Source organism: Rhineura floridana, chromosome 22, assembly GCF_030035675.1.
Source record: "Rhineura floridana isolate rRhiFlo1 chromosome 22, rRhiFlo1.hap2, whole genome shotgun sequence".
In the NCBI taxonomy this organism is placed as follows: domain Eukaryota; kingdom Metazoa; phylum Chordata; class Lepidosauria; order Squamata; family Rhineuridae; genus Rhineura; species Rhineura floridana.
This window is the reverse complement of record NC_084501.1, coordinates 16,093,594-16,165,411: the sequence shown is the minus strand read 5'-3', so window position 1 is coordinate 16,165,411 and position 71,818 is coordinate 16,093,594. Positions and strand designations below refer to the sequence as shown.

The following is a 71,818-nucleotide window of genomic DNA, read 5'->3' as shown; positions in this document are numbered from 1 at the left end:
TTAACATGGCCGGCAACCAGGGTAGTAGTTATTTTGGCGATAACAGGGGCGACACAATGGGATATAGCCGTAGCCACACCCTTTGATATAGACGGGGCACCATGTTACGACACAGCCAGGCGGACACCGAATGCTTTTTTGCCGTTGCGGTGGATAGCAGTCAGGATATTGACAGAAGGAATCAAGGGAGGAGAGGCTGTCATCTGCTGGATGATACAAGTTGTCCAACTGGATGCCATTCATCCCCAGAGCCATCTTAGAACAGGTAGGGTAGATCTGAAATGAGATTTGGGTAGAGCAAGATGGTCATCTACAAATACTGGAGATACAGAGAGAGCCATGAACAATGCCCTGATTTCCCAGCAAGGTTGGGAAAGGTGCATTTTGCTATCTATCTCAAATTCCAGAGGGACTTTCCCTACAGATTGCAGCCTCCACATCTGTGTCCGTCAATCTTACCGCTTGTTTGCCTGGATGGAGGATAGAGAGGGGTGTTTGAGAGAGTGCAGGGATTAGCTGACAGTACAAAGGCAAAACTCCCATTTGTTGCTCCATCTGCTTTTGTCTCTGGCTTACACACCCCTGGCATGTGGCCCCTGGAAGGCTGGCCAGAAAGCAAGGTATGTCTCTCCATCAGAGAGAGGGGTGGAGAGAGAGAAAACTGGTTGAAAGCCCTTCATCCGAAGAGTGCTAGAAGGGCACAGGAAGGAAGCAAACTATTGTGCTTCAACATATGCAGATATTTCATATGGGCAGACCTTCCACCTAAGAACACGAGGAGAGCCTCTGGGATCAGGCCAAGGGATCCCCTAGTCCTGGAGCCCATTTTCAGAGTGGATAAGCAGATGCCCCAATGGAAATCCCAAAAGCAAGAGATGAACATGACAGTTCCCCCCATACTTCTGATACCCAGCAAGTTGAATTCAGAGGCATGCTTCCTTTCCAACCATACACCAGCCATATAGCCATTGTGGCTACAAGCCAGAGCATTGTTGCATAATTCTGCAATAAATTCCCATTTTGGTTATATTCCATGCAAAAAGTGAGTGCCCTGTGAATGCCATGTTGCTTCTCTTCCCAAAGGTCATTGCTTTCCTTATCCTGTATCTACTCCAACATATACACCCACTATGTATCCCCTTGAGGAAGGGACCAGAGCTCACTGGTAGAGCTCTGCTGTGCAAAGCAAAGGTCCGTGGTTAAGTCATTGGCATCTCCGAGTACAGCTGGGGAGATTCCCTGCCTGAAACCCCGGAGAGCTGGTGCCAGCCAATGTCGGCAATACCGAGCTACAAGGACCAATGGACTCACTTCCTAGAAGGTCGCATCCTATGTTCCCATTAAATCATCCCTCTCTACAGAATCATGAGGACTGGGGTCTTTTAGGGGAAAGGACCATAGCTTAGGGATAGAGTGTGTACTTAGTGTGCAGAAGATCCCAGGTTCAACCCCCAGCATTTCACACTGGCCATGGAAAGACTCCCAGTCTGAAACCCTGGAGAGATGCTGCCAGTCAGTGTAGACAATCCTGAACTAGATGAACCTGCAATCTGACTCAGTATAACACAGCTTCCTTTGTTCCTAAAGGACCCTCCAAATTCCCCTCTTGAAGAAACGTTTGGAGTCCTCAGACATTTTCAGCTGCACCCATTGCACAGACTCTTTCCTCCACAGGACTAGAACCCAGCCCATGCAGAACACTCAGCATCAGAAAGATTCGTTTGAACCTCACATCACAGCTTGACTGAAATATTCATTTGGACATCCCTCCAGAATTTCAGTTTAGTTCAAATTCAGTAGGAAAAATCCACTTAAGAACCCTCAGAGAAAAGAGAGCTTTCAGCCACCATCAACCCCAGAAACGAGAAAGAAATTACCTGCTTTCCTGGTGGATCTGATGAGATGCTTTCAGAGTATCCGATGCTTGTGGAGTAACCCACAATGGGAGAGGCCTTTTTATACAGTCTGTCGATGTGCCTAGAGGAGGTCCTCCTCAGTTCCAGCAATTAACAAATGCATAGACAGGTTTTTATTTTTCTAATGTTTAATTAAAACTCTCTAATTATATTTTTTTCCTTTCTTCTCTCACATGCTATTTTTCACCCAGCCTTCACGCTACGCGGAAAGAAGGTGAACACTTGAGGCTGTGTGGGAGAGAAAATAGAGCTTATTAAGGCTAAAATGCCATACCCACTTGCCTGCAAGTACCATGGAACTCGATGGGACTTACTTTTCAGTAGACATTGCAGGATCCTGCAGGAAGTCCATTTGAGAACATATTGAAGAAGAAATGTCTTTGGGGTAAACCAGATACTTTTTGGAGGAGGACCATTCCATCGCCCACCTCCATGCAACCCAGATGTTGGAGAGATGCCAGATTGCCACTACCCCCATCATGTGCCACACTCAGGGAGGTCATTTAGGGCTTTGGGCCCTAGACGTCAGCCAGTCCTAGCCACTCCACTGACCAGGCACCTGAGAAAGGCTCCAAATTTCTGCATGATGTGTGGGCTAGAGAGGGAGAAAAAATTTGGTTCGGTTCACACTTAAAGCCAAACAGATCAAATTCACCCTTTCCAAAACTATACGAGAACCCAAACAAGGCCATTCTTTAAAACTTATCCAAATATTGTGATGCAGTTCTGCAACCGACCAATGTTTTTAAAAACACATCTATTAGGGGAGAGTGGGCATATAAATGACAATATAAATGACAATAACAGCCATTCTTCTATATTTGCACTTATTCAGATGTCCACCAATGTCTACAAAAATCCATACGTAAGGGAAAATGTCCATCAAAGTGAGCATATGAATGAAAACCACATATAAACATGTATTCTACTATGAGAACTGGCTTGCAAATATATGTGAGTTAAAACTGCCTATTGACAGTTGTTTCCATCCCTGTTCTGGGGATTCCTGCAAGCAGGATCCAGGTGAACAGCTCTTTCTCTCCTTCCAATGACGGTAGGGACAATATACAGCCATCATGGCTAACAACCATCCATCGTCTTCTCCTCCATACATTTGTCTAATCCTCTTTTAAAGACATCCCTGTTGGTGACCATCACTGCCTCCTGTGGGAGCAAATGTGATAGTTTAGCTATGTGCTGAGTGAAGGAGTCTTGTCCTTTGTCTCTCCTGAGAAAGCATCTCCCAACATTCAGCTTCATCAGCTGCCTCTGAGTTCTAGTATTAGGAGAAAAGGAAACGAATCTTCCCTCTTGTCTACACTAGGGATGGAAAGATCTGTCCGTTTCAGTTCTTTCAACTCATATCTCCAATATTACATTTGTTTCTCCACATTTCTACAATTTGATTTTTTTAAAAGCCCATGAAAATGTATTAGCATTTTAACTGTAAATTTCTCCTAATAAACACAATTTTATATGACGTTTTAACCAACGAACCCATTTTTGCAAGCATGCATGTTGTATGTTATTTTTTACTGATATTGTCATTTATATGCACAGTTTCCCTTAATAGCTGCATCGTTGAAAATATTGTTTGGTTGGCAAACTGCATCACAATTGCATCAAACCAGGGCTGAAGAATCCACACTTAAGACAAGCATCCCAAGACTGGAGAAGGACAATTGTGCGATTTGGAGTCTCCCAATGGCAACATTTTTGGAAGAATATGTGCTTCTTTATTGTTCCATCTCCTTCCAGTGTAATATGGCTGAAGGGGCAAGTGCTTTGCCCAATGACACTGTTTCAGAACCTGTCTCAGTGCAGTGGTAATAAAACTAGGACACCTGTTATGGATGTCCCTTTGGGCTTTTGTTGTTTTTGCCAACTAGAAAAAAACTGGAAGGGTGGGGTGTTACTTCCTGTAATTAAAAAGAAGAAGTTATTAGACTTTTATTGACATTGGTCTGGAAACTGCAGTCAATGCAGAATGCTGCAGCATGATTGCTGATGTAAGTGAGATTTGATCATCATATTATGCCTCTCTTCTGAGATCTGCACTGTCAATTTATTCATTAGGAAAAAAATTGTGCTATTTAAGTTACCCAAAATGGTACTATTTCTCTTCAAACTTCTTTCAGAGGTGTTGTCTGAATATAGCCCTCTCCTCCTGCTGCCATTGTCTGACCAATCACACCCAACACACCTCACATTTTGTCTGGGGTAAAATTGGGCATCAGCTCTAATTAAGGATCATTCTTGTAATTCAGAACTGCAGCATCACAACCTTCCATCAGCAGCACCACCAGGTAAATGTTTGTAACTCATTTCAAAACATTTTTTTAATGGTTAGAAAACTTTTTTTAATGGTTAGAAAATGGGTCAGTCTATTTGTCTATCTAAAGTCCTATCTGAGGGGTGAGGAGCTGCTGTTATCCTCCAGATTTTGTTGGACTCCAAATCCCATCAACCTTAGCTGGTATGACCAAGGGACAGACATGATGGATGTTGTAGTCCAGCAACACCTGGGTGGCCACAAGTTCTTCTCCTCCTGCCATTCTCTGACCAATCATACCCAACACACCTCACATTTCGCTTGAGATGAAATTGGGCATCAGCTCTAATCAAGGATCATTACTGTAATTCCATCAGCAGCACAACCCAGGGAAATGTTTGTTATTCATTTCAACACTTTTTTAATGGTTAGAAAATAGGTTAATTTATTTGACCATCTGAAGACCTAGGTCAGGGATGGGGAACTGTTATGACCCTTTAGATGTTGTTGGACTCCAAATCCCACCAGCCTTAGCCAGTATGACCAAAGGGCAGAGATGATGGATGTTGTAGTTCAACAACACCTGGATGGCCACAGGTTCTCCATCCCTGGCCTATAGAATCCAGCATTCTGTTGTCACAAGAGCCAACCAGATGACCTTTGGGCAGTATGAGGGCACAACAGGACATTGCTGGTTGTCAATTTCACTACTGGCATTAAGACACATAATAAACAAGGCATTGTGAGGAAGGAGCTCACCTCCACTAGTGATCATATAATCATAGAATAGTAGAGTTGGACGGCAGCTATAAAGCCATCAAGTCCAACCCCTTGCTCAATGCAAGAATCTAAGGTACAGCACCCATGACAAGTGGCTGTCCGGTTGCCTCTTGCATGCCTCCAGTGTTGGAGAGCCCACCACCTCCCTAGGTCAGTGGTTCCATTGTCATACCGCTCTAAAGAGTCAGGAAGTTTTTCCTGATGTTCTGCTGAAATGTAGCTTTCTGTAATTGAGCCCATTATTCAGTGATCTGCACTCTGAGATGATTGAGAAGAGATCCTGGCCCTCCCCTGTGTGGCAACCTTTCAAGTCCTTGAAGAATTCTATCATATCTCCCCTCAGAGGATCTTAAAACCAGGATCCAGGTGCATCAGCTCTCTCCCCACTTCCAGTTCACAGTAGCTGATATTCACAGTTATACGTCTGGTGATGGCAGAGACAGAATACAGCCATCACGGCTAACGACCATCGATGGATTTCTCCTCCATAAATTTGTCTAATCCTCTTTTAAAGACATCCAAGTTGGTGACCATCACTGCCTCCTATGGGAGCGAATGCCATAGGTTAGCTATGTGCTGAGTGAAGGAGTCTTGTCCTTTGTGTCTCCTGAAAAAGCATCTCCCGACATTCAGCTTCATCAGCTGCCTCTGAGTTCTAGTATTAGGAGAAAAGGAAACAAATCTTCCCTCTTGCCTACACTAGGGATGGAAAGATCTGTCCGTTTTAGTTCTTTCAATTTCTCTTTTTTCCAGTCTTAAACTTGGTTCTCTGCATTTTTGCAACAATTTGATTTTAAAAACCTAATGAAAATTTAACAGCTTTTTAGTGTGAATTTCCCCTAATCAACACACTTTTTGTATGGTTTGTTCAAGGTACTCATTTTTGCAAGCATGCATGTGGTATGTTATTTTCACTCATATTGTCATTTGTATGCACACTCTCCCCAATAGATGCATTTTTTAAAACATTGGTTGGGTGGCGAACGGCATCAAAATATTTGGATAAGTGCACATTTTGAAAATGGCCATGTTTCGGTTCTCATATGGTTTTGGAAAGGGTGAATTTGATCAGTTTGGCTTTACATGTGAACCAAACAGCGGTTTTCCTCCCTCTCTAGCCCACACACCATGCATAATTTACAGCCTCTGTCATGTGTCTTGTTAGTGGTGCAGCTAGGACTAGCCAATGTCTAGCGCCCAAAGCGCAGGATCCCCAAATGACCTCTCTGAGAATGGCACATGATGGGGGCAGTGGCAAACTGGCATCTCACCAGCATCTGGGTTGTATGGAGGTGGGAGGTGGGACTGTCCTCCTCAAAACAAGCTCAAGATTACCCCAAAGATGTTTCTTCTTCAATATATTCTAAAATGAACTTCCAGCACAATCGTGAAATGTCTACTGAAAAGTAAGTCCCATCGAGTTCCACAGTATTTGCAGGCAAATGGATATGGTATTTTAGCCTTAGTAAGGTTTATTTTTCCTCCCACACAGCCTCAGGTTTCCTATGTGAAGTTAAGACTGGGTAAAAAACACCATGTGGGAAAAGGAAGGGAAAAAATAATTTGAGAGGTTTAATTAAATTGGACAAATGAAGATCTTACTATTCAGTTTCTGGAACGGAGCAGAACTGACCTCTAGGCACAGCGATGGACCGTATAAAAAGGGGTCTCCTACACTGGGTTCTCCACAAACATCTGATACTCCAAAAGCAGCTCACTAGGAAAGCAGGTAATTTATTTGCCATTGGTGGGGTTGATGGTGGCTGAAATATCTCTTTTTTCTTTGGGTTATTAAATGGATTTTTCCTACTGAATTTGAGCTAAACTGAAATTTGCAAATCCTTCCTTGGACACAATTCTGGAGGGATGTCAAAATGAATATTTCGGTCAAGCTGTGGTGTGGGGTTCAGATGCTTCTTACAGATCCTGAGTGTTCTGCATGAGTTGGTTTCTAGTTCTGTTGAGGAAAGAGTCTGCGCAATGGGCATAACTGAAAATGTCAGGGTACTCCAAACACTTCTTAAAGAGGGAAATTTGAAGGGCCTTTTAGGAACATAGGAAGCTGTGTTATACTGAGTCAGATCGCTGGTCCATCTGGCTCAATATTGTCTACATTGACTGGCAGCATCTCTCCAGGGTTTCAGACAGGGAATCTTTCCCAGCCCTGTATGGAGATGCTGGGGGTTGAAATTGGGATCTTCTGCATGCTAAGTACACACTCTATCCTTAAGCTATGGTGCTTTCCCTATAAGACCCCAGTCCTCATGATTCTAATAGAGGGATCCTTTAATTAGAACCTTATAGCAGGTCGGTCTACCTGGGGAGGTGGTGGGCTCTCTAACACTGGAGGCCTTCAAGGCTCAGATGGACAGTCAACAGTCAAGTAACCTCTAACTTGGATTACTGCACTGAGCAGGGGGTTGGACTTGATGGCCTTATAGGCCCCTTCCAGCTCTGTGATTCTATGAATCAATACAGCTCAACATTGACTGGCAGCAGATCTACTGGGTTTCAGGCAGGGAATCTCCCCCAGCCATACTCAGAGATGATGGGGACTAAACCTGGGACTTTCTGTATGCAATGCAAATGCTTCACCAGTGAGCTGTGGCCCCTTCCTCAGCAGTTATCTGTTGGAGTATAGAATAAGGAAAGCAGTGAGCTTTGACAAGACAAGCACCATTGAATTCAGGGACACTCATTTTATTTTGCATGAAATGTTACCAAAATGGGGATTTATTGCAGAATTATGCAACAATGCCATGGCTTCTGGCCACGATGACTACATGTCTAGCGTATGCTGTCAGCGGCATCATGCCTCTGAGTGCCAGTTTCTGGTATCAGGAGTATGGAGAGAACTGTTGTGCTCCTCTCCTGCTTTTGGGCTTTCCATCCATGCTTATCCAGTGTGAGAGCGGGCTTCAGGACTACGGGGACCATTGCCCTGATCCCAAAGGCTCTTCTCATGTTCTTATGTGCAGGGTCTGCCCATATGAAATATCTCTCACAAATAGAAGCACAATAGTTGGTTTCCTTCCCTTGATCATGACTAGCGCTCTTAGGATCATGGGCTTTGAATCAGTTTTCTCTCTCTCCACCCCTCTCTCTGATGGAGATACATACCTTGCTGTCTGGCCAACCTTCCAGGGGCCACATGCCAGGGCTGTGCAAGCCAGAGACAAAAGCAGATGAAGCAATAAAGCCTTTATCTTTGTACTGCTGGCTAATTTCTGCACTCACTCACACACTCCTGTCTATCCTTGATTACGGCAAAGAAGAGGAATTATTGAGGCACACATTCCTGGAGAGACTTGGAGGGCTGCATGTGGCCCCAAGTCCTGAGGTTTCTCATCCAATATTTGTAGACGATCGTCTTGCTCTACCCAAATCTCATTGCAGATCAACCCTACCTGCTCTAAGATGGCTCTGGGGATGAGTGGCATCCAGTTGGACAACTTGTATCATCCAGTAGATGACAGCCTCTCCTTCCTTGATTTCTTCTGTCAATATCGTGGCTGCTATCCACCAGTTCAGCATCCCGGGTTTCAGTGTCCCTATGGCTATGTCCAAAAGTGGTATGGGCCCTTGATTTTCCCAGGGTGTGGCTGCGGCTATATTCCAATATGTTGCCGCCCAGGGTATCCCCAAAATAACTACTACCCTGGTTGCAGGCCATGTTAAGAACAGACACAACTTTGACAGAATATCCAGGAAAGAAGACACAAGATTTTGACCCTCAGCTCAATGGATGGACGCAATATTCAGAAGTACTGAGCGCTCCACAGACCCCACTGCCCAACCAATGGGATTTGTGAGGGCTCAGCATGACTGTTAATTCATGTGCTGCTTTGATTTATTGCTTTGGCTTCCTGATCTTTGCATGCAGGTGTCTTTTTTGGAACAGGCACCTTTTCTGCAGTCACACCCATCCCCTTGTAATCGAGCCATTTGCAATGCGCTCAGACCATCTGGCTCCCTCCTTTATTTTCTCATTAAAGTGTTCAGCATAACATAGAATAGTATGGTTTCTGTGTTTGTCCCTCTCTTGTCTCTTTTTCCTGTTTTCAAGCCTCCTTGGTAGACACAACAATACCTATCTATTAACATTGGAGGCAAATAGCCTCTGTTCATTGTTCAATAATGTTCATTACCTTGGTGTGAATTAGTGAATTAATTTTAACAACTAAACACTTTTTAAAAAGTGTTGAAATGAGTTACAAACATTTCCCTGGGTGGTGCTGCTGATGGAAGGTTGTGATGCTGCAGTTCTGAATTACAAGAATGATCCTTGATTAGAGCTGATGCCCACTTTCACCCCAGACAAAATGTGAGGTGTGTTGGGTGTGATTGGGCAGAGAATGGCAGAAGGAGGGAGGGTCTATTCAGGCAACACCTCTGAAAGAATTTTGAAGGCAATGAGAGCAATTCTGGATAATGAGCAGGATTTCTCTGTGATCTCATAAATCTTCAGATGTTGCTTGCTTCCTGTCATAAAAACTAAGTCTAATGACTTCCATTGAGGTTCATCTTAAACTGCAGTTAATGCAGAATGCTACAGCCTTATTGCTGACAGAAGTGAGATTCGGTCAACATATCAAGCCTCTGCCCAGAGATCTGAACTGGCTGTTGATTTATTACTGGGCCAAGTTCAAGATGTCACTGTCGATAGAGAAAACCCTTTACAGCTTCTGACCCAAATTATTTATGGCAGAAGTAAGCAACTTTTTATGGTCAGCAGAGCAAATCCTTCTTTTCATACCCATGCAGGACCAAATTTGACAGATGGGGGGTGCTTCCCACTTATTAATCAGCTGATATCACAGCGATGTCAGGTGATGTTGCACTTGGACATCCTGACTGTTGAGACTTCAAAGCGCAGTCAGGGGCTGTCTGAAAGCCCTTTCGTAAATAGCCGTACTCGTCTCTTTAAACCTCCAAACGTCAGAGGTTTGAAGAGCAGCACAAAGAGCATCCTTTGCAAAAAGCCTTTCAAACTGAGAGAACTTCATGATGAAATGGTTGAACAATTTGTTCTAGATAAAAAATGAATAAATATAAGGGCGATCAGGCTCAGCCAGCAAGGCCAATGGTCAGGGTGATGGGATGTGGAATCCAGCAACATCTGGAGGGCACACAACTGGAATTTGTGGACTCTGCCTCTCCTTCGCTCTGTGTCCACCATGGCAAAAGCCAGGGTCCAGTTTCTACAGTAGCCTTTCCAGATATTATGCTGCAGCGGTTACTGTTGCGGTTGTTGAATTGCTTCCTGTGAAGTGTCTGAAATCAATTTCACAATACAAATAGAACCATCTATCTGACTATATCAATCACAAATATAAAAACCATTTCAGATCAATCCATATAAGTGACAGAAATGCACATCTCCACATAGGAGACTTGTTGAAAGAGGAAAGTCTCTGTTGAAACAAAGATCCTTAGAAAGCTCAGTTTTGTTATTAGTCTCTGACAACACCCTGAGGCACCCTGAGGCGGACAGTTCTCAAAAGAAGGAAGCGCAGTCAAAACAGTGAGTCATAAGCTGTGTTAGAGCTTTTCCCTTACAATGAGAGACCAGCGTGTGGGAAAGAGGAACGGTCTCTTGGCTGCATTTGAAATGGAGCCTCCATGGACTGGGGCAGTCAGCCTGTGAAAACCAAATCCTGAGGGCCAATGACAAGGAGAACCAGAAGGGCAAGGCAGTTCCCCCTAAAAGATTTCTGGGGTCATCCACTGGATGGTTCTACTCAGCTTTCTACACCATGGACAGAAATATTGGCTGCACAGATAAGGAATTACTTGCCTTTCAAACACAAGCACACATGGTGTAGGATAGAGACCATGACATCCTGCTTGTGAGCATCATGAAGACATTTGGCCGCCCATCTATTGGATATAGATGCTGGCATTGGAGGCTTGCCCAATAGGACAGGAGGGGACCGGCCCCATTGTTTTGCCAAATAGGCAAGAAAGACTCGGGATTTCAGAACGGCAACAAATCACACTTAGTGGAAGAAGATTAACTGTTTCATTTGGGACAGCAGTTTCTGAATTGCAGGCAAGGCACTAAAACAATAACACAGAGATTGCAGCAGCTAATGAGCACGCACACGGTCGTACGCTCGCCTTCAGTGGCTGCAAGCCCAGAAAGCAGCAACAGTGAGATCCCTGTGGCCAATTTCATATACAGCACCCACCGGTCTGTGTTGAAGCTCCCTGAACAGGAGTTTGGGACCCTTATTTATACCCAGAAAGGGCCCCTGGACATGGGCACAGCTTTGCACCTGTGACTTTAATTAGCTATACCTCGCTATACATCTCTGCTATCTGTTCGACGCCTTTTGAAAACTTTCCTCTTTCAACAAGGCTTTTAAGTTAAGACCTATCCCAGTATGTGTCTGTGTTACAATTGCTGTTAACATGTTTTTTTAAAAAAATGTTTTAACCCTTTTTAAAACATTTTTTAAAATATTTTTAACTTTGTTCTATTTTAATGAATTCTAAGATCTGTTTTTATGATGTTTTAAAGTGTTTTTAGTGCTTCTGTTTGCCGCCCTGGGTTCCTGCTGGGAGGAAGGGTGGGATATAAATTAAATAATAAATTTTGTCTCCATTTTGGTTAATGACTGCCGAGGTATTGACAATCCTTGACAAGTTCAATGTCCTCACTGTCAACTTTAAACTTACATACATCTTCTGTTGTCAGTGCTTTTGCCTTTTTGACGTTGGGCTGTAGTCCTGCTTTTGTGCTTTCCTCTTGAACTTTCATCAGCATTTGTTTCAAATCATTACTGGTTTCTGCTAATAGTATGGCATTATCTGCAATATCTTAAATTATTGATATTTCTCCCTCCAATTTTCACACCTCCTTCATCTTGGTCCAATCCCGCTTTCCGTATGACATGTTCTGTGTATAGATTAAATAAACAGGGTGATAAAATACACCCATCTCACACCCTTTCCGATGAGGAACCAATCGGTTTCTCCATATTCTGTCCTTACAGTAGCCTCTTGTCCACAGTATAGGTTGCACATCAGGACAATCAGATTCTGGGGCACCCCCATTTCTTTTAAAGCATTCCATAGTTTTTCATGATCTACACAGTCAAAGGCTTTGCTGTAATCTATAAAGCAAAGGGTGATTTTCTTCTGAAATTCCTTCCTACGTTCCATTCTTTGGAATTGGGATGAATATTGAACGCTTCCAGTCTGTGGGCCATTGTTTTCTTTTCCATATTTCTTGACAGATTTTTGTCAAACTTTGGACAGATTCAGTCTCAGGAGCTTGTAGCAACTCTATCAGTATGCCATCTGTTGCTGGTGATTTGTTTCTTCCAAGTATTTTAAGAGCAGCTTTCACTCACATTCTAAAATTGCATACAGTTCCTCCATGAATGAATCTGTCATCCTGGCATCTTTTTTATAGAGTGCTTCAGTGTACTGCTTCCATCTTCCTTTTATTTCATCTCAGTCACTCAGTGTGTTCCCCTGTTGATTTTTCAACATCCCTACTTTTGATTTAAATTTTCCTTTCCTTTCTCTAATCTTTTGGAATAGGGCTCTTGGATTAGATGGACCCATATATCCAAGGGGGATAGGCCTTTATTTGGACATTTTATGAATGTTCCGGATATTTGAGGCATGGAGAGTTGTGAGAAGAGAAGAGCCTTTTCAGTAGTGGTTCCCTGACTGCCCCTTACTTCCATATCTTTTTGGCAACACCACCTGGGAGACCAGGCTTCCAATCCCAATTCAGCCATGAAGCTTCCTGGGTAGCCTTTTGTCTCTCAACCTAACCTACCTCACAAGATTGTGGTGAGCATGAAATGGAGACAGAGAGAGCCATGAACAACACCCTGATTGCCCAGCAAAGGTTGGGAAAGGGGCATTTTGCTACCTATCTCAAATTCCAGAGGGACTTTCCCTACAGATTGCAGCCTCCACATCTGTCCCCTCTTCCTACGCCCCATGTGTGTGTTTGTGTGTGTGTGTGTGTGTGTGTTTTAGAAGCCACCTTCTGGTCCTCCCTGCCCTGCTGCACATGACGGAGGCTTAGTCTGCAACACAAAGCCCATAGAGACGGACAACTAATCTGTCTTTCCAAACTGTGCTGAACACAACCTGCCCCTCTCCTCTTACGCCATGAGTGCTTGCTTCTTGGTGTGTGTGTTGTGTGTTTCTCTCTCTGTGTGTGTGTTAGTTTAGTGGTTAAAATTAATTCACTGATTCAAGCCAAGAAATGCACATTGTTCCTGAGCTATTCGCCCCTGATGTTAATAGACATGTATTGTTGCAACTTCCAAGGAGGCTTCCTAATGGGAAAGAGAGAAAGAACAGGGAGGAACACAGAAATGGAAGTGTTCTATGATATGCTGAACGCTTTAATGAGAATATAAAGGACGGAGCCAGAGGGTCCAAGCACACCGCAAATGGCTCGATTACAAGGGGATGGGAGTGATTTCAGAAAAGGAGCCTGTTCCAAAAAAGATGCCTGCAAGCAAAGATTGGGAAGCCAAAGCAATAAAGTCAAAGCACCATATGAATGAACAGACATGCTGAGCCCTCACAAATCCCATTGGTTGTGCAGTGGGGTCTGTGGAGCGCTCAGCACTTCCGAATGTTGTGTCGAGGGTCAGAATCGTGTGCCTTCTTTCCTGGATGTTCTGTCAAAGTTGTGTCTGGACTTAACATGGCCGGCAACCAGGGTAGTAGTTATTCTGGCGATAACAGGGGCGACACAATGGGATATAGCCGTAGCCACACCCTTTGATATAGACGGGGCACCATGTTACGACACAGCCAGGCGGACACCGAATGCTTTTTTGCCGTTGCGGTGGATAGCAGTCAGGATATTGACAGAAGGAATCAAGGGAGGAGAGGCTGTCATCTGCTGGATGATACAAGTTGTCCAACTGGATGCCATTCATCCCCAGAGCCATCTTAGAACAGGTAGGGTAGATCTGAAATGAGATTTGGGTAGAGCAAGATGGTCATCTACAAATACTGGAGATACAGAGAGAGCCATGAACAATGCCCTGATTTCCCAGCAAGGTTGGGAAAGGTGCATTTTGCTATCTATCTCAAATTCCAGAGGGACTTTCCCTACAGATTGCAGCCTCCACATCTGTGTCCGTCAATCTTACCGCTTGTTTGCCTGGATGGAGGATAGAGAGGGGTGTTTGAGAGAGTGCAGGGATTAGCTGACAGTACAAAGGCAAAACTCCCATTTGTTGCTCCATCTGCTTTTGTCTCTGGCTTACACACCCCTGGCATGTGGCCCCTGGAAGGCTGGCCAGAAAGCAAGGTATGTCTCTCCATCAGAGAGAGGGGTGGAGAGAGAGAAAACTGGTTGAAAGCCCTTCATCCGAAGAGTGCTAGAAGGGCACAGGAAGGAAGCAAACTATTGTGCTTCAACATATGCAGATATTTCATATGGGCAGACCTTCCACCTAAGAACACGAGGAGAGCCTCTGGGATCAGGCCAAGGGATCCCCTAGTCCTGGAGCCCATTTTCAGAGTGGATAAGCAGATGCCCCAATGGAAATCCCAAAAGCAAGAGATGAACATGACAGTTCCCCCCATACTTCTGATACCCAGCAAGTTGAATTCAGAGGCATGCTTCCTTTCCAACCATACACCAGCCATATAGCCATTGTGGCTACAAGCCAGAGCATTGTTGCATAATTCTGCAATAAATTCCCATTTTGGTTATATTCCATGCAAAAAGTGAGTGCCCTGTGAATGCCATGTTGCTTCTCTTCCCAAAGGTCATTGCTTTCCTTATCCTGTATCTACTCCAACATATACACCCACTATGTATCCCCTTGAGGAAGGGACCAGAGCTCACTGGTAGAGCTCTGCTGTGCAAAGCAAAGGTCCGTGGTTAAGTCATTGGCATCTCCGAGTACAGCTGGGGAGATTCCCTGCCTGAAACCCCGGAGAGCTGGTGCCAGCCAATGTCGGCAATACCGAGCTACAAGGACCAATGGACTCACTTCCTAGAAGGTCGCATCCTATGTTCCCATTAAATCATCCCTCTCTACAGAATCATGAGGACTGGGGTCTTTTAGGGGAAAGGACCATAGCTTAGGGATAGAGTGTGTACTTAGTGTGCAGAAGATCCCAGGTTCAACCCCCAGCATTTCACACTGGCCATGGAAAGACTCCCAGTCTGAAACCCTGGAGAGATGCTGCCAGTCAGTGTAGACAATCCTGAACTAGATGAACCTGCAATCTGACTCAGTATAACACAGCTTCCTTTGTTCCTAAAGGACCCTCCAAATTCCCCTCTTGAAGAAACGTTTGGAGTCCTCAGACATTTTCAGCTGCACCCATTGCACAGACTCTTTCCTCCACAGGACTAGAACCCAGCCCATGCAGAACACTCAGCATCAGAAAGATTCGTTTGAACCTCACATCACAGCTTGACTGAAATATTCATTTGGACATCCCTCCAGAATTTCAGTTTAGTTCAAATTCAGTAGGAAAAATCCACTTAAGAACCCTCAGAGAAAAGAGAGCTTTCAGCCACCATCAACCCCAGAAACGAGAAAGAAATTACCTGCTTTCCTGGTGGATCTGATGAGATGCTTTCAGAGTATCCGATGCTTGTGGAGTAACCCACAATGGGAGAGGCCTTTTTATACAGTCTGTCGATGTGCCTAGAGGAGGTCCTCCTCAGTTCCAGCAATTAACAAATGCATAGACAGGTTTTTATTTTTCTAATGTTTAATTAAAACTCTCTAATTATATTTTTTTCCTTTCTTCTCTCACATGCTATTTTTCACCCAGCCTTCACGCTACGCGGAAAGAAGGTGAACACTTGAGGCTGTGTGGGAGAGAAAATAGAGCTTATTAAGGCTAAAATGCCATACCCACTTGCCTGCAAGTACCATGGAACTCGATGGGACTTACTTTTCAGTAGACATTGCAGGATCCTGCAGGAAGTCCATTTGAGAACATATTGAAGAAGAAATGTCTTTGGGGTAAACCAGATACTTTTTGGAGGAGGACCATTCCATCGCCCACCTCCATGCAACCCAGATGTTGGAGAGATGCCAGATTGCCACTACCCCCATCATGTGCCACACTCAGGGAGGTCATTTAGGGCTTTGGGCCCTAGACGTCAGCCAGTCCTAGCCACTCCACTGACCAGGCACCTGAGAAAGGCTCCAAATTTCTGCATGATGTGTGGGCTAGAGAGGGAGAAAAAATTTGGTTCGGTTCACACTTAAAGCCAAACAGATCAAATTCACCCTTTCCAAAACTATACGAGAACCCAAACAAGGCCATTCTTTAAAACTTATCCAAATATTGTGATGCAGTTCTGCAACCGACCAATGTTTTTAAAAACACATCTATTAGGGGAGAGTGGGCATATAAATGACAATATAAATGACAATAACAGCCATTCTTCTATATTTGCACTTATTCAGATGTCCACCAATGTCTACAAAAATCCATACGTAAGGGAAAATGTCCATCAAAGTGAGCATATGAATGAAAACCACATATAAACATGTATTCTACTATGAGAACTGGCTTGCAAATATATGTGAGTTAAAACTGCCTATTGACAGTTGTTTCCATCCCTGTTCTGGGGATTCCTGCAAGCAGGATCCAGGTGAACAGCTCTTTCTCTCCTTCCAATGACGGTAGGGACAATATACAGCCATCATGGCTAACAACCATCCATCGTCTTCTCCTCCATACATTTGTCTAATCCTCTTTTAAAGACATCCCTGTTGGTGACCATCACTGCCTCCTGTGGGAGCAAATGTGATAGTTTAGCTATGTGCTGAGTGAAGGAGTCTTGTCCTTTGTCTCTCCTGAGAAAGCATCTCCCAACATTCAGCTTCATCAGCTGCCTCTGAGTTCTAGTATTAGGAGAAAAGGAAACGAATCTTCCCTCTTGTCTACACTAGGGATGGAAAGATCTGTCCGTTTCAGTTCTTTCAACTCATTTCTCCAATATTACATTTGTTTCTCCACATTTCTACAATTTGATTTTTTTAAAAGCCCATGAAAATGTATTAGCATTTTAACTGTAAATTTCTCCTAATAAACACAATTTTATATGACGTTTTAACCAACGAACCCATTTTTGCAAGCATGCATGTTGTATGTTATTTTTTACTGATATTGTCATTTATATGCCCAGTTTCCCTTAATAGCTGCATCGTTGAAAATATTGTTTGGTTGGCAAACTGCATCACAATTGCATCAAACCAGGGCTGAAGAATCCACACTTAAGACAAGCATCCCAAGACTGGAGAAGGACAATTGTGCGATTTGGAGTCTCCCAATGGCAACATTTTTGGAAGAATATGTGCTTCTTTATTGTTCCATCTCCTTCCAGTGTAATATGGCTGAAGGGGCAAGTGCTTTGCCCAATGACACTGTTTCAGAACCTGTCTCAGTGCAGTGGTAATAAAACTAGGACACCTGTTATGGATGTCCCTTTGGGCTTTTGTTGTTTTTGCCAACTAGAAAAAAACTGGAAGGGTGGGGTGTTACTTCCTGTAATTAAAAAGAAGAAGTTATTAGACTTTTATTGACATTGGTCTGGAAACTGCAGTCAATGCAGAATGCTGCAGCATGATTGCTGATGTAAGTGAGATTTGATCATCATATTATGCCTCTCTTCTGAGATCTGCACTGTCAATTTATTCATTAGGAAAAAAATTGTGCTATTTAAGTTACCCAAAATGGTACTATTTCTCTTCAAACTTCTTTCAGAGGTGTTGTCTGAATATAGCCCTCTCCTCCTGCTGCCATTGTCTGACCAATCACACCCAACACACCTCACATTTTGTCTGGGGTAAAATTGGGCATCAGCTCTAATTAAGGATCATTCTTGTAATTCAGAACTGCAGCATCACAACCTTCCATCAGCAGCACCACCAGGTAAATGTTTGTAACTCATTTCAAAACATTTTTTTAATGGTTAGAAAACTTTTTTTAATGGTTAGAAAATGGGTCAGTCTATTTGTCTATCTAAAGTCCTATCTGAGGGGTGAGGAGCTGCTGTTATCCTCCAGATTTTGTTGGACTCCAAATCCCATCAACCTTAGCTGGTATGACCAAGGGACAGACATGATGGATGTTGTAGTCCAGCAACACCTGGGTGGCCACAAGTTCTTCTCCTCCTGCCATTCTCTGACCAATCATACCCAACACACCTCACATTTCGCTTGAGATGAAATTGGGCATCAGCTCTAATCAAGGATCATTACTGTAATTCCATCAGCAGCACAACCCAGGGAAATGTTTGTTATTCATTTCAACACTTTTTTAATGGTTAGAAAATAGGTTAATTTATTTGACCATCTGAAGACCTAGGTCAGGGATGGGGAACTGTTATGACCCTTTAGATGTTGTTGGACTCCAAATCCCACCAGCCTTAGCCAGTATGACCAAAGGGCAGAGATGATGGATGTTGTAGTTCAACAACACCTGGATGGCCACAGGTTCTCCATCCCTGGCCTATAGAATCCAGCATTCTGTTGTCACAAGAGCCAACCAGATGACCTTTGGGCAGTATGAGGGCACAACAGGACATTGCTGGTTGTCAATTTCACTACTGGCATTAAGACACATAATAAACAAGGCATTGTGAGGAAGGAGCTCACCTCCACTAGTGATCATATAATCATAGAATAGTAGAGTTGGACGGCAGCTATAAAGCCATCAAGTCCAACCCCTTGCTCAATGCAAGAATCTAAGGTACAGCACCCATGACAAGTGGCTGTCCGGTTGCCTCTTGCATGCCTCCAGTGTTGGAGAGCCCACCACCTCCCTAGGTCAGTGGTTCCATTGTCATACCGCTCTAAAGAGTCAGGAAGTTTTTCCTGATGTTCTGCTGAAATGTAGCTTTCTGTAATTGAGCCCATTATTCAGTGATCTGCACTCTGAGATGATTGAGAAGAGATCCTGGCCCTCCCCTGTGTGGCAACCTTTCAAGTCCTTGAAGAATTCTATCATATCTCCCCTCAGAGGATCTTAAAACCAGGATCCAGGTGCATCAGCTCTCTCCCCACTTCCAGTTCACAGTAGCTGATATTCACAGTTATACGTCTGGTGATGGCAGAGACAGAATACAGCCATCACGGCTAACGACCATCGATGGATTTCTCCTCCATAAATTTGTCTAATCCTCTTTTAAAGACATCCAAGTTGGTGACCATCACTGCCTCCTATGGGAGCGAATGCCATAGGTTAGCTATGTGCTGAGTGAAGGAGTCTTGTCCTTTGTGTCTCCTGAAAAAGCATCTCCCGACATTCAGCTTCATCAGCTGCCTCTGAGTTCTAGTATTAGGAGAAAAGGAAACAAATCTTCCCTCTTGCCTACACTAGGGATGGAAAGATCTGTCCGTTTTAGTTCTTTCAATTTCTCTTTTTTCCAGTCTTAAACTTGGTTCTCTGCATTTTTGCAACAATTTGATTTTAAAAACCTAATGAAAATTTAACAGCTTTTTAGTGTGAATTTCCCCTAATCAACACACTTTTTGTATGGTTTGTTCAAGGTACTCATTTTTGCAAGCATGCATGTGGTATGTTATTTTCACTCATATTGTCATTTGTATGCACACTCTCCCCAATAGATGCATTTTTTAAAACATTGGTTGGGTGGCGAACGGCATCAAAATATTTGGATAAGTGCACATTTTGAAAATGGCCGTGTTTCGGTTCTCATATGGTTTTGGAAAGGGTGAATTTGATTAGTTTGGCTTTACATGTGAACCAAACAGCGGTTTTCCTCCCTGTCTAGCCCACACACCATGCATAATTTACAGCCTCTGTCATGTGTCTTGTTAGTGGTGCAGCTAGGACTAGCCAATGTCTAGCGCCCAAAGCGCAGGATCCCCAAATGACCTCTCTGAGAATGGCACATGATGGGGGCAGTGGCAAACTGGCATCTCACCAGCATCTGGGTTGTATGGAGGTGGGAGGTGGGACTGTCCTCCTCAAAACAAGCTCAAGATTACCCCAAAGATGTTTCTTCTTCAATATATTCTAAAATGAACTTCCAGCACAATCGTGAAATGTCTACTGAAAAGTAAGTCCCATCGAGTTCCACAGTATTTGCAGGCAAATGGATATGGTATTTTAGCCTTAGTAAGGTTTATTTTTCCTCCCACACAGCCTCAGGTTTCCTATGTGAAGTAAAGACTGGGTAAAAAACACCATGTGGGAAAAGGAAGGGAAAAAATAATTTGAGAGGTTTAATTAAATTGGACAAATGAAGATCTTACTATTCAGTTTCTGGAACGGAGCAGAACTGACCTCTAGGCACAGCGATGGACCGTATAAAAAGGGGTCTCCTACACTGGGTTCTCCACAAACATCTGATACTCCAAAAGCAGCTCACTAGGAAAGCAGGTAATTTATTTGCCATTGGTGGGGTTGATGGTGGCTGAAATATCTCTTTTTTCTTTGGGTTATTAAATGGATTTTTCCTACTGAATTTGAGCTAAACTGAAATTTGCAAATCCTTCCTTGGACACAATTCTGGAGGGATGTCAAAATGAATATTTCGGTCAAGCTGTGGTGTGGGGTTCAGATGCTTCTTACAGATCCTGAGTGTTCTGCATGAGTTGGTTTCTAGTTCTGTTGAGGAAAGAGTCTGCGCAATGGGCATAACTGAAAATGTCAGGGTACTCCAAACACTTCTTAAAGAGGGAAATTTGAAGGGCCTTTTAGGAACATAGGAAGCTGTGTTATACTGAGTCAGATCGCTGGTCCATCTGGCTCAATATTGTCTACATTGACTGGCAGCATCTCTCCAGGGTTTCAGACAGGGAATCTTTCCCAGCCCTGTATGGAGATGCTGGGGGTTGAAATTGGGATCTTCTGCATGCTAAGTACACACTCTATCCTTAAGCTATGGTGCTTTCCCTATAAGACCCCAGTCCTCATGATTCTAATAGAGGGATCCTTTAATTAGAACCTTATAGCAGGTCGGTCTACCTGGGGAGGTGGTGGGCTCTCTAACACTGGAGGCCTTCAAGGCTCAGATGGACAGTCAACAGTCAAGTAACCTCTAACTTGGATTACTGCACTGAGCAGGGGGTTGGACTTGATGGCCTTATAGGCCCCTTCCAGCTCTGTGATTCTATGAATCAATACAGCTCAACATTGACTGGCAGCAGATCTACTGGGTTTCAGGCAGGGAATCTCCCCCAGCCATACTCAGAGATGATGGGGACTAAACCTGGGACTTTCTGTATGCAATGCAAATGCTTCACCAGTGAGCTGTGGCCCCTTCCTCAGCAGTTATCTGTTGGAGTATAGAATAAGGAAAGCAGTGAGCTTTGACAAGACAAGCACCATTGAATTCAGGGACACTCATTTTATTTTGCATGAAATGTTACCAAAATGGGGATTTATTGCAGAATTATGCAACAATGCCATGGCTTCTGGCCACGATGACTACATGTCTAGCGTATGCTGTCAGCGGCATCATGCCTCTGAGTGCCAGTTTCTGGTATCAGGAGTATGGAGAGAACTGTTGTGCTCCTCTCCTGCTTTTGGGCTTTCCATCCATGCTTATCCAGTGTGAGAGCGGGCTTCAGGACTACGGGGACCATTGCCCTGATCCCAAAGGCTCTTCTCATGTTCTTATGTGCAGGGTCTGCCCATATGAAATATCTCTCACAAATAGAAGCACAATAGTTGGTTTCCTTCCCTTGATCATGACTAGCGCTCTTAGGATCATGGGCTTTGAATCAGTTTTCTCTCTCTCCACCCCTCTCTCTGATGGAGATACATACCTTGCTGTCTGGCCAACCTTCCAGGGGCCACATGCCAGGGCTGTGCAAGCCAGAGACAAAAGCAGATGAAGCAATAAAGCCTTTATCTTTGTACTGCTGGCTAATTTCTGCACTCACTCACACACTCCTGTCTATCCTTGATTACGGCAAAGAAGAGGAATTATTGAGGCACACATTCCTGGAGAGACTTGGAGGGCTGCATGTGGCCCCAAGTCCTGAGGTTTCTCATCCAATATTTGTAGACGATCGTCTTGCTCTACCCAAATCTCATTGCAGATCAACCCTACCTGCTCTAAGATGGCTCTGGGGATGAGTGGCATCCAGTTGGACAACTTGTATCATCCAGTAGATGACAGCCTCTCCTTCCTTGATTTCTTCTGTCAATATCGTGGCTGCTATCCACCAGTTCAGCATCCCGGGTTTCAGTGTCCCTATGGCTATGTCCAAAAGTGGTATGGGCCCTTGATTTTCCCAGGGTGTGGCTGCGGCTATATTCCAATATGTTGCCGCCCAGGGTATCCCCAAAATAACTACTACCCTGGTTGCAGGCCATGTTAAGAACAGACACAACTTTGACAGAATATCCAGGAAAGAAGACACAAGATTTTGACCCTCAGCTCAATGGATGGACGCAATATTCAGAAGTACTGAGCGCTCCACAGACCCCACTGCCCAACCAATGGGATTTGTGAGGGCTCAGCATGACTGTTAATTCATGTGCTGCTTTGATTTATTGCTTTGGCTTCCTGATCTTTGCATGCAGGTGTCTTTTTTGGAACAGGCACCTTTTCTGCAGTCACACCCATCCCCTTGTAATCGAGCCATTTGCAATGCGCTCAGACCATCTGGCTCCCTCCTTTATTTTCTCATTAAAGTGTTCAGCATAACATAGAATAGTATGGTTTCTGTGTTTGTCCCTCTCTTGTCTCTTTTTCCTGTTTTCAAGCCTCCTTGGTAGACACAACAATACCTATCTATTAACATTGGAGGCAAATAGCCTCTGTTCATTGTTCAATAATGTTCATTACCTTGGTGTGAATTAGTGAATTAATTTTAACAACTAAACACTTTTTAAAAAGTGTTGAAATGAGTTACAAACATTTCCCTGGGTGGTGCTGCTGATGGAAGGTTGTGATGCTGCAGTTCTGAATTACAAGAATGATCCTTGATTAGAGCTGATGCCCACTTTCACCCCAGACAAAATGTGAGGTGTGTTGGGTGTGATTGGGCAGAGAATGGCAGAAGGAGGGAGGGTCTATTCAGGCAACACCTCTGAAAGAATTTTGAAGGCAATGAGAGCAATTCTGGATAATGAGCAGGATTTCTCTGTGATCTCATAAATCTTCAGATGTTGCTTGCTTCCTGTCATAAAAACTAAGTCTAATGACTTCCATTGAGGTTCATCTTAAACTGCAGTTAATGCAGAATGCTACAGCCTTATTGCTGACAGAAGTGAGATTCGGTCAACATATCAAGCCTCTGCCCAGAGATCTGAACTGGCTGTTGATTTATTACTGGGCCAAGTTCAAGATGTCACTGTCGATAGAGAAAACCCTTTACAGCTTCTGACCCAAATTATTTATGGCAGAAGTAAGCAACTTTTTATGGTCAGCAGAGCAAATCCTTCTTTTCATACCCATGCAGGACCAAATTTGACAGATGGGGGGTGCTTCCCACTTATTAATCAGCTGATATCACAGCGATGTCAGGTGATGTTGCACTTGGACATCCTGACTGTTGAGACTTCAAAGCGCAGTCAGGGGCTGTCTGAAAGCCCTTTCGTAAATAGCCGTACTCGTCTCTTTAAACCTCCAAACGTCAGAGGTTTGAAGAGCAGCACAAAGAGCATCCTTTGCAAAAAGCCTTTCAAACTGAGAGAACTTCATGATGAAATGGTTGAACAATTTGTTCTAGATAAAAAATGAATAAATATAAGGGCGATCAGGCTCAGCCAGCAAGGCCAATGGTCAGGGTGATGGGATGTGGAATCCAGCAACATCTGGAGGGCACACAACTGGAATTTGTGGACTCTGCCTCTCCTTCGCTCTGTGTCCACCATGGCAAAAGCCAGGGTCCAGTTTCTACAGTAGCCTTTCCAGATATTATGCTGCAGCGGTTACTGTTGCGGTTGTTGAATTGCTTCCTGTGAAGTGTCTGAAATCAATTTCACAATACAAATAGAACCATCTATCTGACTATATCAATCACAAATATAAAAACCATTTCAGATCAATCCATATAAGTGACAGAAATGCACATCTCCACATAGGAGACTTGTTGAAAGAGGAAAGTCTCTGTTGAAACAAAGATCCTTAGAAAGCTCAGTTTTGTTATTAGTCTCTGACAACACCCTGAGGCACCCTGAGGCGGACAGTTCTCAAAAGAAGGAAGCGCAGTCAAAACAGTGAGTCATAAGCTGTGTTAGAGCTTTTCCCTTACAATGAGAGACCAGCGTGTGGGAAAGAGGAACGGTCTCTTGGCTGCATTTGAAATGGAGCCTCCATGGACTGGGGCAGTCAGCCTGTGAAAACCAAATCCTGAGGGCCAATGACAAGGAGAACCAGAAGGGCAAGGCAGTTCCCCCTAAAAGATTTCTGGGGTCATCCACTGGATGGTTCTACTCAGCTTTCTACACCATGGACAGAAATATTGGCTGCACAGATAAGGAATTACTTGCCTTTCAAACACAAGCACACATGGTGTAGGATAGAGACCATGACGTCCTGCTTGTGAGCATCATGAAGACATTTGGCCGCCCATCTATTGGATATAGATGCTGGCATTGGAGGCTTGCCCAATAGGACAGGAGGGGACCGGCCCCATTGTTTTGCCAAATAGGCAAGAAAGACTCGGGATTTCAGAACGGCAACAAATCACACTTAGTGGAAGAAGATTAACTGTTTCATTTGGGACAGCAGTTTCTGAATTGCAGGCAAGGCACTAAAACAATAACACAGAGATTGCAGCAGCTAATGAGCACGCACACGGTCGTACGCTCGCCTTCAGTGGCTGCAAGCCCAGAAAGCAGCAACAGTGAGATCCCTGTGGCCAATTTCATATACAGCACCCACCGGTCTGTGTTGAAGCTCCCTGAACAGGAGTTTGGGACCCTTATTTATACCCAGAAAGGGCCCCTGGACATGGGCACAGCTTTGCACCTGTGACTTTAATTAGCTATACCTCGCTATACATCTCTGCTATCTGTTCGACGCCTTTTGAAAACTTTCCTCTTTCAACAAGGCTTTTAAGTTAAGACCTATCCCAGTATGTGTCTGTGTTACAATTGCTGTTAACATGTTTTTTTAAAAAAATGTTTTAACCCTTTTTAAAACATTTTTTAAAATATTTTTAACTTTGTTCTATTTTAATGAATTCTAAGATCTGTTTTTATGATGTTTTAAAGTGTTTTTAGTGCTTCTGTTTGCCGCCCTGGGTTCCTGCTGGGAGGAAGGGTGGGATATAAATTAAATAATAAATTTTGTCTCCATTTTGGTTAATGACTGCCGAGGTATTGACAATCCTTGACAAGTTCAATGTCCTCACTGTCAACTTTAAACTTACATACATCTTCTGTTGTCAGTGCTTTTGCCTTTTTGACGTTGGGCTGTAGTCCTGCTTTTGTGCTTTCCTCTTGAACTTTCATCAGCATTTGTTTCAAATCATTACTGGTTTCTGCTAATAGTATGGCATTATCTGCAATATCTTAAATTATTGATATTTCTCCCTCCAATTTTCACACCTCCTTCATCTTGGTCCAATCCCGCTTTCCGTATGACATGTTCTGTGTATAGATTAAATAAACAGGGTGATAAAATACACCCATCTCACACCCTTTCCGATGAGGAACCAATCGGTTTCTCCATATTCTGTCCTTACAGTAGCCTCTTGTCCACAGTATAGGTTGCACATCAGGACAATCAGATTCTGGGGCACCCCCATTTCTTTTAAAGCATTCCATAGTTTTTCATGATCTACACAGTCAAAGGCTTTGCTGTAATCTATAAAGCAAAGGGTGATTTTCTTCTGAAATTCCTTCCTACGTTCCATTCTTTGGAATTGGGATGAATATTGAACGCTTCCAGTCTGTGGGCCATTGTTTTCTTTTCCATATTTCTTGACAGATTTTTGTCAAACTTTGGACAGATTCAGTCTCAGGAGCTTGTAGCAACTCTATCAGTATGCCATCTGTTGCTGGTGATTTGTTTCTTCCAAGTATTTTAAGAGCAGCTTTCACTCACATTCTAAAATTGCATACAGTTCCTCCATGAATGAATCTGTCATCCTGGCATCTTTTTTATAGAGTGCTTCAGTGTACTGCTTCCATCTTCCTTTTATTTCATCTCAGTCACTCAGTGTGTTCCCCTGTTGATTTTTCAACATCCCTACTTTTGATTTAAATTTTCCTTTCCTTTCTCTAATCTTTTGGAATAGGGCTCTTGGATTAGATGGACCCATATATCCAAGGGGGATAGGCCTTTATTTGGACATTTTATGAATGTTCCGGATATTTGAGGCATGGAGAGTTGTGAGAAGAGAAGAGCCTTTTCAGTAGTGGTTCCCTGACTGCCCCTTACTTCCATATCTTTTTGGCAATACCACCTGGGAGACCAGGCTTCCAATCCCAATTCAGCCATGAAGCTTCCTGGGTAGCCTTTTGTCTCTCAACCTAACCTACCTCACAAGATTGTGGTGAGCATGAAATGGAGACAGAGAGAGCCATGAACAACACCCTGATTGCCCAGCAAAGGTTGGGAAAGGGGCATTTTGCTACCTATCTCAAATTCCAGAGGGACTTTCCCTACAGATTGCAGCCTCCACATCTGTCCCCTCTTCCTACGCCCCATGTGTGTGTTTGTGTGTGTGTTTGTGTGTGTGTGTGTGTGTGTGTTTTAGAAGCCACCTTCTGGTCCTCCCTGCCCTGCTGCACATGACGGAGGCTTAGTCTGCAACACAAAGCCCATAGAGACGGACAACTAATCTGTCTTTCCAAACTGTGCTGAACACAACCTGCCCCTCTCCTCTTACGCCATGAGTGCTTGCTTCTTGGTGTGTGTGTTGTGTGTTTCTCTCTCTGTGTGTGTGTTAGTTTAGTGGTTAAAATTAATTCACTGATTCAAGCCAAGAAATGCACATTGTTCCTGAGCTATTCGCCCCTGATGTTAATAGACATGTATTGTTGCAACTTCCAAGGAGGCTTCCTAATGGGAAAGAGAGAAAGAACAGGGAGGAACACAGAAATGGAAGTGTTCTATGATATGCTGAACGCTTTAATGAGAATATAAAGGACGGAGCCAGAGGGTCCAAGCACACCGCAAATGGCTCGATTACAAGGGGATGGGAGTGATTTCAGAAAAGGAGCCTGTTCCAAAAAAGATGCCTGCAAGCAAAGATTGGGAAGCCAAAGCAATAAAGTCAAAGCACCATATGAATGAACAGACATGCTGAGCCCTCACAAATCCCATTGGTTGTGCAGTGGGGTCTGTGGAGCGCTCAGCACTTCCGAATGTTGTGTCGAGGGTCAGAATCGTGTGCCTTCTTTCCTGGATGTTCTGTCAAAGTTGTGTCTGGACTTAACATGGCCGGCAACCAGGGTAGTAGTTATTCTGGCGATAACAGGGGCGACACAATGGGATATAGCCGTAGCCACACCCTTTGATATAGACGGGGCACCATGTTACGACACAGCCAGGCGGACACCGAATGCTTTTTTGCCGTTGCGGTGGATAGCAGTCAGGATATTGACAGAAGGAATCAAGGGAGGAGAGGCTGTCATCTGCTGGATGATACAAGTTGTCCAACTGGATGCCATTCATCCCCAGAGCCATCTTAGAACAGGTAGGGTAGATCTGAAATGAGATTTGGGTAGAGCAAGATGGTCATCTACAAATACTGGAGATACAGAGAGAGCCATGAACAATGCCCTGATTTCCCAGCAAGGTTGGGAAAGGTGCATTTTGCTATCTATCTCAAATTCCAGAGGGACTTTCCCTACAGATTGCAGCCTCCACATCTGTGTCCGTCAATCTTACCGCTTGTTTGCCTGGATGGAGGATAGAGAGGGGTGTTTGAGAGAGTGCAGGGATTAGCTGACAGTACAAAGGCAAAACTCCCATTTGTTGCTCCATCTGCTTTTGTCTCTGGCTTACACACCCCTGGCATGTGGCCCCTGGAAGGCTGGCCAGAAAGCAAGGTATGTCTCTCCATCAGAGAGAGGGGTGGAGAGAGAGAAAACTGGTTGAAAGCCCTTCATCCGAAGAGTGCTAGAAGGGCACAGGAAGGAAGCAAACTATTGTGCTTCAACATATGCAGATATTTCATATGGGCAGACCTTCCACCTAAGAACACGAGGAGAGCCTCTGGGATCAGGCCAAGGGATCCCCTAGTCCTGGAGCCCATTTTCAGAGTGGATAAGCAGATGCCCCAATGGAAATCCCAAAAGCAAGAGATGAACATGACAGTTCCCCCCATACTTCTGATACCCAGCAAGTTGAATTCAGAGGCATGCTTCCTTTCCAACCATACACCAGCCATATAGCCATTGTGGCTACAAGCCAGAGCATTGTTGCATAATTCTGCAATAAATTCCCATTTTGGTTATATTCCATGCAAAAAGTGAGTGCCCTGTGAATGCCATGTTGCTTCTCTTCCCAAAGGTCATTGCTTTCCTTATCCTGTATCTACTCCAACATATACACCCACTATGTATCCCCTTGAGGAAGGGACCAGAGCTCACTGGTAGAGCTCTGCTGTGCAAAGCAAAGGTCCGTGGTTAAGTCATTGGCATCTCCGAGTACAGCTGGGGAGATTCCCTGCCTGAAACCCCGGAGAGCTGGTGCCAGCCAATGTCGGCAATACCGAGCTACAAGGACCAATGGACTCACTTCCTAGAAGGTCGCATCCTATGTTCCCATTAAATCATCCCTCTCTACAGAATCATGAGGACTGGGGTCTTTTAGGGGAAAGGACCATAGCTTAGGGATAGAGTGTGTACTTAGTGTGCAGAAGATCCCAGGTTCAACCCCCAGCATTTCACACTGGCCATGGAAAGACTCCCAGTCTGAAACCCTGGAGAGATGCTGCCAGTCAGTGTAGACAATCCTGAACTAGATGAACCTGCAATCTGACTCAGTATAACACAGCTTCCTTTGTTCCTAAAGGACCCTCCAAATTCCCCTCTTGAAGAAACGTTTGGAGTCCTCAGACATTTTCAGCTGCACCCATTGCACAGACTCTTTCCTCCACAGGACTAGAACCCAGCCCATGCAGAACACTCAGCATCAGAAAGATTCGTTTGAACCTCACATCACAGCTTGACTGAAATATTCATTTGGACATCCCTCCAGAATTTCAGTTTAGTTCAAATTCAGTAGGAAAAATCCACTTAAGAACCCTCAGAGAAAAGAGAGCTTTCAGCCACCATCAACCCCAGAAACGAGAAAGAAATTACCTGCTTTCCTGGTGGATCTGATGAGATGCTTTCAGAGTATCCGATGCTTGTGGAGTAACCCACAATGGGAGAGGCCTTTTTATACAGTCTGTCGATGTGCCTAGAGGAGGTCCTCCTCAGTTCCAGCAATTAACAAATTAACAAATGCATAGACAGGTTTTTATTTTTCTAATGTTTAATTAAAACTCTCTAATTATATTTTTTTCCTTTCTTCTCTCACATGCTATTTTTCACCCAGCCTTCACGCTACGCGGAAAGAAGGTGAACACTTGAGGCTGTGTGGGAGAGAAAATAGAGCTTATTAAGGCTAAAATGCCATACCCACTTGCCTGCAAGTACCATGGAACTCGATGGGACTTACTTTTCAGTAGACATTGCAGGATCCTGCAGGAAGTCCATTTGAGAACATATTGAAGAAGAAATGTCTTTGGGGTAAACCAGATACTTTTTGGAGGAGGACCATTCCATCGCCCACCTCCATGCAACCCAGATGTTGGAGAGATGCCAGATTGCCACTACCCCCATCATGTGCCACACTCAGGGAGGTCATTTAGGGCTTTGGGCCCTAGACGTCAGCCAGTCCTAGCCACTCCACTGACCAGGCACCTGAGAAAGGCTCCAAATTTCTGCATGATGTGTGGGCTAGAGAGGGAGGAAAAGTTTGGTTCGGTTCACACTTAAAGCCAAACAGATCAAATTCACCCTTTCCAAAACTATGCGAGAACCCAAACAAGGCCATTCTTTAAAACTTATCCAAATATTGTGATGCAGTTCTGCAACCGACCAATGTTTTTAAAAACGCATCTATTAGGGGAGAGTGGGCATATAAATGACAATATAAATGACAATAACAGCCATTCTTCTATATTTGCACTTATTCAGATGTCCACCAATGTCTACAAAAATCCATACGTAAGGGAAAATGTCCATAAAAGTGAGCATATGAATGAAAACCACATATAAACATGTATTCTACTATGAGAACTGGCTTGCAAATATATGTGAGTTAAAACTGCCTATTGACAGTTGTTTCCATCCCTGTTCTGGGGATTCCTGCAAGCAGGATCCAGGTGAACAGCTCTTTCTCTCCTTCCAATGACGGTAGGGACAATATACAGCCATCATGGCTAACAACCATCCATCGTCTTCTCCTCCATACATTTGTCTAATCCTCTTTTAAAGACATCCCAGTTAGTGACCATCACTGCCTCCTGTGGGAGCAAATGTGATAGTTTAGCTATGTGCTGAGTGAAGGAGTCTTGTCCTTTGTCTCTCCTGAGAAAGCATCTCCCAACATTCAGCTTCATCAGCTGCCTCTGAGTTCTAGTATTAGGAGAAAAGGAAACAAATCTTCCCTCTTGCCTACACTAGGGATGGAAAGATCTGTCAGTTTTAGTTCTTTCAACTCATTTCTCCAATATTACATTTGCTTCTCCACATTTCTACAATTTGATTTTTTTTTAAAGCCCATGAAAATGTATTAGCATTTTAACTGTAAATTTCTCCTGATAAACACAATTTTATATGACGTTTTAACCAACGAACCCATTTTTGCAAGCATGCATGTTGTATGTTATTTTTTACTGATATTGTCATTTATATGCACAGTTTCCCTTAATAGCTGCATCGTTGAAAATATTGTTTGGTTGGCAAACTGCATCACAATTGCATCAAACCAGGGCTGAAGAATCCACACTTAAGACAAGCATCCCAAGACTGGAGAAGGACAATTGTGCGATTTGGAGTCTCCCAATGGCAACATTTTTGTAAGGGGAGAATCTGCATGGAGGCCTGACTGATCCTGAACCCTTAGCAGAAGATGAAGCAGTCAGTGCATCCTGGAAGTGTAAGCATGCCAAAGTGATGTCTCTTTTTATTTCTGCTTTATCAGATGAGGCACTAAATATTTGCATGGACTGTAGGAATGCTAAAGAAATATGGGAAACATTTGAAAGCGTGTATCAGAGAAAATCTAAACATCATGTGATGTTTCTCTGTAAATTACTGTACTATCTGACAGAGAGGATCTGAATCCACATCTGTAGAGATTTACAAGTCTGCTCGAAGAATTAGAAAGCTGTTGGAGATCTTTAGATGAAGATTTACAAGAAGCAATACTCCTGGCCTTTCTGAATGAACACCGTTATATGACTTCTTGCATACTTCAACAGACAGATTAGAATTTGGAACAGATTATGGCATATCTGAAAGATCAGGATTATAAAGAGAGACGTGAACAAGCTGTGTCTAAAAAAGAAGATTTTACGGTGGGCAGAAACAACAGCCAATGATAGCAAAATGAGTCATGTCCCGAAGCCACAGCAGGGTACAGACAAAGAAAGGAAGAGTTGCTTCAAATGCAAATCTCCTAATCACCTTCAAAGAGATTACCCTAGAAGGGAGACAGGAGAAAGAGTTGAATTGAAACAGAAGCAATCTGAAAGAAAAACAAATAGCCGAACTAAAGTGAAGCATTCCAGTTACCATGTATCGGATGGAAAGAATGGAAAGAATGATGATTATGAATCCAGATTTTTAATCATTACTGAGGTTACCACACATTTAATAAATAATAAAAATGGGGTTAAGAACTTTAGCCCCCATACACAGAACATAATTACAGCATCAGGAGATGTTTTCTGTTCTCAAGGAACAGGCACTGTGGAGCTAATTTGCGAAAGGCCTACGGGCACCAGAGAGCTTGAAAAATTGTGTATTTGTTCCAGCATTTAAAGATAATTTAATAAGTGCCACTAAAATAATGGAGCTTGGAAGTGAACTTTTTTTAAGTGACAAAATGCGCCATCTTTTAGACCGACAAGTGTGTTATATTGAAAAATTGAAAAAAATGGCCTTTTGCATTTGGAATATTTTGAAACTATGCATGCAAACACAGCCAAAGAAACGGTGATTCTGGATGTTTACACATTTGGCATCAAACAATGCCAGCTTAGCCAGAAACAATGCTCCAGAGAAGGAAAATTTGGCTAGAGGCATTAAAAGGACTCCTATTCCCCTGACAAAGCTCCAGGGCCAGAGGGGTTGACTAGTCAGCCCCTCCTCTGGGTATTGTCACTCTGTGAGAGGAATAGGGTGTCTCCAAACAACTCTTAGCACCCTTCAGAAACTACACTTCTCAGGATTCTTTGGGGGAAGCCATGACTATCTAAAGTGGAATAAAGGTCTAGTGTGGAAGACAGCTTTGGTTTAAATTTGAGTGAAAAAATACATGTGCCTGCTGTAGAATAAAGAGGTGGGGGAAACCCTGAGAAACAATGATACTGTTCACAATGTTTTCCTTTTGGAAAGGAAAGAGGCTTTCCCTCAGCCCTTTGCCCACAGATCGGTCTGTGAAAGACCAACCCAAATTGTGTTTGCATTTTTACAAATTTGTAGGGCTTTACAATATCTCCAAAAGATCAGATCTCCTGCTCCCCTAGTGCATTCACTACAGCTGCCCAATTTCCCTGCTTTTTAAAGTTTGATAGAAATATTTGTTGGGTATAGGTACATTCTTAAACAGCACAATTTTTTTCCTAATGAATAAATTGACAGTGCAGATCTCAGAAGAGAGGCATAATATGATGATCAAATCTCACTTACATCAGCAATCATGCTGCAGCATTCTGCATTGACTGCAGTTTCCAGACCAATGTCAATAAAAGTCTAATAACTTCTTCTTTTTAATTACAGGAAGTAACACCCCACCCTTCCAGTTTTTTTCTAGTTGGCAAAAACAACAAAAGCCCAAAGGGACATCCATAACAGGTGTCCTAGTTTTATTACCACTGCACTGAGACAGGTTCTGAAACAGTGTCATTGGGCAAAGCACTTGCCCCTTCAGCCATATTACACTGGAAGGAGATGGAACAATAAAGAAGCACATATTCTTCCAAAAATGTTGCCATTGGGAGACTCCAAATCGCACAATTGTCCTTCTCCAGTCTTGGGATGCTTGTCTTAAGTGTGGATTCTTCAGCCCTGGTTTGATGCAATTGTGATGCAGTTTGCCAACCAAACAATATTTTCAACGATGCAGCTATTAAGGGAAACTGTGCATATAAATGACAATATCAGTAAAAAATAACATACAACATGCATGCTTGCAAAAATGGGTTCGTTGGTTAAAACGTCATATAAAATTGTGTTTATTAGGAGAAATTTACAGTTAAAATGCTAATACATTTTCATGGGCTTTTAAAAAAATCAAATTGTAGAAATGTGGAGAAACAAATGTAATATTGGAGAAATGAGTTGAAAGAACTGAAACGGACAGATCTTTCCATCCCTAGTGTAGACAAGAGGGAAGATTCGTTTCCTTTTCTCCTAATACTAGAACTCAGAGGCAGCTGATGAAGCTGAATGTTGGGAGATGCTTTCTCAGGAGAGACAAAGGACAAGACTCCTTCACTCAGCACATAGCTAAACTATCACATTTGCTCCCACAGGAGGCAGTGATGGTCACCAACAGGGATGTCTTTAAAAGAGGATTAGACAAATGTATGGAGGAGAAGACGATGGATGGTTGTTAGCCATGATGGCTGTATATTGTCCCTACCGTCATTGGAAGGAGAGAAAGAGCTGTTCACCTGGATCCTGCTTGCAGGAATCCCCAGAACAGGGATGGAAACAACTGTCAATAGGCAGTTTTAACTCACATATATTTGCAAGCCAGTTCTCATAGTAGAATACATGTTTATATGTGGTTTTCATTCATATGCTCACTTTGATGGACATTTTCCCTTACGTATGGATTTTTGTAGACATTGGTGGACATCTGAATAAGTGCAAATATAGAAGAATGGCTGTTATTGTCATTTATATTGTCATTTATATGCCCACTCTCCCCTAATAGATGTGTTTTTAAAAACATTGGTCGGTTGCAGAACTGCATCACAATATTTGGATAAGTTTTAAAGAATGGCCTTGTTTGGGTTCTCGTATAGTTTTGGAAAGGGTGAATTTGATCTGTTTGGCTTTAAGTGTGAACCGAACCAAATTTTTTCTCCCTCTCTAGCCCACACATCATGCAGAAATTTGGAGCCTTTCTCAGGTGCCTGGTCAGTGGAGTGGCTAGGACTGGCTGACGTCTAGGGCCCAAAGCCCTAAATGACCTCCCTGAGTGTGGCACATGATGGGGGTAGTGGCAATCTGGCATCTCTCCAACATCTGGGTTGCATGGAGGTGGGCGATGGAATGGTCCTCCTCCAAAAAGTATCTGGTTTACCCCAAAGACATTTCTTCTTCAATATGTTCTCAAATGGACTTCCTGCAGGATCCTGCAATGTCTACTGAAAAGTAAGTCCCATCGAGTTCCATGGTACTTGCAGGCAAGTGGGTATGGCATTTTAGCCTTAATAAGCTCTATTTTCTCTCCCACACAGCCTCAAGTGTTCACCTTCTTTCCGCGTAGCGTGAAGGCTGGGTGAAAAATAGCATGTGAGAGAAGAAAGGAAAAAAATATAATTAGAGAGTTTTAATTAAACATTAGAAAAATAAAAACCTGTCTATGCATTTGTTAATTTGTTAATTGCTGGAACTGAGGAGGACCTCCTCTAGGCACATCGACAGACTGTATAAAAAGGCCTCTCCCATTGTGGGTTACTCCACAAGCATCGGATACTCTGAAAGCATCTCATCAGATCCACCAGGAAAGCAGGTAATTTCTTTCTCGTTTCTGGGGTTGATGGTGGCTGAAAGCTCTCTTTTCTCTGAGGGTTCTTAAGTGGATTTTTCCTACTGAATTTGAACTAAACTGAAATTCTGGAGGGATGTCCAAATGAATATTTCAGTCAAGCTGTGATGTGAGGTTCAAACGAATCTTTCTGATGCTGAGTGTTCTGCATGGGCTGGGTTCTAGTCCTGTGGAGGAAAGAGTCTGTGCAATGGGTGCAGCTGAAAATGTCTGAGGACTCCAAACGTTTCTTCAAGAGGGGAATTTGGAGGGTCCTTTAGGAACAAAGGAAGCTGTGTTATACTGAGTCAGATTGCAGGTTCATCTAGTTCAGGATTGTCTACACTGACTGGCAGCATCTCTCCAGGGTTTCAGACTGGGAGTCTTTCCATGGCCAGTGTGAAATGCTGGGGGTTGAACCTGGGATCTTCTGCACACTAAGTACACACTCTATCCCTAAGCTATGGTCCTTTCCCCTAAAAGACCCCAGTCCTCATGATTCTGTAGAGAGGGATGATTTAATGGGAACATAGGATGCGACCTTCTAGGAAGTGAGTCCATTGGTCCTTGTAGCTCGGTATTGCCGACATTGGCTGGCACCAGCTCTCCGGGGTTTCAGGCAGGGAATCTCCCCAGCTGTACTCGGAGATGCCAATGACTTAACCACGGACCTTTGCTTTGCACAGCAGAGCTCTACCAGTGAGCTCTGGTCCCTTCCTCAAGGGGATACATAGTGGGTGTATATGTTGGAGTAGATACAGGATAAGGAAAGCAATGACCTTTGGGAAGAGAAGCAACATGGCATTCACAGGGCACTCACTTTTTGCATGGAATATAACCAAAATGGGAATTTATTGCAGAATTATGCAACAATGCTCTGGCTTGTAGCCACAATGGCTATATGGCTGGTGTATGGTTGGAAAGGAAGCATGCCTCTGAATTCAACTTGCTGGGTATCAGAAGTATGGGGGGAACTGTCATGTTCATCTCTTGCTTTTGGGATTTCCATTGGGGCATCTGCTTATCCACTCTGAAAATGGGCTCCAGGACTAGGGGATCCCTTGGCCTGATCCCAGAGGCTCTCCTCGTGTTCTTAGGTGGAAGGTCTGCCCATATGAAATATCTGCATATGTTGAAGCACAATAGTTTGCTTCCTTCCTGTGCCCTTCTAGCACTCTTCGGATGAAGGGCTTTCAACCAGTTTTCTCTCTCTCCACCCCTCTCTCTGATGGAGAGACATACCTTGCTTTCTGGCCAGCCTTCCAGGGGCCACATGCCAGGGGTGTGTAAGCCAGAGACAAAAGCAGATGGAGCAACAAATGGGAGTTTTGCCTTTGTACTGTCAGCTAATCCCTGCACTCTCTCAAACACCCCTCTCTATCCTCCATCCAGGCAAACAAGCGGTAAGATTGACGGACACAGATGTGGAGGCTGCAATCTGTAGGGAAAGTCCCTCTGGAATTTGAGATAGATAGCAAAATGCACCTTTCCCAACCTTGCTGGGAAATCAGGGCATTGTTCATGGCTCTCTCTGTATCTCCAGTATTTGTAGATGACCATCTTGCTCTACCCAAATCTCATTTCAGATCTACCCTACCTGTTCTAAGATGGCTCTGGGGATGAATGGCATCCAGTTGGACAACTTGTATCATCCAGCAGATGACAGCCTCTCCTCCCTTGATTCCTTCTGTCAATATCCTGACTGCTATCCACCGCAACGGCAAAAAAGCATTCGGTGTCCGCCTGGCTGTGTCGTAACATGGTGCCCCATCTATATCAAAGGGTGTGGCTACGGCTATATCCCATTGTGTCGCCCCTGTTATCGCCAAAATAACTACTACCCTGGTTGCCGGCCATGTTAAGTCCAGACACAACTTTGACAGAACATCCAGGAAAGAAGGCACACGATTCTGACCCTCGACACAACATTCGGAAGTGCTGAGCGCTCCACAGACCCCACTGCACAACCAATGGGATTTGTGAGGGCTCAGCATGTCTGTTCATTCATATGGTGCTTTGACTTTATTGCTTTGGCTTCCCAATCTTTGCTTGCAGGCATCTTTTTTGGAACAGGCTCCTTTTCTGAAATCACTCCCATCCCCTTGTAATCGAGCCATTTGTGGTGTGCTTGGACCCTCTGGCTCCGTCCTTTATATTCTCATTAAAGCGTTCAGCATATCATAGAACACTTCCGTTTCTGTGTTCCTCCCTGTTCTTTCTCTCTTTCCCATTAGGAAGCCTCCTTGGAAGTTGCAACAATACATGTCTATTAACATCAGGGGCGAATAGCTCAGGAACAATGTGCATTTCTTGGCTTGAATCAGTGAATTAATTTTAACCACTAAACTAACACACACACACAGAGAGAAACACACAACACACACACCAAGAAGCAAGCACTCATGGCGTAAGAGGAGAGGGGCAGGTTGTGTTCAGCACAGTTTGGAAAGACAGATTAGTTGTCCGTCTCTATGGGCTTTGTGTTGCAGACTAAGCCTCCGTCATGTGCAGCAGGGCAGGGAGGACCAGAAGGTGGCTTCTAAAACACACACACACACACACACACAAACACACACACAAACACACACATGGGGCGTAGGAAGAGGGGACAGATGTGGAGGCTGCAATCTGTAGGGAAAGTCCCTCTGGAATTTGAGATAGGTAGCAAAATGCCCCTTTCCCAACCTTTGCTGGGCAATCAGGGTGTTGTTCATGGCTCTCTCTGTCTCCATTTCATGCTCACCACAATCTTGTGAGGTAGGTTAGGTTGAGAGACAAAAGGCTACCCAGGAAGCTTCATGGCTGAATTGGGATTGGAAGCCTGGTCTCCCAGGTGGTGTTGCCAAAAAGATATGGAAGTAAGGGGCAGTCAGGGAACCACTACTGAAAAGGCTCTTCTCTTCTCACAACTCTCCATGCCTCAAATATCCGGAACATTCATAAAATGTCCAAATAAAGGCCTATCCCCCTTGGATATATGGGTCCATCTAATCCAAGAGCCCTATTCCAAAAGATTAGAGAAAGGAAAGGAAAATTTAAATCAAAAGTAGGGATGTTGAAAAATCAACAGGGGAACACACTGAGTGACTGAGATGAAATAAAAGGAAGATGGAAGCAGTACACTGAAGCACTCTATAAAAAAGATGCCAGGATGACAGATTCATTCATGGAGGAACTGTATGCAATTTTAGAATGTGAGTGAAAGCTGCTCTTAAAATACTTGGAAGAAACAAATCACCGCAACAGATGGCATACTGATAGAGTTGCTACAAGCTCCTGAGACTGAATCTGTCCAAAGTTTGACAAAAATCTGTCAAGAAATATGGAAAAGAAAACAATGGCCCACAGACTGGAAGCGTTCAATATTCATCCCAATTCCAAAGAATGGAACGTAGGAAGGAATTTCAGAAGAAAATCACCCTTTGCTTTATAGATTACAGCAAAGCCTTTGACTGTGTAGATCATGAAAAACTATGGAATGCTTTAAAAGAAATGGGGGTGCCCCAGAATCTGATTGTCCTGATGTGCAACCTATACTGTGGACAAGAGGCTACTGTAAGGACAGAATATGGAGAAACCGATTGGTTCCTCATCGGAAAGGGTGTGAGATGGGTGTATTTTATCACCCTGTTTATTTAATCTATACACAGAACATGTCATACGGAAAGCGGGATTGGACCAAGATGAAGGAGGTGTGAAAATTGGAGGGAGAAATATCAATAATTTAAGATATTGCAGATAATGCCATACTATTAGCAGAAACCAGTAATGATTTGAAACAAATGCTGATGAAAGTTCAAGAGGAAAGCACAAAAGCAGGACTACAGCCCAACGTCAAAAAGGCAAAAGCACTGACAACAGAAGATGTATGTAAGTTTAAAGTTGACAGTGAGGACATTGAACTTGTCAAGGATTGTCAATACCTCGGCAGTCATTAACCAAAATGGAGACAAAATTTATTATTTAATTTATATCCCACCCTTCCTCCCAGCAGGAACCCAGGGCGGCAAACAGAAGCACTAAAAACACTTTAAAACATCATAAAAACAGATCTTAGAATTCATTAAAATAGAACAAAGTTAAAAATATTTTAAAAAATGTTTTAAAAAGGGTAAAAACATTTTTTTAAAAAAACATGTTAACAGCAATTGTAACACAGACACATACTGGGATAGGTCTTAACTTAAAAGCCTTGTTGAAAGAGGAAAGTTTTCAAAAGGCGTCGAACAGATAGCAGAGATGTATAGCGAGGTATAGCTAATTAAAGTCACAGGTGCAAAGCTGTGCCCATGTCCAGGGGCCCTTTCTGGGTATAAATAAGGGTCCCAAACTCCTGTTCAGGGAGCTTCAACACAGACCGGTGGGTGCTGTATATGAAATTGGCCACAGGGATCTCACTGTTGCTGCTTTCTGGGCTTGCAGCCACTGAAGGCGAGCGTACGACCGTGTGCGTGCTCATTAGCTGCTGCAATCTCTGTGTTATTGTTTTAGTGCCTTGCCTGCAATTCAGAAACTGCTGTCCCAAATGAAACAGTTAATCTTCTTCCACTAAGTGTGATTTGTTGCCGTTCTGAAATCCCGAGTCTTTCTTGCCTATTTGGCAAAACAATGGGGCCGGTCCCCTCCTGTCCTATTGGGCAAGCCTCCAATGCCAGCATCTATATCCAATAGATGGGCGGCCAAATGTCTTCATGATGCTCACAAGCAGGACGTCATGGTCTCTATCCTACACCATGTGTGCTTGTGTTTGAAAGGCAAGTAATTCCTTATCTGTGCAGCCAATATTTCTGTCCATGGTGTAGAAAGCTGAGTAGAACCATCCAGTGGATGACCCCAGAAATCTTTTAGGGGGAACTGCCTTGCCCTTCTGGTTCTCCTTGTCATTGGCCCTCAGGATTTGGTTTTCACAGGCTGACTGCCCCAGTCCATGGAGGCTCCATTTCAAATGCAGCCAAGAGACTGTTCCTCTTTCCCACACGCTGGTCTCTCATTGTAAGGGAAAAGCTCTAACACAGCTTATGACTCACTGTTTTGACTGCGCTTCCTTCTTTTGAGAACTGTCCGCCTCAGGGTGCCTCAGGGTGTTGTCAGAGACTAATAACAAAACTGAGCTTTCTAAGGATCTTTGTTTCAACAGAGACTTTCCTCTTTCAACAAGTCTCCTATGTGGAGATGTGCATTTCTGTCACTTATATGGATTGATCTGAAATGGTTTTTATATTTGTGATTGATATAGACAGATAGATGGTTCTATTTGTATTGTGAAATTGATTTCAGACACTTCTCAGGAAGCAATTCAACAACCGCAACAGTAACCGCTGCAGCATAATATCTGGAAAGGCTACTGTAGAAACTGGACCCTGCTGGACCCTGGCTTTTGCCATGGTGGACACAGAGCGAAGGAGAGGCAGAGTCCACAAATTCCAGTTGTGTGCCCTCCAGATGTTGCTGGATTCCACATCCCATCACCCTGACCATTGGCCTTGCTGGCTGAGCCTGATCACCCTTATATTTATTTATTTTTTATCTAGAACAAATTGTTCAACCATTTCATCATGAAGTTCTCTCAGTTTGAAAGGCTTTTTGCAAAGGATGCTCTTTGTGCTGCTCTTCAAACCTCTGATGTTTGGAGGTTTAAAGAGACGAGTACGGCTATTTACGAAAGGGCTTTCAGACAGACCCTGACTGCGCTTTGAAGTCTGAACAGTCAGGACGTCCAAGTGCAATATCACTTGACATCACTGTGATATCAGATGATTTACATCCATGTATATGGATATTGTTCAAGTATTTTGCTTTCTAAATTAATTTGATTTTTTATTGTAACTTTGTGTATTCCATTGTAAACTGCATTGAGATCTTTCAGATAGTAAGCAGTCTATAAATGCAAATATAAAATAAATAAATAAATAAATAATTGGGAAGTATCCCCGACCTGTCACATTTGATCCTGTGTGGGTATGGAAAGAAAGATGTGCCCTGCTGACCAGGAAAAGTTTCTTACATCTGCCATAAATTTGGCCAAGCTGTTAAGCGCTTTATATGTCAACAGTAAAATCTTGAACTTGGCCCAGTAATAAATCAACAGCCAGTTCTGATCTCTGGGCAGAGACTTGCTATGTTGACCGAATCTCACCATCAGCAATCAGGCCACAGCATTCTGCATGAACTGCAGTTTCCAGACCAACCTCAGTGGAAGTCTAATAACTTCCTTGGTTTTTATCACAGGAAGCAACACCCCAGATTTCCAGTTTTTTTCAGGAAGTAATGTCATTTAACTAGTGGGCAAAAAAAAAAAGAGAAGAAGCCCAAAGGGACATCCATAAAAGGTATCCCTGTTTAATGATGCCTGCACGGAGACAGGTTCTGCAACAGTGTCATTGGGCGAAGCACTTGCCCCTTCAGACATGTTATACTGGAAGGAGATGTAGTGACAAAGAAGCAGATATTCTTTACGACAATTGCAGCAGTTAGAAATAATTGTGGGGATGGTTGATCTTATCATAGGAGATTTATCAGAACAGATGGGGTGAGGGATCTCTAATGAAGCACACCTACTTGTGCCCTTTAATCAAGACTCATTTGCAGCATGGAAACACCTATGTCTAAAAGTTTGATGACCAGCATGAAATTTATGAAAATCCATGAGTTCACAGAGAAACCCTGCTGATTATCCAAAATTTGTCCAATTCTCTTCAAAATTCTTTCAGAGGTGTTGCCTGAACAGACCCCCTCCTTCTCCAGCCATTCTCTGCCCAATCATACCCAAACACACCTCATATTTTGTTTGGAGTGAGATTGGGCATCAGCTCTAATTAAGAATCATGATCATTATTGTAGTTCAGAACTACAGCATCACAACCTACCATCAGCAGCACCATCCAGAGAAATGTTTGTAACTCATTTCAAAACAATTTTTAAATGGGTCAGTCTATTTGCCCATCTGAAGTCCTGTCTGAGGGGTGAGGAGCTGCTGTGAGCCTTCAGATCTTGTTGGACTTCACATCCCACCAGCCTTAGCCAGTATGACCAAAGGGCAGAGATGATGGATGTGGAAGTCGAGAAGCACCTGGATGGCCACAAGTTCTCCATCCCTGGCCTATAGAGTCCAGCATTCTGTTCTCACAAGAGCCAACAGATGCCCTTTGGGCAGTATGATGGCACAGCAAGATATTGCCGGTTGTCAGTTTCACTACTGGCGTTGACAGGCATAATAAGCAAGGCATTGAGAGGAAAGAGCCCAACACCACTAGGGATCATAGAGGCATAAAATATAGAGTTGGAAGGGGTCTATAAAGCAATCGAGTTCAATCCTCTGCTCAGTGCAGGAATCTAAGTTAAAGCACTCCTGAAAGGTGGCTGTCCAGTTGCCTCTTGAATGCCTCCAGTGTTGGAGAGCCCAGCCCCTCCCTAGGTAATTGGTTCCATTGTCTTACCACGCTAACAATTAGAAAGTTTTTCTTGATGTTCTGTCAAACTCTGGATTCCTGTAATTGAGCCCATTATCCACGTCCTGCACTTGAGATCCTGGCCCTCCTCTGTGTGACAGCCTTTCAAGAAATTCAAGAGTGCTATCCTATTGTTGTGACCCAGGTGGGCAGGGGAGGCATTGACGAGGGTGACACTGACTCTGAGGACAGCGACGATGAGCTGTGGGAAGGGACTAGGAGTAAGGGGAGCTCATAGTGCACCCAGACCCATGTCCCTTTCCGTTCAACTCCCCCAATCCTGCCCCCCCGCTGGAGCGCAACCTGAACTGTCAGAGAGTGCCCAGTTAGAGGTTTCTCCATTAGACACGCCCCCTCACTCACCCCAGAGGTGCTGACTTGTCAACCTGACGTTCCCCAGCCTAGTGCTCCACAACTTTCAATGCTAGAGCAGTTGGAGGGGGAAGCTGAGATCAAATGTCCATCTCCCCAAGCTTGGAGTCTTCAGACGCGGGAAGTTCAACCAACGGAGTTGAGGAGGAGCCTATGTTTAGACGCGAAAGCCAAGCCTACTTCAGTTGACTGAGGGGAGGGGCTAGTTGCTGAATCAACATCTGGGAGCTGCAAGTCGGTGTTAGCCCAGGGCGAAAGTGTCAGTGTTAGTTCAGGGTGAAATTTCCTAGAAAGCGTAGAGAAGTTAATGAGCTGCAATGATTTTGATATATCTATAAAGGTAATAAAAAGAGAGAAAAGCATAGATGCGACTGTGACTGAGTCTTTTGACTTCGGGCAGGACACATCTCCCCTCAGTCTATTCTTGTCAAGGCTAAACATGCCCAGTTCTTAGACTCATCCACCTAAAAGCATCAGAGCAAATGGTCTGCAAGCACCAGAAATACAGAGTGAAGATTTTTTTTTACTTCCCTTTTCATACGATCAGAGGATTGAGATAGTACGGATTTCCATGGGGAAGACTTCTGTTTGTCAGTAATGTCATGTTAACCATGCTAATTAAAAGGACATGTAAGTAGCATGAAACCCAAGGTAAACCACATTGCAAATGAGCCCTCAGTTTGGATTCCAAGCCAAAGCTATCAAAGTCACAGTTCCCAAAACAGTATGAGAACAAGAAAAGAGCCATCCTGCTAAATTTGCCCTTATTCAGATTTTGCAGTGGAGTTCCCCAACCAAACAATGTCTACAAAGATGCATATGTTAGGGGAAAGTGTGTATAAAAATGAACTTCTGAGTGACAATAATATAATGTATTATATGATGAGAAATGGCTTGAAAAAACATGTGAGTCAAAACTGCCTATGAAAATGTGTTTATTAAGAGAAAATGTGCACTAAGATTGCTGGAAATTTTTCATGAGGATTTTTCTTTCTTTACAAATTGAGGCAGAAATGTGGAAAACTGACTTTGAGACTGGGGGAAATGAAAAACAGAGAGGACTGAAATTGACAGGTGATTCCATCCCTATTCTGGGGATCCTACAAAAATGATATGGGTGTGACATCTCTCTCTCTCCATCTCAAACTCCCAGCGGCTGGTATTCACAGCTATACTTACAGTGATGGCAGAGACAACCGTTGATGGACTTCTCCTCAATAAATATGTTTAAGACCCTTCTAAAGAGGTCCAAGCTGGGGACCATCACTGCTTCCTGTAGAAGCGAATTCCATAGCTTGGACATGTGCTGAGTGAAGGAGTATTTTCCTTTGTCACTCCTGAGAAAGCATCTCTCAACATTCGGCTTCATTAGATGACTCTGCGTATTAGGAGAAAAAGAAATGAGCCTTCACTCTGCCCACGCTAGGGATGGGAAGATCTGTCCATTTCAGTTCTTTCCATTTCTCATTTTTCCAAACTGAAATTTGATTCTCCATGTTTCTGCAACAATTTGCTTTACAAAAAAGTTTATGAAAATTTATCATGTGAATTTCTCCTAATACACAATTTTTATGAAGTGTTGATCAACATACACATTTTTGTTGGCGAACTGCATCCCAATATTTGGATAACTGCAAGTTTTGAAGAATGGCTGTGTTTCCGTTCTCATATTGTTTTGGAAATTGTGAATTTGATCAGTTTGGCTTTAAATGGAGACTGAACTGGCTATGTCCTCCCTCTATAGCCCACACATCATGCACATTTTTAGAACCTCTGTCATGTGCCTGGTCAGTGGTGCAGCTAGGACTGGCCAATGTCTAGGGCCCAAAGTGGAGGGAGCCCCTAAATGACCTCCCAGAGAGTGGCACATGTTGGGAGCAGTGGCAAACTGGCATCTCACCAGCATCTGGGTTGCACGGAGGTGGGTTGGGGGAAAGTCCTCCTCAAAAAAGGCTCAAGGTCACCCCCAAAACATTTATTCTTTGATATATTCTAAAATTAACTTCCAGCAACATCCTGCAAAGTCTGCTGAAATATACTGTAAGTCTCTTTGAGTTCCATGGTACTTGCAGGCAAGGGGCTGTGGCATTTTAGCCTTAATAAGCTTTCCTCCCACACAAACTCAGGTGTTCACCTGCTTCCTATGTGAATCGAAGGCTGGGTGAAAAACACCATGTGAGACAAGGAAGCAAAAATAATTAGAGTTTTAATTAAACATTAGACAAATAAACATCTGATTATTCAGTTTCTGGAACTAAGCAGGACTTGCTTCCTTTAGGCACGCTGAAGGACTGTATGAAAAGGGCTCTCCTTCAGTCGGTAACTCCACAAGCATCCGATACTCTGAAAGCATCTTGTCAGATCCACCAGGAAAGCAAGTATTTTCTTTTCCGTTTGTGGGGTTGGTGGTGGCTGAAATATCTCTTTTCTCTGAGGGTTCTTAATGGATACTTCCTACTGGATTTGACCTAAATTTGCAAGTTCCTCCTTGGAAAAAAATCTGGAGGGATGTCCAAATGAATATTTCAGGCAAGCTGTTCACGTTCAGATGCATCTGAAATATTTCAGGTTCAGATGCCTCTCCCTGATGCTGAGTGTTCTGCATGGGTTGGCTTCTAGTCCTGTTGAGGAAAGAGTCTGTGCAATGGGCATAGCTGAAAATGCCTGGGGACTCCAAATGTTTCTTAAAAAAGGAAATTTGGAGGGACCTTTAGGAATATAGAAAGCTGTGTTGTACTGCGTCAGATTGTAGGTCCATCTAGCTCAGTATTGTCTACATTGAGTGGCAGCATCTCTGCAGGGCTTCAGACTGGGATTCTTTCCCAGTCCTGTGTGGAAATGCTGGGGGTTGAACCTGGGATCTTCTGCATGCTACGTATACGCTCTATCTCTAAGCTATGGTCCTATCCCTAAAAGACCCCAGTCCTCATGAGTCTGAAAAGAGGGATCATTTAATTAGAACACCTTACAGCAGGTCAATCCATTGGTCCAGGCAGCTCAGTATTGCCAACATTGGCTGGCAGCAACTCTCTAGGGTTTCAGGCAGGAAATCTCACCCAGGCCTACTCAGAGATGCTGGGGAATTAACCAGGGACTTCGGTATGCAAAGCAAATGCCTCACCTCTGGCCCCTTCCCCAGGGGGGTATCTGTTGGAGGAGATTTATAATAAGGAAAGCAATCAGCTTTGAGAAGACAAGCACCATTGAATTCAGGGGTACTCATTGTGTTTTGGCATGGAATGTTACCAAAATGGGGATTTCTTGCAGATTTATGCAACAATGCCATGGCTTCTAGCCACGATCGCTATATGTCTAGTGTATGCTGTCAGAGAAAGCATGCCTCTGACACTTCCTGGGTATCAGAAGTATGGCGAGAACAGTGGCGCTCATCATCCCCTTTTGGGCTCTCCTTTGGCCCATCTGTTTGACCACTGTGAGAACGGTCTCCAGCACTAGGGAACCTATCAGCCCGATCCTGCAGGCTCTTCCCGTGTTCTTAAGTGGTGGGTCCGTCCACATGAAATATCTGCACATGTAGCAGCACAATAGTTGGTTTACTTCCTGTGACTTCCTTTATACTGGCTAACAGTCTTAGGATGAAGGGCTTTGGACCAGTTTTCTCTCTCTCCACCCTCTCTCTCTGATGGAGAGACATACCTTCTTTTCTGGCCAACCTTCCAGGGGCCACATGCCAGGGGTGTGTAAGCCAGACAGAAAAGCAGATGGAACAACAAATGTAATCATAACTTTGTACTGTTGGCTGTTTGCCACACTCGCTCACACACCCCTCTCTACCCTCCATCCCAGCAAACAAGAGAAATTATTGAGGGACACGTTCCTAACAGCCAAAGATATTTGAGATATGAAGAAGGGCCAATTGGGGTGTGGCTAGTGAGGAGTGTGAGTTCTGAGGGCTGGATGAAGAGACTTGGAGGGCTGCATTTGCCCCCCAGTCCTGACGTTCCTCAAATCAGTTCTAATCCAACGTTTGTAGATCATCATCGTGTTCTACCCAAATCTCATTTCAGATCTACCCTACCTGCTCTAAGATGGCTCGGGCGTTGGACAGCATCCCATTGGACAACTTGCATCATCCAGTAGACAAGAGCTTCTCTGCCTTTGACTCCTTCTGTTGCTATCCTGACTGGCGATGTCCCCCTGGCTATGTCCTAAGGTGGTGGGGTCCCTTCTATATCCAAGGGTGGTGAGGCTGATGGGGCTTTTATTTATTATTCATTTATCTAGAACAAATTGCTGAGCCATTTCAACATGACATTCTCTAAGTGTGAAAGGCTTTTTGCAAACAATGCTCTCTGTGCTGCTCTTCAAACCCCTGTCTTTCGGAGGTTTAAAGAGCAAAGTGCTGCTAATTGCGAAAGGGCTCTCTGACAGCCCCTCTCTGCACTTTGAAGTCTCAACAGTCCGGACGTCAAAGTGCAACATCACCTGATGTCAGAGTGATATCAGCTGACTGACAAGTGGGAAGCACCCCCCATCTGTCAATTTTGGTCCTGTGTGGGTATGGAAACAAGGATCTGCCTTGCTGACCAGAAGAAATTGCTTACTTCTGCACTAAATAGATTAGGTCACAAGCTGTTAAGAGCTTTATATAATAGTAAGATCTTGAACTTGGCCCATAATAAATCAACAGGCAGTGCAGATCTCTAGGCAGAGGCATAATATCTTGATCAAATTTCACTTCTGTCAGCAATAATGCTGCCGCATTCGTCATTAACTGCTGTTTCCAGATGAACCTCAATGGAAATCCAATAACTTCCTTGTTTTTTATCACTGGAAGTAACACCCTACCTTTCCAGTTTTTCAAGGAAGTAGTGTCACATGACTAGTTGGGGAAAAAAAGCCCCAAAGAGATCCAGAACAGGTGTCTTTCTTTTATTACCGTTGCATGGGACAGGTTCTGCAACAGTGTCACTGGGTGAAGCATCTGCCCCTTCACGTGTCTTACGCTGGAAGGAGAACGAGTGAGAAATTAGCAAATATAGTTAGTAACCACAATTGCAGCAGGTTAACATAATTATGGGGATGGCTGAGCTTTTCATAGGAGATTTCTCAGATGAGATGGGGTGAGGGATCTCTTATGAAGCACACCTATTTGCGCCCTTTAATCAAGACTCCTTTGTGAGATGGAAACACCCATGTCTAAAACTTTTTTGACCAGGAAGCAATGTCTGAAGATCCATGAGATTGCTGGGAAATCCTGCTCATTACCCAAAATTTCTATAATTCCCTTCAAAATTCCTTCAGGGGTGTTGCCTGAATATAGCCCTCTCATCCTTCCGTCATTCTCTGCCCAATCATGCCCAACACACCTCACATTTTGCTTAGGGTGAGGTTGGTTATCAGCTCTTATCAGGGATCATTATTGTAATTCAGAACCATCTCAATCTTGCATCAGCAGCACCACCCAGAACTCATTTCCAAACTTTTTTTTAATGGTTACAAAATGGGTCAGTCTATTTGTCCATCTAAAGTCCCATCTGAGGGATGAGGAGCTGCTGTGAACTTTCAGATGTTGTTGGACTCCAAATCCCACCAGCCATAGCCAGTATGACCAAAGGGCAGAGATGATGGATGTGGTAGTCAAGCAACACCTGGATGGCCACAGATTCTCCATCCCTGGCCTATCGAGTCCAGCATTCTGTTTTCACCACAGCCAACCAGATGAATTTTGGGCATTATGATGGCACCACAGGACATCCCTGGTTGACAATTTCAGTTACTTGCATTGAGAGGCATAATAAGCAAGGCATTGCGAAGAAGGACACCTCCACCACTAGGGATCAATGAATCACAGAATAGCAGAGTTGGAAGGGGCTGCAGTGAAAGGCCATTGAGTCCAACCCCTTGCTCAATGCAGGAATCTAAGTTAAAACACTCCCAACATGTTGCTGTCCAGCTGCGTCTTGAATGTCTCTAGTGTTTCAGAGCCCACCACCTCCCAGCGCCATTGGTGATATTGTCATACCGCTCTAAGAGGAATTTTTTCATGACTTTCTGTTGAAAACTGTCTTCCTGTAATTTCACCCCATTATTCCATGTCCTGCACTCTGGAACAACTGATAAGCAATCATGGCACTCCTCTGTGTGGCAACCTTTGAAGTACTTGAAGATATCTCCCCTCTGTCTTCTGAAGGCTAAACATGCCCAGTTCTTTCAGTCTGTCCTCATAGGGCTTTATTTCTAGTCCCCCTGAACATCCTTCTTGCCCTCCTCTGAATCTGTTCCAGTTTATCTGCATCCTTCTTAAAGTGCGGTGGATTTCTTGGATCTTAGATTTTTTGTCAAGGATGGGAGACAATCTGGGTTCAGTTTGCATTTGATTGTGAGCATACTGAATCAGCACTGAAGTTACAGGAAGAAAAAACACAGCCCTGACAAAGGGGAGTCCTTGTTTGGTGTTTGCATCTGCAAAACGATGAGAAAAATGGAGAAGACAACCAGCTTTCCTTTACAGGACATCCAAAGCTATGTCAGCCTCCGAGTACCATCTTCTGATTGTCACATGGGAATAAACCATCTGTCAGTCAGAGAATTATCTGGTCCTGAACATTGTAGGGTTGCCAGTCAGCTAGTATTTTTTCCTCCCCTGATTTGCCCAGTAAATGCCATGGCCTGGCACAGGTAGCCAACTCCTTTGTCCTCCTGATGCTTGTAGACTCCAACTCCCATCAGCATGGCCCATAATCAGGGATGATGTGAGTTACAGTTAAGCAGCTTCTGGACAAGATTCTGTTGGCTATCCATGAATTGTCCTTAGGAATTCATTGTGGCATAGTGGCAATCTCCATGGGAGACTGGTCCACAGGGGCAAGTAGGGCACCACCCCACCAACCTCACTCTGCCTTCAGCCCCACCAGCCTGCCTGCCCCCTTACTTACAATTAGTCTAGATTTGTGGCACTGCCTGTCACCTTCCTCCCCCTTGGTCTCAGTGGTGCCTCCTTTACAACTCCCTTGGAGGGAAGAATATGGGAACAAAAATAGACTCCATTGGCTTTGCCTGTCATTGGCTCTGTGTCCTGCCTCCCATTGGCTATGGCTTGATCTACTGTTGGGCTCTCTGCCATCCGCCCCACCAGTCCTGATGGGCACCAGCCACCACTGGCAATCTTTTCCATCAGAACTACAGAAGAGCCTTCCAGGATCAAACCAAGGATCCCCTTCATTCAGCATCTCCTTTCAATTGTGACCATCCCCATGCCTCTAGGGTTGGGATGTGTGCGGAATTCAGTTCACGGCTTATCCACATGGGAGCATTAGTTCGTACTAAAGACGCTGTTTTTACCTCTATTGTCTCTTTCCACTGTTCACAGGAAGGGCTCAAAGCCAGCTGCAAACATGGCGTTTTCTATTCACACTGAGAGGAAGGATCAATCACACAGTTTCCTAATGACCACGACCTCTAATTTAACTTTTCCACCCCTGGTTGCTTGGCAAGCGAGCATGCGGCAGTGGGTTCTTTTTTATAAAACCCGGAAGTGCGAATATCAGTGTTTTCCTTGGTAGGATACAGCTGAAATACAAATGTTGGTTTGAGCAGCGTTATGCTTTTGCACACAAGTTAGCAGGGGAAATGAAATAAAAGCACCATCTGCAGCAAAACAAAAATGCTAACAGAATAGAGAGAACAGTCAGAAATCAGCCTACAGGAAATAAAATGAATGAGGAAACAAGGAGGGAGTGGACTTGGAGAGGGGAATGATTGTCTCACCCACCTAAAAGCACTGGAGCAAAGTGTCTGCAAGCACCAGAGATACAGAGTGGAGACATTTTTTCCTTAACTTTTCCTATTATCAGATTTTGAAATATGGATTTACAGGGGGGAAACCGCACAATAGCTTCTGTTTGCCGGTAACATCATGTGAACCATGCGAGTTAAACAGACATGTGAGTAGCACCAAACCCAAGGTAAACCACATTGTAGATGAGCCTTCAGCTTGCATTCCAAGCCAAATCTATCAAATTCACACTTCTCAAAACAATATGAGAACGGAAACACAGCCATCCTTCTAAATTGGTGGCTGTGCAGTTCGCCAACCAAACAATGTATACAAAAATTCATGCAGGGAAAAGTGTGCATAAAAATGAACATAACTTACAAACATGTATTTATACGATGAGAAATGGCTTGTAGGATATGTACGTGAGTCAAAACTGCATATGGAAATGTCTTTTTTGGGAGAACATTGATTTAAATTGCTGGAGAATGTTCATGAGAAGTTTTTTTTTTTAACAAATTGCTGAAGAAATTTGGAGAACTTACTTTAAGATTGGGGGAAATGGGTAACAGAGAGAACTCAAATTGATAGATGTTTCCATCCCTATTCCAGAGATCCAACAAGCAGGATCTGAGAGCTACAGCTCGGTCTCCAACTCCAATTTCCAGCAGCCGATACTCACAAGTATACTTTGAGTAAAGAGAGAGACAGTATACAGCCATCATGGCTCGTAGCCATTAGTAGCCTCCTCCTCCATAAATTTGTCTAATCCTCTTTTAAAGCCATCTGAGTTGGTGGGCATCATTGCCTCCTGTCGGAGCCAATTCCATAGTTGGACGATGTGCAGCGTGAAGGACTATTTCCCTTTGTCTCTCCTTAGAAAGCATCTCCCAACATTCAGTTTCATTAGATGCCTCTGAGGTCTAGCATTAAGAGAAAAAGAAATGAATCTTCCCTCTATCCTTGCCCATACTAGGCATGGAAAGATCTGTCAGTTTCAATTCTTTTAACTTCTCATTCTTCCAGTCTTAAATTTGGTTCTCTCCATTTCTGCAACAATTTTTTTTTAAATAAAAAAGCTCATGAAAATGTATGAGCATTTTACTGTGACTTTCTCCTGATAAACACAATGTTTGTATGGAGTTTTGACCAATGTACCCATTGTTGCAAGCATGCACATTGCATGTTATTGTCACTAATATTTTCATTTCTATGCACACTCTCCCCAAATAGATGCATCTTTTAAAACATTGTTTGGTTGGAGAACTCCATTACAAAATTTGGGTAAGTGTGAGTTTTGAAGAAGGACTGTGTTTTGGTTCCCAAATTGTTTTGAAAAGGATGAATTTGATCAGTTTGGCTTTAAAGGTGAACCGAGCTGAACTTCTCCTTCCTCTCTAGCCCACACACCATGCATAGTTTTAGAACCTCTGTCATGTGCCTGGTGAGTGGTGCAGCTAGGAATGGCCAATGTGTAGGGCCCAAAGTGGAGGGACCCCCTAAATGACCTCCCAGAAAGTGGCACATTATGGGAGTAGTGGAAAACTGGGATCTCCCCAGAATCTGGGTTGTATGAAGGTGGAGGAGAAGAGTTCTCCTAAAAAAAGTGTTACCATAAAGTCATTTCTTCTTCAAAATATTCTAAAATGAACTTCCAGCACAATCCTGCAATGTCTACTGAAAAGTAGGTCCCATTGAGTTCCATGGCACTTGCAGGCAAAGGGATAGGGCATTTTAGCCTCAATACGATTTATTTTCCCTCCCACACCTCCTCAGGTATTCACTTTCCTCCCACATGAAGCGAAGGATGAAAACGCCATGTGAGACAAGTAAGGAAAACAATAATTAGAGAGTATTAATTAAACATTGGGCAAATAAAGATCTGATTATTTAGTTCCTGGAACTGAGCAGGACTTCCTCTAGACACACCGATGGACCGTATAAAAAGGGCTCTCCCACAGTCAGTTACTCCACAAGCATCAGATACTCTGAAAGCATCTCATCAGATCCACCAGGAAAGCAGGTAATCTCTTTCCCGTTCGTGGGGTTGATGGTAGCTGAAATCTCTCTTTTCTCCGAGGGTTCTTAAATGGATACTTCCTACTGAATTTGACCGAAACTGAAATTTGCAAATCGCTCCTTGCACACAATTCTGGAGGGATGTTCAAATGAGTATTTCAGTCAAACTGTGGTGAGAGGTTCAGATGCATCTTACTGATGCTGAGTGTTCTGCATGGGTTAGGTTCTAGTCCTGTTGAGTAAAGAGTCTGTGCAATGGGCATAGCTCAAAAATGTCTGGGGACTCCAAACGTTTCTTCAAGAGGGAAATTTGGAGGGTCCTTTAGGAACATAGGAAGCTGTGTTATACTGAGTCTGATCGCTAGTCCATCTAGCTCAGTATTGTCTACACTGACTGGCAGCATCTCTCCAGGGTTTCAGACAGAGAGTCTATCCCTCCTCTCTGTGGAATTGCTGGGTGTTGAACCCAGGATCTTCTGTAGGCAAAGTACATGCTCTATCCTTAAGCTTTGGTTCTTTCCCTAAAAGATCCCAGTACTCATGATTCTGAATAGAGGGATGATTTAATTGGAACACAGAACACTGCCTTACATCAGGTCAGCCCCCTGGGCTAGGTAGCTCAAAATTGCCTACATTGACTGGCAGCAGCTCTCTGGGATTTCAGGCAGGGAATCTCCCACAGCTGTACTCTGAGATGCTGATAACTGAACCTGGGACCTTTTGAATGCAAAGCAAATGCTCCACCACTGAGCTATGGCCCCTTCCTCAGTGGGCATCTACTGGAGGAGATACAGAATTAGGAAAGCAATGAGCTTTCAGAAGAGAAACACCATTTAATTCAGAAGCTCTTAATTTTTTTTTTTGCATGGGATGTTACCAAAATGGGGATTTATTGTGGATTTATGCAAAAATAGCATTGTTCTTCTAGCCACGATGGGTATATGTCTAGGGTCTGCTGTAAGAGGATCCCTGCCTCTGAATGCATCTTGCTGGGTATCAGGGGCATGGAGGGAACCGTCTTGCTACTCACCTGCTTTTGGGCTCCCCATTGGCCCATCTGTTTGCCCACTGTGAGAACGGGCTCCAGAACTAGGGGACCTATTGGCCTGATCCCACAGATTATTGACACGTTCTAATGTAGAGGGTCTGCCCCCCTGAAATATCTGCACAAGCAGAAGCACAATAGTTGGTTTCCTTCCCATGACTGTCTTGATCATGGCTAGCACTCTTAGCATCAAGGGCTTTGAACCAGTTCTCTCTCTTTCCACCCCTCTCTCTGATGGAGATATCTACCTTCTTTTCTGGCCAACCTTCCAGGGGCCACATGCCAGGGTTGTGTAAGACAGAGACGACAGCAGAGAGAGCAACAAATGGGACTTTTACTTTTGTACTCTCAGCCAGTTTCTGCACTCGCTCACACACCTCTCCATCCTTTATCCGGGCAAAGAAGAGGCATTATTGAGGGACACATTTCTGACAGCCACAAATATTTGGTATATGAAGGAGGGGCAGTGAGGGGTGGGGCTAGTGAGGGGTGTGAGTTCTGAGGGCCAGATGGAGAGATTTGGACGGCTGCATGTGGCCCCCAGTCCTGAGGTTCCTCATCTCGGTTCTAATCCAACATTTGTAGATGATCATCTTCTTCTACTCAAATCTCATTTCAGACCTACCCTACCTGCTCTAAGATGGCTCGGGCAATGGACAGCCTCCCTTTTGACAACTTGTTCCATCCAGAAGACGAGAGCCTCTCCGCCTTTGACTCCTTCCGTCAATATCCTGGCTACTGTCCACCGGTTCAGCGTCCCAACTGGCAGTGTCCCCCAAGCTATGTCCAAAGGTGGTGGGGCCCCTTCAATATCCCAGGGTGTGGCTCCTGCTATATCCCAGTATATTGCCGCCGCTGGTATCGCCAATAGAACTTCTAACCATGGTCATGTTAAGCCCAAATGCAACTTTGGCAGGAAAGAAGACACAAGATTCTGACCCTCGGCTGAATGGATGGACACAATATTCGGAAGTGCTGAGCGCTCCACAGACCCCGCTGCACAACCAATGGGATTTGTGAGGGCTCAGTATGTCTGTTAAATCACATGGTGCGTTGACTTTATGGTTTTGGCTTCCCCATCTTTGTATACATGCTTCTTTTTTGGAACAGGCTCCATTTCTGCAGTTACACCCATTGCCTTGTGTTTGAAGCATTTGTGATGTGCTCGGAACATCTGGCTCCTTCCTTTATTTTCCCATTAAAATGTTCAGCATATCATAGAACCATTTTGATTCTGTATTTCTCCTTTTCCTGTGTCTGTGTCTCCATCCCATTAGCAAGCCTCTTCGGTAGACACATGTTTTATAAACACATGTTTAGGGATCTCATGGATTAAGCTCAGTAACAATGTCCCTTTCTTCATTTGAGAGAATTAGCGAATTAATTTTAACCACACAACTAACTTGCTCGCACACACACAGAGCAAACAGACCCATGAACAAGACAGCACTCGTAGCATAATGGTAGGTGGGCCTGTTGTGTTAGCACTGCTTGGAAAGACACATTAGTTGTCCCTCTCAATGGGCTTTGCATTGTAGGCTAAGCCTCACTTGCAGAGCAGGGCAGGGAGGACCAGAGGGTGACTTCTAAGACACAGACACACACAAGCAGAGAGTCATATGAAGAGGGGACAAGTGTGGAAGCTGCAATCTGTAGGGAAAATTTGGAAGATGGGAGCAAGATGCACCTTCCCCAACCCTGGTCGGCCATCAAGGTGTTCTTCATGGTTCCCTCCCTCCCCGTTTTATTCTTACAACAGTCTTGTGAGGTAGGTTAGGCTGACAGACACTGAGTGACCCAAGGCCACCTAGGGAGCTTCATGGCTGAATGGGGAAGGGAAGCCCGATTTCCCAGGTGGTTTTGCCAAAAAGACATGGAAGTTGGAGGCATTCAGGGGACCAGTGCTGAAAAGGCCCTTCTCTCGTCACAACTCTCCATGCCTCAGAGTTCTGGAACACTCGTAAAAGGGCCAAATAAAGGCCTATCCCCCTTGGATATGTGGGTCCATCTCATCCAGCACCCAGTGGTCACTAGTGCCCAGTAAGACTGGTAAGGTGGAAGGCAGGGAGCGCCAACAATAGGTGGAGCCAGAGCCAATGAGAGGCGGAGCCAACTCATGCCAATTTCCCCCCATCTTCTTTCCCCTACTGAGTTCTAGAAGGGCAACACTGAGACTATGGAGGAGGCAGCTGAGAGGGAAGGCCACAAACCTTGACTGGATGCAAGTGAGAAGGCAGGTGGATGGGGGAGGGCTGAGGGCAGTCTGACTTTGGTGGGGCAGGGCCCCACATGCCCAAGTGGACAAACCTGCAATGCCAGCATCCACATCCAAAAGTTGGGTGGCCAGATGCCTTCTTGATGCTCACAAGCAGGATGTCATGGTCTCTATCCTACACCATGTGTGCTTTTGTTTGAAATGGAAGAAATTCCTTATCTTTGCAGCCAATATTTCTGTCCAGTGTGTAGAAAGCTTAGGAGAACCATCTAGTGGATATCTGCAGTTGGTGGCCATCTTTTATGGGGGAAACCGCCTTGCCCGATCACAAGGCAGGCCCAGTATCCTCTCTCCAGATGTGGCCAACCTTAGAAAGTGGGCAACTGAGAGAATCCGAAATTGACAGATCTTTCCATCCCTAACGGATGGACACAATTTTCAGAAGAGCTGAGCGCTCCACAGACCCCGCTGCACAACCAACGGGATTTGGGAGGGCTCAGCATGTCTGTGAATTCATGTGGTGCTTCTCCTTTATTGCTTTGGCTTCCTGATGTTTGCGTGCATGCTTCTTCTTCGGAAGTCACTTTCCTTTTCTGAAGTCACACTGGTCGCCTTTTACTTGAGCATGTGCACACACAGGGAAACACACAACGAACAGACATGCGAAGAAGCAAGCGTGCCTGGCAGAAGAGGAGATGGGCCGGTTGTGTTCAGCACAGCTTGGGAAGGCACAATAGTTGTCCCTCTCTATGGGCTTGTGTTGCAGACGAGGCCTGAGTCATGTGTAGCAGGGCAGGGAGGACCAGAAGGTGGGCTCTAAAACACAGACACACACGCACAAAAAGAGAGACCGTACACGGAGCAGCTGTTCTGGTGGCATTGCTTCCCTGGCTTCAGAGAGACCCTCCTGCCATGGAGCCAATCCTATGCTCTTGCTGTTGTGCCCACGCTGTGCTGAGTGCTGTAGCATTCGCCTGCATGCAGAAGTGCCCACGTTCAATCCCCAATGGCATCTCCAGGTAGGGCCAGTTTAGAATCCTGTCTGAAATCCTGGAAAGCCAGTCAGTGCAGAGAATACTGAACTAGACGGACCAATGGGCTGACTCGATATAAAGCCGCTTGCTGTGTTTCCTGTGTTTGAGTGCCTGGTGCCCCACCGCCACCCGTTTTGATGACCAGCAGAGATGTGTGACCTTGGGAAGCCAGGGAAGCCATGCCACCCTGCCTACTCGGATCCTATTGCTTCTTGCTCTGATTTACCTGCATCCAACTTTCTACCCCAGTAAGAAACTGGGTTCAGTTTGACCGGCAAAAGCCACATTCCCGCAGGTTCCAGTTTCTACTGTAGGCTTTCCCGGACATTATGCTGCAGATATTATTGTTGTTGTTGTTCAATGGCTTCCTACGAAATGACTGAAATCAACTTCACAATACAAACAGAGCAATCTGTCTGTCTATATCAATCACAGATATAAAAATCATTGCAGATCAATCCACTTAGGAGACTTGTTGAAAAAGGAAAGTCTCTGCTGAAAGCCAACATCCTTAGAAAGCTCAGTTTTGTTATTAGCCCTACGCTGTCAAAGTTTCATTCTTTTTCTAAAAAAAAATTAAAGCAATTTTTCAGTTCAAAATGACAGCTGATTGGAAGAGAAATCTCTACCACCACCCCCAGGCACCCTGGCAGACAGCCTTTAGAAAATGGAAGCACCGTCAAAACAATGAGTCGTCAAGTTGCAGTAGAGGTATTGCTCTTACACTGAGAGAAAAGTGTGCGGGAGAGAGGAAGGGTGTCTTGGCTGCATTTGAAATGAAGCCTCCATGGACTGTGGCAGTCTACCTGTGAAAAGCACATCCTGAGGGCAAAGCAACTTCCAGCTGCTGTCCCCGTTCTGCAAGCCTTAATAAGCATGATTTTCCCTACACATACTCCCAGGTGTTCACTAATTTCCAACGTGAAGGGAGGGCTGGGTGAGAAACATCATGTGAGATAAGGAAGGAGAAATAATTAGTGTTTTAATTAAACATTGGACAAATAAAGATATGACTTTTCAGTTTCTGGAACAAAGCAGGACTCACTTCCTGTAGACACACCGACGGACCGTATAAAAAGGGTTCTCCCACAGTCGGTTACTCCACAAGCGTCCGATACTCCGAAAGCATCTCATGAGATCCACTAGGAAAGCAAGTAATCTCTTTCCCGTTTATTGGGTTGACGGCAGCTGGAATCTCTCTTTTCTCTTAAATGGATTTTTCCTACTGAAATTGATCTAAATTTGCCATTTCCTCCTTGGACACAATTCTGGAGGGATGTCAAAACAAATATTTCAGTCAAGCTCTGGTGTGAGGTTCAGATGCACCTTACTGATGCTGGGTCTTGTGCATGGGTTGGGTCCTAGTCCTGTTGAGGAAAGAGTCTGCGCAATGGGCATAGCTGAAGATGTCTGGGGACTCCAAACATTTCTTAAAGAGGGAAATTTGGAGGGTTCTTTAGGAACATGGGAAGCTGTGTTATACTGAGTCAGTTTGCTGGTCCACCTTTATGTATCGACAGTAAAATCTTGAACTTGGCCCATAATAAATCAACAGGCAGTGCAGATCTCTAGGCAGAGGCGTAATATCTTGATGGAATCTCACTTCTGTCAGCAATAACGCTGCCGCATTCTTCATTTCCAGACCAACCTCAATGGAAATCCAATAACTTCCTTCTTTTTATCAGTGGAAGTAATACCCCACCTTTCCAGTTTTTCAAGGAAGTAATACTTGCTGGCAAGAAAACAAAGGAAAACCAAGCGGCATCCACAACAGGTGTCCTTCTTTTATTACCGTTGCATGGGACAGGTTCTGCAACAGTGTCACTGGGTGAAGCATCTGCCCCTTCACATGTATTACGTTGGAAGGAGAACGAGTGAGAAATTAGCAAATATAGTTAGTAACCACAATTGCAGCAGGTTAACATAATTATGGGGATGGCTGAGCTTTTCATAGGAGATTTCTCAGATAAGATGGGGTGGGGGATCTCTTATGAAGCACACCTATTTGCGCCCTTTAATCAAGATTAATTAAGATTAAGGTGGATTGGATTAATTTTTATGTTTTTATTAATTGGAAGCTGGTTTTAGATGATTTATCGAATCGTGACCTTTTGGTCTATATATTGTAATTGCTTATATTAATGTACGTCGCCTAGAGTGGCCGTTCATTCGGCCAGATAGGCGACTCACAAATAAAATTTTATTATTTATTATTATCATTAAGACTCCTTTGCGAGATGGAAACACCTATATCTAAAAGTTTTGTGACCAGAAAGGAATGTCTGAAGATCCCTGAGATTGCTGGGAAATGCTGCTCATTACCCAACATTTCTATAATTCCCTTCAAAATTCTTTCAGAGGTTTTGTCTCAATAGATCCCCCCTTCTCCAGCCATTCTCTGCCCAATCATTGTCAACATACCTCACATTTTGTTCGGTGTGAGATTGGGCATCAGGTCTAATCAAGGATCATTCTTGTAATTCAGAACCATCTCAACTATGGCTTCATCTACTGATGGGCATTCTGCCTTGCTCCCCACCAGTCCCGATGGGCACCAGTCAGCACTAGTAATCTCCTCCATAAGACCTATGGGAGACTCTTCCATGGTCAGACAAAGGATCCACTTTGTTCAGCATCTCTTTCAATTGTGACCAGCCACATGCCTCTATGGTAGGGACCGTAGCAGGGATAGTGAGGGGTGTGGCTAGTGAGGGGACAGGTTCTGCAACAGTGTCACTGGGTGAAGCATCTGCCCCTTCACATATATTATGCTGGAAGGAGAATGAGTGAGAAATTAGCAAATATAGTTAGTAGCCACGATTGCAGCAGTTTAACATAATTATGAGGATGGCTGAGCTTATCATAGGAAATTTCTCAGATGAGATGGGGTGAGGGATCTCTTATGAAGCACACGTATTTGCGCCCTTTAATCAAGACTCCTTTGCGACATGGAAACACCTTATCTATATTTTAGGGGGAAGTGTGCATAAAAATGAACATACGAATGACAATAATGTATAAAATGAATTTACAATTTATACAATCAGAAATGATTTGCAAAAATATGTACGTGTGTCAAAATTGCCTATGGAAATGCATTCAGTAGGATGAATTTGCACTAAAATAGCTTGAGAATTTTCATGAGGATTTTTTTTATATACAAATTGCTACAGAAATTCAGAGAACTGACTTTGAGACTGGAAAAATGAGGAATGGAGAGAACCCAAATTGATGGATGTTTCCATCCCTATTCCAGGGATCCTACAAGCGGCATGTGAGTGCAACAGCCCTCTCTCCGCTTCCACTTCCCAGCTTCTGGTATTCACAGATATACTTTGAGTAAAAAGAGAGACGGTATACAGCCTCCTCTTCCATAAATTTGTCTAATCCTCTTTTAAAGCCATCCGAGTTGTTGGCCATCACTGTTTCCTGTCGGAGCCAATTCCATCATTGGACTATGAGCAGCGTGAAGGACTTTTCGTTTGTCTCTCCTTAGAAAGCATCTCCCAACATTCAGTTTCATCAGATGCCTCTGAGTTCTAGCATTAGGAGAAAAAGAAATGAATCTTCCCTCTATCCTTGCCCGTGCTAGGGATGCAAAGATGTGTCATTTTCAATTCTTTCAACTCCTCATTTTTCCAATCTTAAATTTGGTTCTCCACGTTTCTACAACAATTTGATTTTTTTAAAAAAAGAGGAAGAAGAAGCAGCACATAAAAAATTATCATCATTTTACTGTGAATTTCTCCTAATAATCATAATTTTTATATGGGGTTTTGATCAATGTACCCATTTTTGCAAGCATGCATGCTGTATGTTATTTTCAATAATATTATCATTTAAATGCACACTCTCCCCTAAGAGATGCCCTTTAAAAAAAAAAATTGGTTAGTTGCCGAACTGCATCACAAAATTTGGATATCTGTGAGTTTTGAAGAATGGTGGTATTCTAGTTCTCAAATTGTTTTGGAAAGGGTGAATTTGATCAATTTGGCTTTAAACATGAACTGAACTGAACATTCCCTCCCTCTCTAGCTGACACACCATGCATAATTTAGAACCTCCGTCATGTGCCTGGTCAGTGGTGCAGCTAGGACTGGCCAATGTCTAGAGCCCAAAGCCTAGGGGTCCCCAAATGATCTCCCAGAGAGTGGCACATGATGGGGGAAATGGCATACTGGCATCTCACCAGAATGTGGGTTGCATGGGGTGGGAGGGGGACAGTCCTCCTCTCAAAAGGGTCAAGGTTACTCCAAAGACATGTCTTCTTCAATATGTTCTAAAATGAACTTCCAACACAATCCTGCAATGTCTACTGAAAAGGAAGTCCCACTGAGTTCCACGGTGCTTGCAGGCAAGTGGGTATGGCATTCTACCTCGATTTTTCCTCCCACACAGCAGCAGGTGCTCACCTGCTTGCCATGTGAAGCAAGGGCTGGGTGAAAAGCACTACGTGGGACAAGAGAGTAAAAAATAATTAGAGGGTATTAATTAAACATTGAACAAATCAAGATTTGACTATTGGTGTTTTAGTTCCTGGAACTGAGCAGAACTCACTTCCTCTCTGCACACTGACGGACCATATAAAAAGGGATCTCCCACAGTTGGTTACTCCACAAGCATCGGATACTCCGAAAGCATCTCATCAGATCCACTAGGACAGCAGGTAATTTCTTTCTCGTTTGTGGGGTTAATGGTGGCTGAAATCTCTCTTTTCTCTGAGGGTTCTTAAGTGGATATTTCCTACTGAGTTTAACCTAAGTATGCAAGTTCATCCTTGGACACAATTCTGGAGGGATGTCCAAATGAATATTTCGGTCAAGCTGTGGTGGGAGGTTCAGATGCGTCTTATTCATGCTGAGTGTTCTGCATGGGTTGGTTTGTAGTCCTGTTGAGGAAAGAGTCTGCGCAAGCAGCATATCTGAAAATGACAGAGAACTCCAAACATTTCTTAAGAGGGAAATTTGGAGGAACATAGGAAGCTGTGTTATACTGAGATCGCTGGTCCATCTACCTCAGTATTTTCTACACTGACTGGCAGCATCTCTCCAGGGTTTCAGGCAGGGAGTCTTTCCCAATCCTGTGTGGAAATGCTGGGGATTGAACCAGGGATATTCTGCATGCTAAGTACATGCTCTATTCCTAAGCAATGGTCCTTTCCCTAGAAGATCTCAGGCCTCTTGAATCTGAGTAGGGGGATGATTTAATCGGAACATAGGATGCCACCTTCTAGCAAGTCAGTACATTGGTCTAGGTAACTCAATGTTACCTACATTGACTGGCAGCAGCTCTCAGGCTGTGAATGCCACTTGCTGTGTATCAGAAGTATGGAGAAAACTGTTGTGCTCCTCTCCTGCTTTTGGGCTTTCCATCAGGGCATCTGCTTTTCCACTGTGAAAATGGGCTTCAGGACTGGGGGACCCATTTGCCTGACCCCACAGACTCTTCTCATGTCTTCTGTGGAGGGTCTACCCACATGAAATATCTGCCCACATGAAATATCTGCAGTTGTAGAAGCACAATAGTTTGTTTCCTTCACCTGACTCTCTTGATCATAGCTACCACTCTTAGCATCAAGGGCTTTGAACCAGTTTTCTTCTTTCTCCACCCCTCTCTCTGATGGAGATATCTACCAGCCTTCCAGGGGCACATGCCAGAGGTGTGTAAGCCAAGACAAAAGCAGATGAACCAACAAATGGGGCTTTTGCCTTTGTATTGTCAGCTAATCTCTGCACTCGCTCACACATCCCTCTCCATCCTCCATCCTGACAAACAAGAGGCATTATTGAGGGATGCATTCCTGACAGCCAAAAATATTTGGGGTATGAAGCAGGGCGGATGAGGGGTGTGGCTAGTGAGGGGTGTGAGTTCTCAGGGCCAGATGGAGAGGTTTGGAGGGCTTCATGTGGCCCCCAGTCCTGAGGTCCTCATCTCAGTTCTAATCCAGTATTTGTAAATTATCATCTTGCTCTACCCATATCTCATTTCAGATATACCCAACCTGCTCTAAGATGGCTCGGGGGATGGAAGGAATCCAGTTGGAAAACTTGTATCATCCAGAAGATGAGAGCTTCCCCTTCTTTGACTCCTTCAGTCAATATCCTGGCTACTGTCCACCGGTTCAGCGTCCCAACTGGCAGTGTCCCCCAAGCTATGTCCAAAGGTGGTGGGGCCCCTTCAATATCCCAGGGTGTGGCTCCTGCTATATCCCAGTATATTGCCGCCGCTGGTATCGCCAATAGAACTTCTAACCATGGTCATGTTAAGCCCAAATGCAACTTTGGCAGGAAAGAAGACACAAGATTCTGACCCTCGGCTGAATGGATGGACACAATATTCGGAAGTGCTGAGCGCTCCACAGACCCCGCTGCACAACCAATGGGATTTGTGAGGGCTCAGTATGTCTGTTAAATCACATGGTGTGTTGACTTTATGGTTTTGGCTTCCCCATCTTTGTATACATGCTTCTTTTTTGGAACAGGCTCCCTTTCTGCAGTTACACCCATTGCCTTGTGTTTGAGGCATTTGTGATGTGCTCGGAACATCTGGCTCCTTCCTTTATTTTCTCATTAAAATGTTCAGCATATCATAGAACGGTTTTGATTCTGTATTTCTCCTTTTCCTGTGTCTGTGTCTCCATCCCATTAGCAAGCCTCTTCGGTAGACACATGTTTTATAAACACATGTTTAGGAATCTCATGGATTAAGATTTTTCAACATGTTAGATTTATGCAGTAACTCACTCACATGGGTCTTAAAAGTGGGAATGTTTATGGAGTGCATCCACACAGTCAAAAGACACAAAATTAACACTTCAGCAGGGAAGAGCTCAGGCACAACAATACGTATCTATTAACATCAGTGGTGATTAGCTCAGTAACAATGTGCCTTTCTTCGTTTGAGAGAATTATATAATAAATAATGGACTGCCTTCAAGTTGATCCCGACTTATGGCAACCCTATGAATAGGGTTTTCATGGTAAGCGGTATTCAGAGGGGGTTGACCATTGCCTTCCTCGGAGGCTGAGGCCCAAGGTCACCCAGCGAGCTTTGTGGCTGTGTGGGGATTCAAAGCCTGGTCTCCCAGATCATAGTCCGACACCTTAACCACCTTAATGTTAACCACACAACTAACTTGCTCACACACACACAGAGCAAACAGACCCATGAACAAACAAGGACTCGTAGCATAACAGTGGGTGGCCTGGTTGTGTTAGCACAGCTTGGAAAGACACATTAGTTGTCCCTCTCAATGGGCTTTGTATTGTAGACTAAGCCTCAATTGCGGAGCAGGGCAGGAAGGACCAGAGGGTGGCTTCTAAAACACACACACACACACACACACACAGAGGCATAGGAAGAGGGGACAAGTGTGGAAGCTGCAATCTGTAGGGAAAGTCTGGGAGATGGGATAGGGAGCAAGATACACCTTTTCCAACCCTGGTGGGCCATCAAGGTGTTGTTCATGGCTCCCTCCCTTCCTGTTTTATCTTCAGAACAATCTTTTAAGGTAGGTTAGGCTGAGACAGTGTGAGTGACACAAGGCCACCCAGGGAGCTTCATGGCTTAATGTGAATTGGAAGCCCAGTTTCCCATGTGATGAAATAGGCATATAGTTTGGGAACTATAGTATGCAGTGTTAATTTGACACAGCAGGAAATGAGTTAACCTGATCCACATAGAAACAGGAAAACTTGGTGCCTAAGGAGCATGTGAATGCTAAATGTTCATTTCAGGCTTGATACTAAAACAGCTAGCTTGCTCTTCTCATGTAACTGGACACCTTCCAAGAAGATAGAGACTGAGCGAAGAATGTGTTGTGCCTGGGGGAGAGAGGGCACAGGGAGCGCTCAAGATTAGAATGCTAATTCAATGCAAGACAATGAAGCTCACTGAAAATGTTGCTAACCAGCAATAAGGGAGGGGCTGTATGTGTGGAGGACTTGGAAGCCATATATCAATGTATCTGAGTAGCTATGCTTTCAGACTAGGATTCTGGCGTTAGCCAAATGCTTCATCTCTCTTTTGCAAAAGATATTGGTAATCAATCAATAAAGGTGTTGTTTTATATCCTGGTTTCCCATCTGGTGATTATTAGGGCTTCCCCCAGATGAAAAGAACTTTTTTGGGCGTAACACCCAGGTGGCTTTGCCATAAAGATATGAAAGTAGGGGGCATTCAGGGAAGCAGTGCTGAAAAAGCCCACAATGATGCTCACAAGCAGAATGTCACCATGTGTGCTTGTGTTTGAAATGCAAGGAATTCATAGAATCATAGACACATAGAGTTGGAAGGGGCCTATAAGGCCATTGAGGCCAACCCCTTGCTCAATGCAGGAATCCAAATTAAAGCACACCTGACAGGTGGCGGTCCAGCTGCCTCTGGAATGCCTCCAGGGTTGGCGAGCTCATTACGTCCCTAGGTAATTGGTTCCATTGTCGTATGGCTCTAATAGTTAGGAAGTTTTTCCTGATGTTCAGTTGCAACCTGGCTTCCTGCAACTTGAGCCCATTACCCATGACCTGCACTCTGGGATGATTGAGAAGAGATCCTGGCCCTCCTCTGTGTGGCAACCTTTCAAGAACTTGAAGAGTGCTATCATATTTCCCTCAGTGTTCTCTTCTGAAGGCTAAACATGCCCAGTTCTTTCAGTCTCTCCTCATACCTCTCCTTATTTGTGGAGCCAATATTTCTGTCCATGGTGTAGAAAGCTTAGTAGCACCATCTACTGGATGACCCTGCTGGATGACCATCTTATATAGGGAATCACAAGGCAGATGCATTGAGTCCAGTACCCTCTCTCCAGATGTGGCCAATCAGATCCTTCCAGTTCTCTCTGTCATATGCCCTCAGGATGTGACTTTCACAGGTTGACTGGCATAGTTCATGGAGGTTCCATTTGAAATGCTGCCAAAAATGCCGTTCCTCCCTCCCACACACTGGTCTCTTATTTTAAGGGCAATAGCAAATTACATCTGGTCCACTAATGCAACTTTATGGCTCCCTGTTATGACTGCCTTCCATCTTCCAAGAACTTTCTGCCAGGGTGCCTCAGGGTGTTGTGAAAGCTTGCTCTGCCAGGCAGCTGTCATTCTGAGCTGCAAAATGAGTAATTAATTCACTTTTTTTCTTTTTTTAAAAAACAGGCGCTTCCTCAGTAAACAGTGCTTCAGGTGCCATGGAAGTACCATTTACTGCAGATGCATCTGCTCGAGTGTAGGGGAGGGTGGCACACACACACACACAGAGTGAGAGACCAAGCACAGGGTGGTGGCTGTGGTGGCTGTGCCTTGCCTGCCAGCTCGAGTGTACAGAGAGGAGAATTGTGCTCAAAGCTTTTGATTGTTATAGCAAGAGGATACGTGGTAAAAGAAAAAAAGGCAGGGCAGGTTCCTAGGGTGCATTTTGGAAGAAGCCTTCAAGTGGTCTGTATGCAAGGCTTACCTGACCTGATTGTGTTGCAAATTTCACGGGGGGGGGGAGGGTGTCTTCCAGCCACGAGGATACCAATAGAAACTAATCTATTGGTTCTTACGCTATAAACCCAGTCTTACTTCTTATGTATTTGGTTCAAGTAGTGGTGACTATAGGGAATTGTAATACTGAGGTTCCCCTTATGCTCCTACTACCACCCCTTGTACTCACCCCATGGATCCACCCTTTTTAAAACCCAGCAGAAGTAGGAACCCAAACCCAAGATTTTTAGAAGAAGAATTTTATTGATAACTGGAAAAGTAGAAGCAAACCCACTGTCCAAACTCTTCAGCAAGCAAATTAAACTTAATACCCACAAACACTAAAAGACAAGAAGGATCCTTGGGACACCTCTCCTTTGCCCCACAAAATTGGATAAAGTGCATGCAGTCTCATTGTCTCTCACCTGCACTCCATGTTTTAAACCCTAATTAAACTGTATACACCCAGACTCTGATTTGTTTTGGGGCTGAATCCAGGCTGGGTCGGCCCCAGATCATTCTGCATCACAATGGTTCTGCTGCAAAGTACTGGTTTTGGTCTCAAATATGATCAGAGGGTGGGGAGCATGCAGAGACCTGATAACAAGCAGGATTTCTCAGCAATCTCATGGATCTACAGACATCACATGCAGGTCAGAAGAGTTTCAAAAGCAGGTGTTTGCATGACCCACATGAGTCTCAATTAAAGGCCCCAAATAGGTATGCTTCATAGAAGATTTCCTTTGATAGGAAAAAGATGTTTGAAGGGTGCTTCACCCAATGACACTGTTGCAAAATCTGTCTCTGTGCCATGTTAATAAATAATGGACACCTGTTGTGGATCTCTCTTGAGGATTTTTTTTGGCCAATTATTCAAATGACATTACTTCCTCAAAAGACTGGAAATGGAGGGTGTTGTTTCTCATGGTAGAAGTTTTTGGACACTATGTGGGACAAGTTGCAACTGGGATAGAAACGGCAGTTAATGTAGAATGCTGCAGCAAGATTGCTGACGGGAGCAAGATGTCAACATATTACGCTTTTGTTCAGACATCTGTGCTGGTTGCCAATTTATCACCAGACCAAGTTCAAGGTTTTATTCTTGATATGCAAAGCCCTTAACAGCTTGGGAAACTACGATTGGGAGGCAAGGCCTTCTGGTGACTGGTGATGAGGCCTTTTCAGTGATGGTTCCCCATTTGTGGAAAGCCCTCTCCAGTGAGGTGCATCCATCTCCATCCCTATTAACTTTAAGGAGGAATTCAGAAGCATTTCTATTTACCCTGGCATCTGACGGCTGAAGGGGACTGTTTCTGGAAACCTGAAGTTCACTGATGAAAGAATGCTTTTAAGCTGGGTTTTAAAATATTTCCACTGCATTTTGCCATATTTTAATTGTGTTTTGGAATCTTTTTAAGTATTTTTAGTATGTTTTTCTTTTGCTTCTCAAATTGTTTGGTTTCTGTTTGCCGCTCTGGATGCCTTTGGGAGGAAGGATGGGATAGAAATTAATTAAATAATAAAATCATAAATATAAGATAAGACACCTTTCCTGTATATCAGGCCAGATCCTGATTTCCCCACCTGTGTACAGCAATTACAATTGAGTTTGCAGGCAGCATTTTACCTAGCGTCACACATACAGTTCCTAAAACTAAGAGAGATTAAGAAAGAACCCTCTGCTGAACATTTCCAGGTTCTTATATACTCACACCCAAGAAAAGAAAGAAAGAAAGTGATAGGACTATAGCTTCCCTGAAGAATATCAGGGCTCAAAGTCAAAAATAAGATTTCCGTATCTAGCCCAAGAGCCAAAGCTCAAGCCTTAGCTAGCAGGTAGAGAGTCAGAGATCCCACCTTTTCTTTGGTTCGATTGTCCCTCGTAGCGATGTGATGTTCCTAGAGAGTGATGTAAAGTATCAGAAATGTGGGAGTCCCGATTGGGTGCTGCTTGAACGCATGGAACCATGAGCTTAGATGTGTTTCTGAATTATATTGAGGAACATGCAAAATGGAAGAGGGATACTGATGCAAAAAGTGAAGAACAATGGAAGACTTTGGAGTCGCGAGGGAAGGTTTGATTCTACCAGATATGTTTACTGATAAGACTTTTGGTCTCCTAAGAAGTGCTACCCCAAATTCCTATTTTTGGGTGATTGCTCCCTTATCCCTGCTTGTGGGCTCCCAAGAAGAGGCATCTGTTTGGCCACAGTGTCAACACGATCCTGGACTAGATGGGCCATTAGCCTGATGCAGCAGGCTTTCCCAAGTTCTTCTCTTCTTATCTTATTTAGAAGGTCTCCCACGTGAAACCTCTGTGCACAAAGAAGCAGAACAGTTCCTTATTTTTCTCCTCAAGGGCGGTCCTCTTGTTGTGGTTAGGATGATCAGGATCAGGAACATTCGACCAATCTTCTCTCTCCCCACCCCACTCTCTGATTGAGATATGTTCTCCATTGCTTCCTGGGCTGCCTTCCAGGGGCCACATGCCAGGGGTGTGTGGGCCAGGGAGAAAAACAGATGAAGCAACAAATGGAAATTTTCCCTTTGTACTGTCAGCCAAATTCTACACTCGCTCACACACCCCTCTCTAACTTCCTCCCAGGCAAACAAGAGGCATTATTCAGGGACACATTCCATGCAGACACAAACGTTTGGGGCATGAAGCGGGCCTGGTGAGGGGTGTGGCTTGTGGACAAGGGGAGTGGCTAGGGAGAGGAATGAGTTCGGAGGGCCGGATAGAGAAACTTGGAGGGCTGCATTTGGCCCCCAGTCCTGAGTTTCCTCATCTTGCTTCTAACTGAATATTTGCAGATTATCATTTTGCTCTACCAAATTGCATTTCAGATCTACCCTACCTGCTCCACGATGGCTCTGGGGATTGACGCCATCATGTTGGACAACTTCTACGGTCCAGCAGATGACAACCTTGTTGTCCTCGACTGCTTTTATCAATATCTGAACTGCTACCAACCCATTCAGTGTTACTGCTATTAAGATCTTTGTGGTTACTGCTGGGCTCCCCGCTTATTATGGACTTGGTATCCAGACTGCAGGCCCCAAATATGGAGCAGATCCTACTGCCGCTCCCCCTAATATCTCCAACAACGTTACTACCCTGGTTGCGGCTGGCCATGTTGAGCTGAGACACAACTTTGACTCAACATCCAGGAAAGACGACACCAGATTCTGATCCTCAGCTGAATGAATGGAGACGGTATTTAGAAATGCACAGAAATGCATTTCTAAATGCATTCACAGAACATTAGAAATGTTCCTTTTTTAAAGGAACAGGCTCCTTTTCTGCAGTCATGCCCATCGCCTTGTTCTGATGTTCTTAACACAGGGGCAGGGATGGGGAACAAGATAGTGTTGGTCGATGAGTCCCAGACAGCACGGCCAAAGGTCAGGGGTAGGGATTGGAGCAAAATGCCATTGAGTTTGCATTTAAAGCCGAATCTATCATATGTCAACAAAAATGCATATTTTAGGGGAAAGTATGCATAAAAATGAACATATGAGTGACAATATTGTATAAAATGTACCTGTACAATTAGAAATGATTTGCAAAAATATGTACATGAGTCAAAATTGCCTATGGAAATGTGTTCGGTAGGATAAATTTGCACTAAAATTGCTTGAGGATTTTCATGAGGGTTTTTTTTTATATATATATATATATATACAAATTGCTGCAGATATGTGGAGAACTGACTTTGAGATTGGGGAAAATGAGAAATGGAGAGACCCCGAACTGACGGATGTTCCCGGCACTATTCCAGGGATCCTACAAGCAGGATCTGAGTGCAGCAGGTCTCTCTCCACCTCCAATTCCCAGTGGCTGGTATTCACCTGTATATTTCCAGTGATATTAGAGATCGTATACAGCCATCATGGCTCGTAGCCATTAGTAGCCTCCTCCTCCATAAATTTGTCTAAGCCTCTTTTAAAGCCATCTGAGTTGGTGGCCATCGTTGACTCCTGTCGGAGCCAATTCCATAGTTGGACTATGTGCAGCGTGAAGGACTATTATCCTTCGTCTCTCCTTAGAAAGCTCCCACATTCAGCTTCATTAGATGCCTCTGATTTCTAGTATGAGGAGAAAAAGAAATGAATCTTCCCTCTATCCTTGCCTATACTAGGGATGGAAAGATGTGTCAATTTCATTTCTGTCAGTCTCTCATTTTTCCAATCTTACATTTGGTTCTCCACCTTCCTACAACAATTTGATTTTTTTAAAAGAAAATGTAAAGCACATGAAAATTTATCATCATTTTACAGTGAATTTCTGCAAATAAACACAATGTTTGTATGGTGTTTTGACCAACGTACCCATTTTTCCAAACATGAATGTTGTATGTTATTTTCACTAATATTGTCATTTATATGCACACTCTCCCCTAATAGATGCATCTTAAAAAGCATTGGTTGGTTAGAGAACTGCATCGCAATATTTGGATAAGCGCAAGTTTTGAAGAATGGCTCTTTTGCTTCTCATATTGTTTTGGAAAGGGTGAATTTGATTAGTTTGGCTTTAAAAGTGAACCAAACTGAATTGTTCCTTCTTCTCTGGCCCACACACCATGCACAGTTTTAGAACCTCTGTCATGTGCCTGGTGAGTGGTGCAACTAGGACTGGCTGATGTCTAGGGTCCAAAGTACAGGGACCCCCAAATGACCTCCCAGAGAGTGGCACGTGATGGGGGTAGTGGCAATCTGGCATCTTACCAGCATCTGCGTTCAATGGAGGTGGGAGCAGGAAGGTCCTCTTCTAAAAAGGGTCAAGGTTACTCCAATGACATGTCTTCTTCAATATATTCTAAAATGAACTTCCAGCACAATCCTGTAATGTCTACTGAAAAGGAAGTCCAATGAGTTCCGTGGTGCTTGCAGTGGGTATGGCATTTTAACATTAATAACCGTAATTGTCCCTCCCACACAGCATCAGGTGCTCACCTCCTTCCCATGTGAAGCAAAGGCTGGGTGAAAAACACTACATGGACAAGGAAGCAAAAAAAATAATTAGAGGGTATTAATTAATAATTGGACAAATCAAGATTTGACGATTGGTGTTTTACTTCCTGGAACTGAGCAGGACTCACTTCCTCTAGGCACACCGACGGACAGTATAAAAAGGGCTCTCCCGCAGTTGGTAACTCCACAAGCATCGGATACTCTGAAAGCATCTCATCAGATCCACCAGGACAGCAGGTAATTTCACCATTTGTGGGGTTGATGGTGGCTGAAATCTCTCTTTTCTCTGAGAGTTCTTAAGAAGATTTTTCCAACTGAGTTTGACTTAAATATGCAAGTTCCTCCTTGGACACAATTCTGGGGGGATGTCCAAATGAATATTTCAGTCAAGCTGTGGTGGGAGGTTCAGATGCTTCTTACTGATGCTGAGTGTTCTGCATGGGTTGGGTCCTAGTCCTGTTGAGGAAAGAGTCTGTGCAATGGGCATAGCTGAAAATGCCTGGGGACTCCAAGCATTTCTTAAAGAGGGCAATTTGGAGGAACATAGGAAGCTGTGTTATATTGAGTCAGATTGCTGGTCTCAGCTCAGTACAGTCTACACTGACTGGCAGCATCTCTGCAGGGTTTCAGACAGGGAGTCTTTCCCAGCCCTGTGTGGAAATG

At 44.0% G+C, this 71,818-nt stretch overlaps 7 long non-coding RNA genes across 8 annotated transcripts in view; 4 read left to right on the top strand and 3 right to left on the bottom strand.

The window, feature by feature from the left end:
* LOC133374887 (uncharacterized) overlaps positions 1 to 1,932 on the bottom strand; it is a 2,264-nt gene extending 332 nt beyond the window's left edge. The window contains exons 1-2 of the long non-coding RNA XR_009760010.1: positions 1,878 to 1,932; positions 1 to 276 (exon numbers count right to left, since the gene is read on the bottom strand). The exon at positions 1 to 276 is cut by the window's left edge and continues 332 nt beyond it. This is a non-coding gene — a long non-coding RNA (uncharacterized LOC133374887). The remainder of the gene's footprint in view (positions 277 to 1,877) is intronic.
* An 11,382-nt stretch (positions 1,933 to 13,314) lies between these two features.
* Positions 13,315 to 15,578, bottom strand: LOC133374890 (uncharacterized). Its single transcript, XR_009760011.1, has 2 exons — positions 15,524 to 15,578; positions 13,315 to 13,922 (listed from the first exon to the last, which is right to left on the bottom strand). It is a non-coding gene; the product is annotated as an uncharacterized LOC133374890 (long non-coding RNA).
* An 11,394-nt stretch (positions 15,579 to 26,972) lies between these two features.
* Positions 26,973 to 29,236, bottom strand: LOC133374904 (uncharacterized). The gene is made up of 2 exons (XR_009760014.1): positions 29,182 to 29,236; positions 26,973 to 27,580 (listed from the first exon to the last, which is right to left on the bottom strand). It is a non-coding gene; the product is annotated as an uncharacterized LOC133374904 (long non-coding RNA).
* Positions 29,237 to 34,785: 5,549 nt separating this feature from the next.
* Positions 34,786 to 37,041, top strand: LOC133375084 (uncharacterized). The gene is made up of 2 exons (XR_009760069.1): positions 34,786 to 34,840; positions 36,442 to 37,041. It is a non-coding gene; the product is annotated as an uncharacterized LOC133375084 (long non-coding RNA).
* Positions 37,042 to 52,326: 15,285 nt separating this feature from the next.
* On the top strand, positions 52,327 to 54,700 carry LOC133375083 (uncharacterized). The gene is made up of 2 exons (XR_009760068.1): positions 52,327 to 52,436; positions 54,097 to 54,700. It is a non-coding gene; the product is annotated as an uncharacterized LOC133375083 (long non-coding RNA).
* Positions 54,701 to 58,485: 3,785 nt separating this feature from the next.
* Positions 58,486 to 63,320, top strand: LOC133374687 (uncharacterized). 2 transcript variants are annotated; one of them, XR_009759942.1, is made up of 3 exons: positions 58,486 to 58,500; positions 61,260 to 61,392; positions 62,717 to 63,320. It is a non-coding gene; the product is annotated as an uncharacterized LOC133374687 (long non-coding RNA). The 2 variants fall into 2 exon arrangements; XR_009759941.1 differs by lacking the exon at positions 58,486 to 58,500 and having other exon boundaries at positions 61,142 to 61,392.
* Positions 63,321 to 71,296: 7,976 nt separating this feature from the next.
* LOC133374751 (uncharacterized) overlaps positions 71,297 to 71,818 on the top strand; it is a 2,301-nt gene continuing 1,779 nt past the window's right edge. The window contains exon 1 of the long non-coding RNA XR_009759965.1: positions 71,297 to 71,392. This is a non-coding gene — a long non-coding RNA (uncharacterized LOC133374751). The remainder of the gene's footprint in view (positions 71,393 to 71,818) is intronic.